Source organism: Lethenteron reissneri, chromosome 7 (genome assembly GCF_015708825.2).
Source record: "Lethenteron reissneri isolate LAM-NWPU_2019-01 chromosome 7, ASM1570882v1, whole genome shotgun sequence".
NCBI lineage: Eukaryota > Metazoa > Chordata > Hyperoartia > Petromyzontiformes > Petromyzontidae > Lethenteron > Lethenteron reissneri.
Window position 1 is genome coordinate 11,310,704 of NC_083785.1, and position 72,089 is coordinate 11,382,792.

The window sequence follows — 72,089 nt, forward strand, 5'->3', positions numbered from 1 at the left end:
TCGAATGTGAATCGCCGCCGATGTTATTCGTTTTTTTATGTACTGGGTGCAATTGTGAACAACAGCTAATACCAGACATGAGTGCATCGGCATCACCGCTGGTTCACCGCAGCTCAAAGCCTCAGTAGTTCCCTACAAGGCATGCGGTCAAGTTAGGAGATGCCCCGCGTGTGTGTGTATGCGTGTGTGTGTATGCGTGTGTGTGTATGCGTGTGTGTGTATGCGTGTGTGTGTATGCGTGTGTGTGTATGCGTGTGTGTGTATGCGTGTGTGTGCGTGTGCGTGTGTGCGAGCGCGTGTGTGCGAGCGCGTGTGTGTGTGTGTGCGAGCGCGTGTGTGTGTGTGTGTGCGAGCGCGTGTGTGTGTGTGTGCGAGCGCGTGTGTGTGTGCGTGTGTGCGAGCGCGTGTGTGTGTGTGTGCGAGCGTGTGTGTGTGTGCGAGCGCGTGTGTGTGTGTGCGAGCGCGTGTGTGTGTGCGTTCGAGCGCGTGTGTGTGTGTGCGTTCGAGCGCGTGTGTGTGTGTGTGCGCGAGCGCGTGTGTGTGTGTGTGCGAGCGTGTGTGTGTGTGCGAGCGCGTATGTGTGTGTGTATGTGTGTGTGAGCTCGCCATTTGATTGAAGGAACTGAAGACCAGAATCGGTGAATTCGCCGGCATTGGCACAGCAGAGTGGAGAAGGATGCGGGGAGCTTCTGTCCAAGGAGCGACGTTCTGGACACTGTTACTGCATCTGGCTGCTGTACCCTCTCTCTTACACTACTCTAGAAACAGCTCTCTCTCGATGTATTTGTATGTATATATTAATAACAACTTGTTTTTTTTTACATAGCATTCCCATCTCTCGCCTTGCGCGGAGGCGTACTGTACACACAACATGTGAACATTCCTAGGTGCGCAAGCCGCTAGACGTGTAAAGCCAGTTGCAAGGTGGTAGTGGTGGGTGGATGGGTGGGGGGGTAGGCTTGCCTGGTACCAGCGGTGTCAAGATCGGCCTCTGTGGAGGAGGCTCGTGAAGAACGCTGCTACTACTGGGCAGTTGGAGGCAGTCGCCCTCCAGCAACAACGGAGAGGGCAGAGGAGTGACGATCACAACAACGAGCGGAACGCCGGGTGGCTAAAAACACAGCGAGTTGGCAGAGGAGGGGGCACAGGTGGTGCATCGGCCACTCATCTCGGTCAGTCGACCCGTGGCACCTGCTGGGTCTGCCCCGTGACCTCCTGCCAGCGGGCGTTCGACACTTCACGTGCCCTCAACGTGCACATAGCCTGGCACAAGCGCCGTGGTGACGTCCCCGCCACTTAGTGGCGAATGGAGGTTGTTGTTGTTGTTGTTGGGGTAGGCTTGCCACCTGTCCGTATTTGACCGGGACAGTCGGGGCGGCAGGGGTGGTGGCGATTGGCATCTTGCGTGGCAGGAATTGATTTTGTACCGACGTCTGGAACAGTGCCGGATGATCCTCGTAGCAAAAGTAGCATCACATGGAGCTACGGGCCCCGCACTTTCAAGGGCCCCGCGCTGAATGCTTTCAAGCTATCAATTCCGGTTCAGTGAGTCTGCACTTTCTCTATTACTATAGTACTATACTGCCTTCAAACTTTATGAACGACTGGGTGTTTAAGGTTAGCGATTTGTCGTATTAGCTGGCTGTATAGCAAATAAAAAAATACAATTACTTTACTGTGCAAGTAAAAAAAATGTTTTAATATTTATGTTTTTTTAGGACCCCTTTATAACACATGCTACAGGCCCCGCACTAGCTTAATCCGGCACTGGTCTGGAACCGGTGTCGAACTTGATTCCACATGTTTAATGTCACGCGCTGTGTGAGTGCCTTCGTGTGTAATGGATCTGTGTTTTAATTCCCTAGGCGAACGGTCTGCAACCAAAAAGTAACAACAATGGGCACGTAGGGCTTTCGCGAAGACCACTAATTAACACTGACCCACGATAGAGGTGTTTGGGTCAGATCGGGGAAACTTCACGGCACTCGAATCGTAAATGTCGCCGGTTCACTCTCCAGACACACGCGGTGTTGATTTTGTTCACGTGACAGAACCATGCTGATGTAGCTGCGTCGGGGAGGTGGCGGGTTTAACGACGCATTTACGTTTCGATTTAAAGCTTTCGTGACTGCAGGGATTCATCTTCTTGTATATATACGCTCCAAGCGTGGTGGTGTTTCATTTAGACGAGACGCTGTCTCCCCGACAGACCTGGTCTTCACCTGAGGACGGCTGCTTGCGTTGTGGCCGAAACTTCGTGAGAATAATTTTATTATGTTTTATTTTTATTATTTTATTACTTCCCTTCTACGTGACTTTACCGAAAGAACCAAGAAGATCACGCATTTACGCTTACGTCATCTACCCCCCCCCCCCCCCCCCAAAAAAAAAGAAAAAAAAAAGAAAAAAAAAACTCTACAGTATTATGGAATATATAAAAAGTTTTAGTACTTTTCGAATTCGGAAACGAACAAACAAACGAAGACAAAAAACAACAACTCAATATCTCAAGAGCCGCGATGCACGCCGCGAATACGAAGACGGCGGCTCCTGAACAAATAACAAAGCCGGGTGCCCTTAAAGAGCATCGTGCCGCTCCGGGTTCCGCAGGTTGCCCTACCCCCTTGACCTCGGCTGACCGAGACACGTGACCGGGTTAGCGTCCGTGGAGAAGGGTGGCAACCCCCACCAGCCTTAACAGACTGTCGGAGCAAGGGCTGTTCGCGAGTAGCCAACCGCGCTCATCGGAGGAGAAGGGCAATAAACGTCGATGACTTTGATGACCCGAAGTCTCCCGATTACAAGACGCCCCCCCCTCCCCCACCAATGTCAGACGCAACTCGAAACTCGTGCCCGGTGTCAACGCAGTTGTACAAGGCCGGTCTCTCGCGCGAACAAAAGCGCAAAGATCACCCGTATAGCCTCAAGAGACCGTCGTGGCAAGTGCTGTTAGCGAGCATTTGTGATGGCCGGCAAGGCGCACGACGGGGTTGGGTGTTTACACACCGCACCAGGTACACATTTGAGGCTGAGTGGATCTAGGGGAGGCCCAGGACCCGTTCAGATAATCGTCACTGGCCGTGAGCGTGCATAAAACTCGGGTTGCCGGGTTCTTAGCGGAGCGGAGCGCTAACCACTGCCTTACCGCAATCCTACCATCCACTCACTCTCCAACTCACCCACTCGTTCATTCATTTGTTCACTCCTCGTTCATTGGCCAAGTCACTTCATTGTTAACTCGCTCACTAAGCCGCTCACCCACTCACTAACTCAACTCAGCCTCCTGAGAGCATCTCCCCGTGTCACGTCCACGCCGTCGTTCAACGCAACCGCAGCCGCGTGGAACAACAACAAGAACAACAACAACAACAACAGGCGCGTCACGGACGGGGGGGGGGGGTGCACACACACACGCACACACAAAAAAGGCAGCAATTTCCATTGAGCCGCGGCGTATTTAACCAGGTGACAGCGCGGCCAGACACGAGCCACTTGGCCTGAACAAAAGAGCGGGGCTCACACGGCCGGGCAAGCAGCGGACTGACGACCCCCCCCGACCCCCCCCGACCCCCCCCAACCACCCCCCCACAGCCCCCCCCAACTCCCCCCAACCCCCCCAACCCCCCCCAACCCCCCCCCCCCCCCAATCGCCCCACCACAAAATCCCGATACGGCTCTCTGGATTTTTTTTTGTTACTTGAATCGAAAAATCCCCAGACAGCGACCACGTCGAGATGCGAATAAAAAGGCAACACGACCGCCTTTGTCGGTGACATCTGTCCCACCTCGCCACCCTCCCCTCGCACCCCCCCCCCCCCCCCCCCCAGAAAATACACACGACAACTACGGACCTCGGTTCGATTCGCGACACGGGTGCCTGCCGTGTGTCTGTGTGGGGGTTTGTATGTTCTCTCTCTCGATCTCTCACGACCCATGTGCTCCATGCGTTTCCTCCGGTGGCGAGATGTTAACTAGCTCGCCTGGTATACAAGAGCGGTCGCGGGTTCGATCCCGACCCTGACGCCTGCTCTATATATGGAGTTTTCGTGTCTCTCTCCCCCGTGGTCGCGTAGATTTTTGTTCTCCGGGACCCCTGAGGTTTTTCCCTGCACAATTTAGTAGCGTGCGTTTTAGACTCTTTGGCTGCTATACATTTCCACATGTTGAGCTGTCATTAGTGGCCGGAACGCTTCTGAAAAAGAGCTACATGAAAATAAAACATAATGAAATAATATTTTCATTATTTTATTATTTCTCTTCTACGTGACTTTACCGAAAGAACCAAGAAGATGAATCCCTGCAGTCACGAAAGCTTTAAATCGAAATTTAAGAGCTACATAGCTCAGTGGGTAATATTAAACGTGAGTAAATCGTTTAATAAGTGTATATAAACATACGTTAACTGGGTATTGGTCAAAACATCCCAACACTGAAAAAATACAAAATTTGGATCTCACACCACGCCAGTGTGCTCACCATTACAAAGACAAAGATCCCCCATACAGCCTTAAGATACTGTGGGGTCAAGTGCTGCGAGCGAACACCAATGAAGGCCGCCACAGCACACGAGGGGGGTGTGGTGGCCTGCACCACGCCCGGCCGCCTTTGTATTCCCAGCGGCGATGTTGACACATCACGCCGGGTACACATTTGAGGCTGAGTCGACCTCGGGGTAGGCCCAGAGGGCCGGTTCAGAATATCGTCACTGGCGGTGGCCCTGAGCGGGAATCGAACTCGGGTTGCTGGCCATTACAAGCACAGCAGCAACTCACAATGCGAGAATCGGGCAAAACCATAACAAAAGCCAAGAAAATCTCTGACTACAGCTGAGGAGGGGGGGGACAAAACCTCACAAGCTGTCACGTATATCTCTAAACCATCACTTGCGGTCACTCGAAGGGCAATTATGGCAGCACTTCTCTGCACTGTAAAGTATAATACAGAGCAAAAAAATAAAAATATCCACACCGAAGCGATTTCTTGCTCAAAGCAGCGTCGACAGCCCTGAGCCATATTCTTGGTTCTTTCGGTAAAGTCAAGTAGATGGAAAATAAAAATAAAGTAAAAAAAAAACTATTTACAATTTAAAATAAAAGTAAACAAACCACGACGTTTCGATCGCAACACACGCGGTCTTCATTAGGCGCTTGATGAAGACTGCCTGATAATGACTGCTTGTGTTGCGATCGAAACGTCGTGGTTTTTTAAACTTTTATTTTTAATTATTATTTTCAAATTAAAATCATTTTTATTTTCTATCTACGTGACTTTACCGAAAGAACCAACAATATGAATCCCTGCAGTCACGAAAGTCAACATTTCACAGCCCTGAGCCAACGGTGAAAATGGGAAAGGTTGCCCACTCCCAATGTGGGTTGACAAGGGCACGGCTCTCCCACACGGCTCAACACACGTGTACGCTCGCCTTCCGGATGGGCGCGGTGGGCGAAGTACGGTGCGAAAGAAGTTCAACTCGGCGTACAAAAATCGCCGCGGTGTTCTCAGTGCACGCGTAGAATGAACGCAGCGGCGCGCAGTCTTTGGGGGGGACGACGACATTTATCCATCGACGATTCGCACTAACAGGGGAAACGCACCTCGACTCCCCGAAAGCTCTTAACACAGCTCTCGACTTATATTTTGGTGACACATGGGCGAACTTGACGGATGGACGGCCCCGGTAATGAATCCGGAGCGTGGCGGTTTAATAATGATAATATATATATACACACACAAATGTACTTTGTCGTATATCATCATTGCCCTTTAGTAACTATAGGGAGTGGTGGCGCAGTGGTTAGCACACTGCGTGGAGTTGGCTGGCCGGTCACGGCTAACGTCAGTGGCGGGTGGATTACCTGAACCGGCCCTGGCTTTCCTCCGTCACCACGACGATTTCGCCAAAACCCGAGCTGACCAGCGTGGTGAAGTATGGCCAAACGAACCTCTATGACCGGACACCAGTGCGTGGAAGGCATTCGTCTAGCAGTGGAGTAATAGGGTTGTAAATGATGAGCTGAACTCAACTATTATTTTTATTTTACCAGGTAAGGCCCACTGAGCTGTAGAGCTCTTTTGCAGAAGCGACCTGGCCACAGATCATAGCTCAACGAATTAGCAGTCGCCAAATACTCGAAACGCACGCCAATTATAAATGTGGAGGGAACAACCGGAGGACCCGGAGAAAAATCCACGCGAGCATGGGGAAAAAGGCATGAAAACTCCAAATATGCAGCAGGCATCAGGATTAGAATCGAACCCACGGCCTCCTGTATACCAGGCGAGGTAGTTAACATCTCATAGCCACCGCGGCGCCCTGGAGATGGGATTCTCTGCTGTGATATGGGTAAGCATCCTCTCCTTTGCAAACGCAACCCTTGCTGAAGTTATTTTCAGCCGACAAACTCTCACGGGATATGAGATGAGGCCTCGGCATTCGCTAGAGTTCGGTTCTTAACAATCAGCGCGAAAGTCGAGACTACGACGTTTATATTTGGACGTAAAACGGGGGGGGGGGGGGGGGGTTAGGTTCACCTGTCCGACTGAACGTAAGGCAGAAAACAATAAGTGTTTCATAATATTAATCCCTGCACTGTACCCATAAACAACATCCAATATGTCGCTAATTCAATTGTACAACACAGACAGATAATAACGCGACAAAATAAGTGAATCAAAAAAATACATCACAAAATTATAACACTGCACCGTACATTTGGGAAGCCGCATTTACCTCGGCACAAAAGAAGGTCATGGTCAAGGAGATGTCAATGATGCCACTTCCAAATGCGTCTGCCATGGCACGTGCTCGACTCGCGGACGCCGAGATGCGTGTGGCCGGGACTTGTTATTGAAAGGAGTCTTACGCTCGCAAAGGAACGCATCGAATTTGCACGCGCAAGGGCTCAATGCTTGTCCGAGTCGAAATCTCGTGAGAAATTGGTTCACGCGAATCCTTGGCAGCCTTCGCGTTTATTTTACTTTACCGGGCAAGGGCCCCGCTGAGCTGTATAGAGCGCTCGTTTTTCAGAAGCGACATGGCTCTTACAAATGATAGCTCAACGAAGTGGCTGATCATCACATGGAAATGCATCGCAGCCCAAACACTCTCTAAACCAGTGGTTCTTAACCTTTACTGCAGCCTGCACTCCCCCTTAGATCTCAATCGTTAAAACAATGTTCATAAACACATAGGGATCGATTAAACTCAGGAGTTACTTACGTGCCATTGCTTCATTTGTCTTTATAAATCCTTCATATTAAGTTCACTTACTTGCTTGCGCGCTTACGGCCGTGCAAATCTTTCGGTCGTTTTTTAACCCACTTCCCGTGATCCAATCGAGCTGACATTTTGCACACAGACTCGTTGTGCGTGACAATTTATTTTCGTGAAAAATTTTTTTTCCAAAATGTTACACTTTTTAGGAAAAAATAAATTATATTTAATTACCAATTGCTTAATGGTGGCAGGCAATCATCTGACCCATAGGTGGCAGCCATCTCAAGACAGAGGACGAGAGGACTCTAGCCGCCACGCATATAAAGGATTTATAGTGAAAAACTTTGTTTTTACGGGTTAATTTTTTCGATTATTTACCTTCGAAATAAATCTGGCATGTCTCGCACCCCCAGGAAGGGCATCTCGCACCGCTGGTTAAGAGCCACCGCTCTGAACGTACGTTTCTAAATGAATATCAAATTGTTGATGACACCAGCATAGCAACAATTCCTCACATCGCAGGCGAGACGGTCATTGGAATTCACCCAAGCAATACAAGAGACACAGTCGGGCTGAACTCCCACTCTGTACAAAACGGTCATATCGATTACGTTGGTTTACACATCTGTGCCTCGCAACGCTTCCATTTATCGCCAGCGTCCATCGTTCACGCAACATTTGCCTTCTCACGATTGCCGAGTAGCTGCAGACGATCTGGAAGGCAGCAACCAAGCTACCAACAATTGCCCAAAGCTCTGCAATCCCCTATTCACACAGATGCTTTCATACAATTCATTGTGTATTGGTCTTTGATGTGTGTGTTTTGTCGGGTTGCGGTGCGCGTGCCACCACCCTCGTTTGCACGGAGAGCCTCTCCTCTGCACCAGCGTGGACGGCACCCTCGTGTTCACCTTCTGAAGCGCTCGCTCGTCACCGCGGCGTGCGCGATGACCACCACCACCACCACGTGACTTTTCTTTCGTGTTGCGCGCGGTGCATTTATCGCCACAGCACGTGGATTTATAGCGTTTGATTTATGTGTTTGGTGGTGACTGTGTTTCGTATCGGAATCGCCTTCAGTACTGTTGCTGCTGGCGGCAATAAAAGTTGTTTAAAAGTCAAAGTCTCCGGGTGCCTCGCTTTCACCAGGCACGCACGGAGTGACGATCTCTCTCTCTCTCTCCTTGTCGTCTGGCCGATGTGAACATGGCAGAGCAACAACTGCATTTTCACATCCAGATGGTCAAGCCAGATAGCCGGGTCCGGAGCAGCGAGGGGAGTGCCATCGCGGACGTTTCATTCGTATATTTGCCGATGGGGGGGGGGGGGGGGGGGGGGTTGGGGCAATTGCGTCGTGATATTGCACGGCCTGCTCTGAATGACCACAATGACACACTTATTGGAGAGTTATACAGAGCCGTCTCCGGGAATTCTGGCTTCCATCCCGGAAGAAAATAAACAACACCGCTCGTCCCACATCCACACACGGCACAAGCAGCAGTAGCAGCACGTGGCGACTCCTTTAAAATCGCTCCACAAGCACGTGGAGCGAAACGTCGGACGTCGTGCCGGACACGAGGAGGTACAATCCGAGGTCGCATCGGGAGGGACGCGTCATCTCTTATCTTGGAGTTTTCCAGTCGGCGTTACCTTAAGCGATTTTTTTTCGCGGACAAAAAAAGCAATATCATCAAGATGAAAGGCGATCGCTTCTTCTATCGCGCTGTGTAATTATGGCTTAAACACTGTTGACGTCATTATAAATATATAAAAAATGACTTTTAATCTTCTCACGGGCGATGCGTCGCAATGACGGCGCTCACGACAAGAAGGACGCGCGCGGAGGGGAGGAGGGTATCGGCAGACTTTCCAAATTTATTACTTTTTGCCGATTTCCAGCACAGAGAGACCTTGTCACAACAGCAGGAGTAAAGAACAAAAAAAAACAACATCACACACCTGTACACAACCTCACCGCGGCGCGCGTGTTTACAGTAAAATAACAGCGGCGTACAGCGAAACGAACAAAGCAACGATCTTTTTTCTTGTTACGCACAAAAAAAACAATACATCACGTCAATTCCTTTGCGTGGGTGTTTGTGGTATGCGAAAGCAATTTCAGAGGTGCCCCGGGTTGATGCACACACAGTGACCAAGCAAAAAAAAAATTTCATTTCGTGGTGGTTGATACATCGCACAAAATGCATCCGCTCTATGCCGCCGGGACAAAAATAAAACTATACGGACGTACGCGTTAAATAAGTGACACCAAACTCCTCGAAAGAGAATCAGAAACAATGGGGGAAATTACCCGGCAATAGTTTCCCCAATGAAGTCAATAGACAGATGCGTTCATTAAGGACAAACGCGAGTTAGCGTTTTGCGAACAAATATACTTTGGACCAAAACAACCCACCTCCTGGAATCATTTGTTTAAATATGCTAACCCACACGCAAAATTGTATTTTGACGCAACGATGACGCGGGTTTTGTTTTCTCTCCCAACTTCCCTGTGGTTTCCCTGTGGCAGAACTTGACAACCATTCGAACAAAACGAGAGAGAAAGTACCCCCTGCTTTGGTAGGCAAATGCCCTGCAGTGTCGAAAAGACTTAATTCCTACAAAATCCACCGGCCCGCCTTTAAAATCTTTCACATCGAGTGCCGTCAGTCGACGGAGTGGAGCGGACGCAGCCGTGCCAAAAAAACACAAAAAACACCCATAATCTGTCTCATTTGCAGCGGTTGGCAACAAAAAAAAGAAGAAACCTTAGCAAAACCACAACTTGACAGCGTCGTTTTACACAGGCGGAGGAAGCGACGACACGATTACCGGCACAGCACAGGGGCACGTGTCGGCAGGACGACGCTTACGGCAAAAAGGTGTGCGCTGGCGTGAGAAACGACGCGTGTGGATTTTAGTCCGTGTTTAATTCATTTGCATATCACAAAAAAGTCCCCCCCCCCGCCAACCCGGCCTTGATGGAATTTATGAAGTGATTTTGGAATAAAACATTCACAGTCGCTTTGATTCTTTTTTGTTGCAAGTCCTCGGGGGGGGGGCTGTTGGTCGGAAGAAGACTGGTCCCGCTCAACGGTAAGATCACACGCCGAGGAGGAATGGACAAAAAGGGGGGGGGGGGGTGCGCGTGGAAGTGTGGGGGTGTGGGGGGCAACGCTGAAACGTTGACGGCGGAAAAGCTGGGGTAGAAAAATAGTTCCGAGTCCAGCGAGTAGTCATGAGATGGCGTGCGTGATCAGGAGAGGCCCCCCGCTTTGCAGCGACTACGCGACTCCTTCGCCGAAGGCCCAAACCTGCTCACAAGTCTCCAACCTTCTGCCGGCCTGTCGCGACTCCTTCCAGCAACCGTGGCGAGGGGCTGGCGGGCGGGCGATGTCGAAAAATAAAAATCGGCGGACCTGAAAAAGCCAAAACGCGACAAAACGCGCTGCGTGGCCGGGGAGATTTTTTTTTTTCCCCCCGACAGTCCAGCTGTGATCCAAGAGGAAGAAAATACATTCATTTTCATCGCTGCAACCACCCTAAACACACCCAACTCGACACACGAAATGTTGTTTGACTTTTCATCAAACCTTTTGTTCCCCCCCCCCCCCCAAAAAATATATGTATACGGTAAAAGAAATGTACACCTCGTCTAACCCCACCGCCCACGCGTAAAACTGTACATCTTTAAAGACCGCAAGGAGTTCGCGGATGGTTTGGAAAATAACGTGAGCCCCAACTGCTCCTTGCTTGTACCCACATTTTTAAACGCTGTTGACACGCAAACCTCCCGGAGGAGAATAACACGTTAATCACACCATTAGGTACGTTTTACATTAAGATTTTTTTTCGTAAATACTAAACGTGTCCCGTGTGAACTGTGTAACACCACTGACGCCTAATGGTGACACTGTCGAAATACTGACGTAGATGATCACCAAATTTAACGAATAGAAAATAAATTTCGACTTAAAGCTTTCGTGACTGCAGGGATTCATCTTCTTGGTTCTTTCGGTAAAGTCACGTAGAAGGGAAATTATTAAAAAATAAAACATAATAAAATAATTCTCATGACGTTTCGGCCACAACGCAAGCAGCCGTCCTCAGATGAAGAACAGGTCTGTCGGGAAGACAGCGTCTGAATGACAGACCTGTTCTTCACCTGAGGACGGCTGCTTGCGTTGTGGCCGAAACGGTGAGAATTATTTGATTATGTTTCATTTTTATTATTTTATTATTTCCCTTCTACGTGACTTTACCGAAAGAACCAAGGAGAAATATAAAATAGCTTAATTGTTTCGCCTGTAGGGAATTTGGCTGCCTCGGCTATCTTTGCGGGACGTCATTCCCTCAACAGCACCATCACCTGCGGACTCTGCGACCATCATAAGCAACAGGTGGTGGCCGAGCGCCGAACGGTATTAAACACAGTCCAAACAATTGCGGAAGTTCGCGTGTAAAAAAAAAAATGATCACGTGCAAAAACGTATGTGGAAATGAACATTCTTGATTTAGCAAGGCTGTATAACTCTGCAACTAAAACGCATCACGCCAAAAGGGGGGGGTTTGATGAAAATGACATGAATAAACCGTGTAGCGGGGCCACACACTGCTGATGAGACTCATTTAATCAATAAACCAGCACAAGGGTTTGCACGGCTAAATGCTGCCGGAATACACTGGGTCTGAAAAGTCCCAAGGGGGCATCGACTTGAGGGGTTTTACTATCATCACTCTAACTTCGTAGGAAATGGGAGTATTAAAATAGAATATATTTTTGTTAACATTGCAATGTGCTGCAAAAATATAAAGCTGTTGTGTATAACTGTTTGTCTGTCCAAGACGAGAACACGATGTGGAATGAAGTCTCGTCCTAGGATTTTGGCCACAGTTCACGTTGTAAAACGGCGCGTGGTGCAAACACCGACGCAGGGCGACACCGTGTGGCCACAGGCGGTGCCTACACCCACACGAACACGCGTTACGCAAAAAAAGACAATGATCCCCCGTATAGCCTGTCCACACTGTTGGGGCAAGTGTAGTTAGCGAGTAGCGCCTATTCAAGGCCGGCACGGCACACTTAGGGGGGTTGGGTGGCCAACACCACGGCCTGGGTCGCCTTTGTCTCCCAAGCGGTGACGTTTACACACCGCACCATTGTACTCATTTGAGGCCGAGTCGACCTCGGGGCGGCCCATGACCGGTTCAAATAATCGTTACCGGTGTTGGCCGTGAGCAGCAATGGAACTCGAGCGGCCGGGTTCGTAGCACAGCGCGCCGACAGCAACACTACCGCTTCCCACAACGCGCGTTACGCACACACACACACACCCCCTCCAACCAACGACTGGACAAGGTAGAAGTGCAGCCCCTGCAACTCCCTGTTCATGCCACCGCTGGCCGAAAGACCTCCAACTCACAGGTAGCTCTACAAACTCGAGAAGCACCGTTCTACCGGGAATTTTGGTCGACTATTCCACGCTGGCCAGACGAGAAGTGGTCGATTGAAATCAATGATGATAATAACAATAAGCGTAGCCGTCCGTCCCTTAAGGGGGGGGGGGCACGGCCCACAAAGTGCGATTTGCCCTGGGCCCTGCACCCCCTCCAACTATGGACGGCCCTACCCACATACCCACATTTTACCCCACCTACACGCAGAACTGTCGTGTCGATCCAGTGCGATGTGGACGCAAGTGGCGGGGTGGGATTTAAGAAGCTTGCCTCATCGTTTCACCTACACCCCCCCTCCCCCCCCCGCTCGAGGAGATCGTCGAATCGGCGACTTCTTGATCGCAAGTCCAGCCGCGTGCTAACCGCTACACACCGCCGTTGTCAAACCGCGAACTAGGTGGCGCGTGACTCGTGACCACAGTCGCAGCGAGAGGTGGACTGCGTGTTGCCGTGCCAGGTGCAGAACCGTTTCACACGCACCCCTGACATAGCACGGGCCAGATATATTCACAGAACGAGCAACGGTTGTTACGTCACGTCAATTCATCGTTCGGCTCTTTCGCACCGCCAGCAACTCCGTGGTCAGTCTAGGCCTCTCGATTGCTTCATTTCATCGAAGCTGCAGCCAAAGGTGGCGACCGAGGAGATTGAGCGATGGGATGGGCTCTTGTGCAGGAGCTAGACCTGATCCGTAACATCACGTGACCCTGTGGGCGGGGGGCAGGTGGCGACGGACTTGGGGAGGCATTCATTCAGCCGTGGATGGAACACGTCTGGTCATGACGATGATGATAAACCTCCCTCTCCGCCCCGCCAACTTCACCTCTAAAAAGCCATCCAGCAGTGGACACATCATGAATCAATTGTCACAAAAAAAATCAATGAGGAATGGCACTACCCACCAAAAAAGCGAAAAATGTGGATGATTGTTAAGCTCATGGTCTTATTCGGCTACAAATCAACGGGATAGCTGACACGGCTGATGGTGGAACGGCCAACGTGGGTTTTAAAGGTGGAACTTGCTGCGATAAAATTAAGTGACGGAACTGAATACACTGACAAAATTGGGCGTTCAACTCCGAAACAATTCTCAAGCATCACTGTTTTCTCTGTGAATCAAATGCAGATTTTCTTTCCATCGATTTGCCTATATCTGAGCGCAAAGGTTGGGGATGTGTGTGTGTGTGTGAGACCCGAGCTGCGGAACTTTATAGACATTTGACTTTGTGAGGAGCATCTTGTAATCCACAGAAAATGCTTCCCCATTCATCCTCAACAATTGTTTCCCCAACTACAAACACGTTTAATTTATAAAACAAGCAAAAATCGATCCTCACAATCACGATACGTGCATCACATTCTGCGCAAAAGAATTATTCACAATTCGCACAAGAATTATTCACAATTCGCACGCGTTCACAACTTTAAAACCTTTGGAGGTCGTCGCATCGATCCATGCCCGCTGCAGACTCGACACGTGCCGCGAGGCCTACAAATATACAGCACCAACGACGACGACGACGCGGATTTGCAATCGTCGCCACGAATATCGACAAAACCATCGAATTGTCGAGTGGCCCCCAAATGATTACGTCCACAGTACGTGCCCTTTTCCCCTCTTGCCTCTTTCACAAAAATCACTCCAAGTGGATTGGCGCCACCTCTCACAGTCTCTCTCCGCACCTCGACCAGAACCCAAACGAGGTTCGCACAAAGCTTAAATTACCGGCGACGCAACGAGCAAAGGGGTACAAAACACTGACCCTCTTTATGCGCGAATGCCAGAGCCCCTGAAAGGGCCCTCCCCAGCGGAGAGAGGAGAAGAGAGGGAAGTTACAGACTCGTCGCGCGCGCCACCCGTGCCGCCTATCCACACGGAGCACAGACACGTCCCCTTTCGCCCCCCCCCCCCGCCGTAACTACACGCGGGAGAGACGCACAGCGCTGTTTGTACATTTTAAAAAAATACAATCGACGGTGAGAGAAAAGAACTGAATAAAGACACCCATAAAAATAACTAATCGTGCAGCACATTTTTTTCGTAGCTTCCTGCGGTCGACCGGAGGAGTTTCCTGCATTGATGAAGGGCGCCAACCAACCGCCCCCCCCCACCGCCCCAAACCACCGTCCACGTGGCTTTGGACGGACAGGACCTGAGGATCACCGCAGCGGCGGGATGGGTGGGGGCGCCCCTCGCCGCGTCGGAATGGAATCATCTGCAACAAACAAGAGCAGCGGCGGCGTCGTTCAGTGTCAGTGGGGGGCACGCGGAGGCGGCATGGGGGGAGGGGGGCAAGGTAACCAAGCGGCAATGGACTGTGCGTTGGCGAAAGTGCGCGCACGTCCGATTGTGCGCGCATGTGTGCAGATAAACGCGCAAGTGCTTTTTTGCGATTGTGCAAACATGCTGGCGAGTGTGTTAGCGAGTGTGTTGGCGAGTGTGTTCTCTAGTGTGCGAGTGTTTGACGAGCGTGGCCTATCGTGTGCGAGCGTGTTGGCGAGTGTGTGGGTGTCTGGCGAGCATGTTGGCGAGTGTGTTCTCTAGTGTGCGAGTGTTTGACGAGCGTGGCCTATCGTGTGCGAGCGTGTTGGCGAGTGTGTGGGTGTCTGGCGAGCATGTTGGCGAGCGTGTTGGCGAGTGTGCGAGTGTTTGACGAACGTGGCCTATCGCGTGCGAGCGTGTTGGCGAGCGTGCGAGTGTCTGGAGGGCGCGTTGGCGAGCGTGTGCGTGCGAGCGAACACAACGAGCGTGATGTCGGTGTGCGAGCCGCACTTGGCCGGTTGCTGTGGCTGGGGTAGGTCTTGGGGAAGTTGTGGAACTGCTCCGGGGGTGGGAAGTGCTCCACCGGGTGGAAGGAGAAGCGAGACTCAAAGTCGTCTGCAGGGGGGGGGGGGAAGGGCAGAGAAAATTTCACAACACCACCGCAAACATTTCTCTACGGGTTACATATATAGCACGCGGGGTGGCGGCATTACTTCACACTCTCATGGAATTTCATCGTCATCAGCCACGATCGATCCATTGTTGGATGGTGGCCTCCCGACGATCCACGCAGAACCTGCACGCGAATCGACCCACTTCGCTGTCTCCTGGGTGGAGCGCAATCTCTCGAAAAGCTTTCAAAATCCTTTGGCTGCCTTTGAGGTCCATTATACTGGTAGGAACCTCCTGGTTACACCAGCCCAAGGGGATTATTGTGTCCGTCCGTCCGTCGTGCAGGGAGGGGCTGGGTGGAGAGGGGCTGGATGGAGAGGGAGGGGCTGGGTGGGGAGAGGATGGTGGGGAGGGGCTGGGTGGGGCTGGGTGGGGGGTGGGGAGGGGCTGGTCACCCAGTGGTGCCCTTATAAAACTCAACCTTTAACCTACTCACGCCGGCTTGTGCCCGCCCTCACAGTCGGCCATATTTGCGGAATACACCACGCCGCCGTTGACCCTGGCCATTGACCGAGCAACCCAACGTTCCCACCAGCTCCCTCCGCAGGAATGTGTTTCCTGACCGCCCTAAATCGTGACGTCTGGCCGTAACGTGTCCTGCCCCAATGCCCGCTTCACCGTCCCCCTACGTCGAGAATTTGTTCTAATTAACCCGGTTGTGTTCTCCCCAATCCGAGCGCTCCTTTTTTCCCTCTCGTAAAGCGAATTCCTGCAAACGTAAAAGGAAGTGCGACCGTGAGGCTGCGAGCCATGCAAGGTTGCGCAATGACTCACCTGCCCAGTCATTCGAGTCTTTGTGGAAGTTAGGGGGGGGGGGGGGGTCGTGATTTGATTCGAGAATGGGTTCTTAGTCTCGTTTTGTTTGCGGTTTTCCTCATTGTTATTTTTTTCCTGTTCCTCAGTTTGTACACTTTCTTTTGCCCCACCAACAGCCGCGCGTATATGATCGGCACAGACGCGTGTAACGTTTGTTCAACTAATTCCGAACCGCGCACAGCCAACCGCGCTCATGGGAGATCTCACGATCGATGCTCGCGCGTAATATTTGACGCACGCAACGCGAGCGTGTATACAAAACAATAAAAGTATGCAAATTGACGAATCTACGCATCGTTACACCCCCATCATCCTCGCACAAAACCCGTTTTATCAATACCGTGCAGTCAGGGGCGCCACAGTGGCAAGATGTTAGCTACCTCACTTGGTATACAGGAGGGTCATGGATTCGATCCAGACCCTGACGCCTGCTATATATTTCGAGTTTTCATATCCTTCCCGTAGCCGCGCGCATTTTTCTCCGGATCCTCCAGTTTTTCCCTCCGCATGTAGAATCAACATGTGTTCGAGTATTTTTCCGTGAAAATATTTCGCGATGATAAGCCACGGCGTAGAGCTATCATTTGGGGTCGCTTCTGAAAAAAAGCTATGGAAGTTCGGTGGGCCTTAAACTGCTAAAATAAAAAATAAACTCTTTAAGTTTGACAGTTTATTCTTAAGTTGAAAATCAGATTCAAGGTCAGAGGTCAGAGGATTCCCGAGTCTCACCTCCCATGGGCGACACGAGGCCGCCGGTGAACGGGTCCCTGGGGCCGTTCCTGACGTGCGGAGGGGGAGGAGGGGCGGCACCGAAACCGGTGGGGCGGCTGGATGGAGGGGGCGGCGGTGGGCCCCCGCGGCTCCTCCCGGGGGGAGCCTCGGAGGTGAAGGGGGAGCGGCCGGAAGTAGGCGGGGGCGGCGGCGGTGGCCCCCTCAACGTAACGCCGCCACCGCCACCGCCGTTCCTCGACGGCGGAAGTGGGGGCGGTGGGCCTACGGGACGATCATGAGAGGCGGGGGGGGGGGTCAGACTGCCGGACCGTCGATAACTTACAGGCTTCTTTTAGTCAATACCACCCAGCAACTGCCGACGCCGCGACGTTGAGGTGCAGGGGGTCGTTGGGTCAGCGCGGCTTGGAGAAGGGACGGGTTCCAAAACAGGAGCACCGGTTCAGATGTCACTCGATCGATGGGTAGCTCTGGCCGGGGTTTGAACTCATGTTGGCAGGTTTCGTAGCGTGGCGGCTGCGACACCATCGCTTCTCGCCATCCGGGACAAAGTGTTTAACTTATAGTTTACAATTAACAGGTGGGGGAGTGAGGGTGTGAGAATCGGCGCAGAGGAGCCAAACGGCGGGCAGAGGCCCGGACAGAAGCTACCGCAGCCCAGCAACAACGACAATAACGATGACAATGTCAACAACGTCAACAACGACAACAAGGACAACCATGACGACAACAACCACAATGACGACAATGACAACGATGACATGTATAACGACAACAACAACAGCATTGATAAAGACAATAATGATGACAACAATGACAACGACAGTGACAACAATGACGCAACGATAAAAAACGACCACAATGAAAACAACGACACCAATGACGACAACAACGATGACAACGACAACAGTGACAATGGCAACAACAATAACAGAGACAACAATGACGTCAACAACGATGACATCAACATCAACGACAACGAGCAACAACGAGCCAGGGGAGCAGCAGCTGCACCATCCCTCCGGGATTAATAAAACGACGACCGCGCGCCACGGACTCACCCGACCGGTGTGGCGGTTCCCGGCTGGGAGGGGGTGGCCGGCTGTTGCTGCTGCCCACGGGCGGAGGAGGGGGCGCCGCCGACCTCGGTGTGCCACCGCCGCCGCCGCCACCGCCGCCGCCCGAGGGGTGGTACAGCGAGTTCTGCCTCTGCGGCAGTGCCGGGCCGTCCGACACGGAGTGCCGGCTGGGCGGGGGCGGGGGCGCCATGCCGCGGCCGGACTCTCCCCGGTGAGCGGGCGGAGGCGGAGCGCCATTCCTACGCGCGGGGGGCGGTGGAGGGGAGGGGGCAGACGGCAACGCGCGGTCACCCGGATGTCATGCCAGCATCATGCCAGCGTCACGCCAGCGTCACATCGACGTGCGCGTGGTGGTGGGGGTGAAGCCGTGCCCGCCGCTGGGTATCGCTTCGTCCGTGCCAATTTGCCGGGTGCGGTCACAGGCAGCAAAGTGGCCTGGTCAACACACGAAGCGCAAAACACGCATATGCTACGAATCCGGCAAACACGAGTTCGATTCCCGCTCTCAAACAATAACGGTGGCCATTCATCTGCGCCGTTACTGGGCCTCGCCTAGGTAGACTCAGCCTCAAATGTGTACCTGGTGCAATGTGTAAACATCGCCTCTATGGGACTGGTGCTGGCCACCCACTGCCCTCTTGTGCCGTGCCGGCCTTCATAGCTTCTCACTCTGCCGCACTTGCTCCAAAAGTCTGCGAAGGCTATATGGGGGTATCTTTGTCTTTGTAGGATAACTCACAATGCATCCACCCAAACAAACCACAAAAATGCTCTCTTATCTTATGAGAAAAGCTCCTGCCAAGTGCAAAAAAATAGAGACAGAGCGAGCCTGCCCTGAATTGTTCTACCCCGTTCCAGTGGTGGAGTCTGGCACACTCGGTCAAGATGGACGAATTATTTATACATGAATCATAGTCCTAATTGGTGGACATACTATGTGCACGTTAAAACACCGCTTGATTATTACAGTCTACCACTACTACAACCACCACCACCATGTTCCCGTGAACTTGACTCATTGATTCCTCCACCCGTGTGGAGGACTGGATCTCTACCAGACGCTGACTATTTCGTCTCATCCACCGCACTTGTGTCCAACCACCACCACCACTACCACCATGCTCCAGGCCAACAAGAATGACTTGTACAAAAAAGCCATATGAAACGAGTAGGGGGGTTTCTCAGATATTTCACTCCCACTGACTGTGTCAAATACATCAGTGAGATTAAAGTTGAGCCACCCTATAAGGATCGACTTCAATGGACGAATCGGTGCGTCGTCAAACACGGCTGTCGTCCTGCACGTAAGCGTCTGTGGTGTCAGCGCCAGGGTGGCGAGATGTTATCTCCCTCGCCTGGTATGCAGGAGGTCGTGGATTCGATCCTCGACCCTGACGCCTGCTGTATATTTGAAGTGCGCATCTTCTCCCCGTGGATTCTTCACCTGGTCCTCCGGTTTTTCCCTCCAACATTTAGAATCAACGTGCGCGTATTTTGCTGCTAGAAATTCCCACACGATAATCACTATTTGTGATGCCCTAGATCGCTTCTGAAAAAGAGCTGTACAGCTCAGTGGTGCCTCACCTGGCAAAAACAAAATCGGTTGAGTTGCTTCGTTCACGCAAAGATAATTATCAAAGGGGCACGACGATCGAGAGGGCGCACGGAATGCGTGAGAAACGGGTGCCAAAAAAAGACACAGTGCGGCCACGTGGCATTTAAAAGTGGAGGTGCAAACCGGGGGGGGGAGGCCTCCATCCCAACCCCTTTGCCACCTGATGAAAAAAAAAACTCGCCAACGTTACGTAACAAAGCCACCGGGGAGCGGGGGGGGCGTTACTCTCACAAGCCGCTGCTGTGTCTTCGTTTCCTGCGGCTGGACAAGCGTGCGGATTTTGCGTACTGCGGGGTTCACAAAGGTTTTCACAATTCGTCACGCTCTGGGCAATGCGGAGAAGAATGCCAAAATTTCAGTTCTGCAAGCTAACAGTTTTGCAAAAAAAAACACACGACCGCGCCATGGCGTCGGGAGTGGGTTGGGGGGAGGGGGGGGTAGAATAACTAGCAACGAAAACACACACATTGTCACGACACCCTCGAAAAAAACCTTTACGTGCCAAGGGATAAAAAGGTGAACAATTAAAAAATATTTTAAATCCTGCGTTTGTTCGGCCGCATATAACAGACAAAGATTAAATCCCTCAGAGCCTGAACAGACTATTGGGGCAAGTGCTGTTAGCGAGCACCTATGAAGGACAAAAACAGCACACGATGGGGTGGGTGGCAAGCACCACGCCCGGCCGCCTTTGTCTCCCTAGTGGCGATGTTTACACACCGCATCATTTACTCATTTGAGGCCGAGTCCATCTAGGGGAGGCCCAGGACCGATTCAGATAATCGTCACTGGTGTTGGTGGCCGTGAGCAGGAATACAACTCGGGCCGCCAGGTTTGTAGCTCAGCACGTTAACCGCTACACCACCACTCCCCGGCGTGGCTCGGTTGCACAGCAGAAAAAAATATGAAAATTCTCCTTACACAGATACACAAATACACACACACACACACACACCGATCGCTCTGTAAATGAACAAACGGCCACGACGCTTGCAAACCCCCCTGGCCGGGCCCCCTCACCTGCTCGAGTAGTGGGGGGGTGGCGCGGGGGGGCCCCCCTTTCCGTACGAGTGGGCCGACGGCGTCAAAGGCTCCCGGTACGGTGGGGGAGCGTCCCTCCTCATCGATGTCCTGTGCGGGGGCGGCGGTCTGTCCCTGCCTTGCATGGGGGGCGGCTGGCTGCTCTGACGCAGCTGCTGCTGCTGGCTGTTGTTGTTGTTGCTGCTACCGCCGCTGCCGCTGCCGTACTGCCCTCCCGCGCCCGCGTACGACGAGTGGAGCGACGAGGCGGGCCTGGGCGTCGCCGGGGACGCCGGGTAGGAGGGACGACGGGCGCCGGGGGACGCGGCCTTGGTGCCGTGCGGCGGCGGCGGCGGTGGCGCCACGTGGTGCGGCTTGCTCTGGCCCGCGCCGCTACGGTAACCGGCGGGGTTGCCGGCGCCGTACGCCTGGTGGGCCGACGACAGCACCGACGGTTCGGGCGCAGGGCCGTTGAGGTTGGTGGCGACGCTGCTACTGTACAGCGAGGAGCGGGGGCGGCTAGGAGGGCTCGGCATTCGACTGCTGCTGGTGCCGCTGCTGCTGCTGCTGCCAGCGCTGGAGAACGGCCGTGGCGTCAGGGAGATGCCGGCGGGACGGCCGCCCGGCGGCGGGTGCATCGCTCCTCGGCTCCCACCGCTGCTGCTGATGCTGCCGGAATCTTTTGTAACGGACAAGGGCGGAGGCGAAAGTTCGTAATACAGTAGGAACCCCTCTTAACGACGGTAATTTGTGCCACGAAAACCGGTCGTTAAGTGATTTGGTCGTTAAGAGAGTACAGGAAAGACACGTTAAAGGATTCATTCGTTCTGAAAGTTACCATTTTTCATCCAAAAAACGTACTTTATAATATTTATACAATGGATATTAATACATAAATATAGCAACAACATTATAAACACACACTATTTTAAGAAACATGGTTAATCAATGGATAAATTAATATTTACAGGGGAATGGCCGATAAGCGAACACATTGGGCTCTATGAAGGCCCGTCGTTAAGCGATTAGTCATTAACAGGGGTGGGCGTTAACAGGAGTTCCACTGTAATATGAATACGATAAACTATCCCCATTTGCCATTCGCGCCGTTCTCATAGCACAAGGCTATCTGGCACGAAGGCACGGTGTTTCAAAGACGTTAGGCTTGCAGTAGTTTCGCAGTCGTGGGGGCGATGTTGCTACGCATAACCTCATTTGGAGAAAGATGCTGGCACACAATGGCCTACTCTTTTCAAGTGATGACCCCCCCAGCGACACGCGCAAACACGGACACACAAACACACTCGCAGCCCTCCGAGTGCCATAACCACGCTCCTGCTTACCTCCATTGTCCCGTGCCGTGGTAGGACGCAGTTGAGGGACGCCACCGGCAAATAGCCCGCCAACACCACCGCCGCCACCACCACCACCGCCACCGCCCCCTCCCTTGGGTTCTGCGATGTTGAAACCACCGTGTTTCAGGGACAAGTCAGCACAGACTGCCAGTGCAGCAGCGGAATTTCAACAGGATGCGAACAAGTCAAACTGGCTTCTCTGTGCCAACTGGAGATGCGTGTACGAGCGTGCAAGCGTGAAATTTATCGCCCTTTTTATTAATCCACTGGCGGACGAAGGCCTCCCCTCGCCCACCGGTCGTAATGGGGTTGTTTGCCCATCCTTCACCGCGCTGATTAGTGCGGCGTTGGTGAACTCGGGTGGGGGCGGTTGTGCACCCACGACCGGTTGAGATATCGCTCGCCACCGATGTTAGCCGTGGCTGCGAAAGAACCTCAAGGTTGATGATCGGCCAGTGTGCTAGAAAAACCCAGCATCCCGAGTTCGATTCCCAGCTGCTGCTAACATAGTATATCTAAAACCGGTGTTGGGCCTCCACTAGGTTGACTCATCCTTAAAATGAAAACCTCATGCTGCGTGTAAATATCAGCACTGGGGAGATAAAGGTTGTGGTGTTGGCCAACCTCTCGCTCGTGCTTGGATCCGGCCTTCATAGGTGCTCCCTCAAAGTAACTGTCTCTGCAGTCTGCTAAGGCTATACGGGGGATCTTTGTCTACGTACAGGCCTGTAAGCTCGTGTGTGTACGAGTACGCGTGCTTGTACAAGCATGCGTGTGCACGTGCGGTCGTGGCAAGTGAGGGTGTTTCGGCAAAATCACCGCGCCGCTCAAAAATCCTCGCCGCATGGTCTCAACATGTCGTGACACGGAGAAGAAACACACACCGCCCAGGAGGAGCACGCGTCCCTCCCTCAAGCCATTCCTATCCCTCCCCGCAATCCATCCCTCCCTCCCACACTCTCTCCCTGTTCCTGTCTCCATCCCCCCAAAGGCTCGCCTCATCTCTCCCTAGCTCCCTCTTCCTCCATCCCTCACTCCCTTCACCTCTTTCTCTCTTCCATTCCTCCGGCCATCTCTCCATCCCAGCCAGCCACCCACCTTCCCATCCCGCCCTGTCAACCCCCCCCGAGCGCTGACTCACTGTCTATGAGGGGTGCGCTGCGGTCGTTTGTCACGATCTTCTTCAGACGCGCCCCACTTTGAATGTCGGAGAGCAGCGCTCCCCTGCCCCTCTGCTCCGTGCGCGGTAGCCTGGGAGGCTCAGTGTTGGCCTGGAGACAGATGAGCAAGCAAGCATGCTGATTGCTGGGGCTGTGTTCTTTATATACATGGAAGACACAAACTGATATTTAGTAGATATATAATAAAAAACAAAAACCTCACCACATTCGTCAATAACTCTGTTACGACGTTAAAAAGCTAAAGTATATTACAGGTGATGTTTTTGTCAATGGCCTTTCCTCACAGCGCATATAGGCCATAGATGGAGTGTCTATCTTATGCTGTAGACAACACACCTAGGCTGCATCCGAATTAGTTTCGGATACAGAAGACTTTGTGAGATTCTAGTTGTTTTTTTACGGCAATTTCAGAAACCTTCGAGTTGGATTTTACGGTGTTAACGTCGCCGCGTGATATCCCCTCCTTCCACCCCACTCCCCCCACCATTAAAATGCCAATTCAGCCACTGCCCCACACTGCATGTAACCGAGCGCTATCCAGGCGCAAAAACCCTGCTGAGCTTCCGAGATCCGGTGCAATCAAGAAATCAGGTGCATTCTGGGTGGTTTGTGGTCATGCTTGTAACAAAAATTAACTTGATCACGCACCTTAGGACGGTCTGCATAATAAAAAAAACCTGGAGGCCCCCAGCTAAAGTACAACACGTACGAAGTGCTGGGAATTTTGAGTCAAATCAGCAATAGCCACACGAGATGACGTTGCACGGTGTTGCGACGATGGCTTCAGGAAGGGAGGGCGGAGGAGGAGCAAGCATGGAATGTAAGTAGAACGTTTTTATGCACCACACATAGCCCCACTGTACTAAATGTGACATCACGTTAGCCAAAAAGGCAAATAGCTCTGACTGCTGGTTTTTTACCGATGTTCTGGGAAAAAAAATTTGGTCAATTTTAGGCCAATTAGCGACGCAACTTTACGCAAAGAAACTGTATTCACAATGGATCACGTTCACCAGGATTATCGTGAGCCTCGCAAAGCAGACGAGACAGGCAGACGGGCACAAAGACAGAAGCACAGAGACAGGACAGACTGACAGACGGACAGACAGGGGACAGACGGACAGACAGAGATATGGACAGACGGATGCACAGACGAAGAAGAACGGGGAAGAGATGGAAACAGAGCGACAGACAGACAGCCAGACAGACAGAGCCAATGAATTCACGCCGTCAACACCTTTGCTAGAACGCTTTAAAACAAAGCACCCTGGTACGGTGAAAACAGTTGTTGTTGTTTTCCCGAGTCATAATCCTTGACGTTTTCATTATTTATTTCTGGCTGCAAACTTCCAGAGGCACGCGAAGACACCCGTTTGGCGGGCTTACCTGCGAGAAGGTGGGGGGCGGGGGAGCCGCGGGGGGTGGCGGGGGTGGGGGAGGGACTGGCATTGTCCGCTTACGACTTCTAAAACGCAAATCACCCAAGAGCCGTTGGGGGGGGGTGGTGGTATGTACGGATGCGTCTCTCTCGCCTGCCGATGCCGCTCGCGGATCGTCGGCCCCACACCTCCCCGCCCCAACCTGCGAATGGCAGCGAAAGCAGGGGGGGGGGCACCTCTGTTTAGCTGGGGGGTAGGGGGGCAGGTGAGTGCGACCAGCCGAAACATCGATAAGTGATCCGTCTGCGCATTCAAATCACGTGGAAAGAGAAAATAATTAATTAAATGATAGCATACGACTTTTCGATTGCAACACAAGCAATCATCATCAGGTACAAATGAAAGAGAAAACAAAACCTAGTTAACTTAGAAATGTAATGCAATACAACGCAGAGAGTCGATTAACATAACAGTCAACACCCCACCTGGTTGATTATCTCCGTGTCTGTGTTTTGTCTCGCTCTTAAATTTAGCAATCTTTGGAAGAACATAATCAACCAGGTAGGGTGTTGACTGTTATGTTAGCCGACTCTCTGCGACTCTCTCCGTATTACTTTATTTTTCTTCGTGACTTTACCGAAAGAACCAAAGAGTAATTCATGCAGTCACGAAAGCTCCAAATCAAGTGAGCATACATTGCTTTAGGAAAGCCGACGGATCTCTTCCCTTTCGAGGCTCGTCGCTGGACTGAACGAACAGAATCGACGAGAGACAGAGGGAAGAGATGAGACGGACAGAATGAATGAGACAACGAAGGAGATCGCAGGACAAACAAGACTACCAGTAGGAACAAAACAGAGGTAACACAAACAAGCCCGAATATAAAACAGACGGTATAAACGAGACAAGACAGACAGCACAGAAGAAACTGAACAGAGGAAACAAAACTAACGAGGCATACAGCACTAACGAGACGGACGGTAACTAAGGACGAGGCAGCACCGATGCTAATTCTAGTACGAACAGGAACACCGCGTACGGACGAGACGATGCATGCAACCCGGAGGGGACGTACAGCGCGGCGCAAACCAGACGCGAGGGAGCCCAGTCGATTGCACCAACCGAGCCACGAGCGTCGAAGTCGCGACGAGCAATCGGAGTCGCGAGGACGAGAGCGTGCACGGACACGCGCCCGGCGGCGCTTGGCTTTCACAGAAGTTTTGAGAGACCGCACGGGATGCGGCTTGGAAAACAGACGGACGCACGGCTGACGAGGGAGGAGGAGGAGAGCTCGGAGGCGCTGGAATTACACTCGACGGCACAGTAAATAATTTAAGCTGCGTGCGTGCAAACACCTCGCTGCCGCGGAGCACGCGGAAACCGTGCAACTGGGATGGCATGCTGCCGCACGACATTCTCATGGTAGACATTCGCAGCCAATTGATCTTTTCCCAACAATCCATATACGCTGCTGCCCTCTCCGTCACCTTGGGCTACATTTTGACAGTTTGTGTGTGTGTGTGTTGTTAGTGTGTGCGTGCGTAGGCGCGCATGTGTACGCTGGTCTATGGGGAGCGGTAGCGCAGCGTTACGAAGCTGGCCAAACGAGTTCGATTCCCGCTCACGGCCAACACCAGCGATGATTATTTGAACAGGTCCTGGGGCCTCTCCCCCTGGGTCAACTCTGACTCAAATGAGTTCCTGGTGCCATGCGTAAAAACATCGCCACTGCAGAGACAAAGGTGGTCGGGCGTGGTGCTGACCACCCACCCCCCTCGTGTGCCATGCCGGCCTTCATAGGTGCTCTAGAACAGCACCTTCCCCAAAAGTCTGTTCAGGCTATATGGGGGATCTTTGTCTTTGTTTGCATGTGTATGCTTGTCTGTCTGTGCGCTTTTGGGTGCATCTACGTGTGTGTCTGTGCATGTGAATTCGTATGCGGATGTGTAGTGCAGCGGTTAGCGCGGGTTCGCTTCCCGTCCACGGCCAACATCAGTGACAAAGCTGAGCCGGGTCAAGGCCTCCCCCTTTATCGACTCGGCATTAAATGAGCAAGTGGTGCGGTGTGTAAACAGCATCGATGGGGAGACCAAGCCAGCTGGCTGTGGTGCTAGTCACTCGCCCCCTCAGGTGCCGTGCCGGCCCTCACTGGTGCTCGCTAACAGCACTTGCCCAAATCGTTTGCGAAGGCTGTACGGGCCGTCCTTTGTATGTGTAGTGTAGTCCTTCGGCCTACTGGCACTACAACGTCCTTTGGCCTCTTGGCTCTACAGACCAATATCATCCAGCAGTAAACTATGGACCAGTTTATGTATGCAATGGATGTCACTGTACACGAGTTGCTTTGTGTGTTAGTCGATAATACACTGAAGTGTATAACGCAGATATTGGTTGTCTTGAAACACTTTTTTGAGATTCAAATGTTGATACCTAAGCACAGTAAAAACATTCCAGCAGAACTCCTTTGTGCCAATAAATTGTCCATCCAGATCAATTGCCTTTACAGACCAATGACATCTGACAGCATTTGTTTAAGCAAGTAAACTCCCGACCATTTTTCGACCTTGTGGGCATTGCAGGCGTGTTAAACAAATACTGCCTGCCGGGTCAGACATTATTGACAAGAGCACTCCATCTAAACAAGGGTGTTGAACTCGCTTCAACTGTTCTCGTTTAATCTTGATTTGAATGCTTCCGTGACCGCAGGAATCCATACTCTTTGGTTCTTTCGGAAAATTCACGTAGGTAGAAATAAAACAAAATGATTTCGATTTAAAGCTTTCGTGACTGCAGGGATTCATCTTCTTGGTTCTTTCGGGAAAAGTTTGACCCGTGTGATGTAAGATAAAAAAGTTTAGCTGGAGGCATATTATATTTTTTGCGACATTAAATTGTAATGTATGACTTACTGTTAGTAGCTCAGCCTTATTGCTGAGTATATTTAGTATACTGATGATACTGATGTAGTTACTATTTTAGTTTTTTACGTGGTGGTTTAGTTGCTGCAGCTCTATACTATTAACATTCCTTCCCTTTATTAATGCTAACCCTACTCCCTCGCTTTGATGCTGCTAATCCTGCATAATGCACGGGCATAACATGACTTTGAAACCCCCTGCCCACCTCCTACGCATTCCACAAGTAGTGACTAATCCCACATCTGCATTACCCATAAATATGCTAAATTCCTCTTGATATGCAAATTCCTTTGTCAAGGCGCTCTTCCCCCTCCAACCCAGCTTAAATATACGCTGCCAAGCCTGGTGGTGTTCATTCAGACGCTGTCTTTCCGACAGACCTGTTCTTCACTTGAGGACGGCTGCTTGCGTTGTGGCCGAAACGTCGTGAGCATTATTTTATTATGTTTTATTTTTATTATTTTATTATTTCCCTTCTACGTGACTTTACCGAAAGAACCAAGAAGATGAAAACAAAATAAATCACGACGTTTCGAACGTGCTGCTCGCTGCAGACATCGCGGCTATCGCGATTTTCACCCGAGGACAGGCGCTTGTGTTGCGTGCGAAACGTCGTGATTTATTTTGTTTTATTTCTACCTACGTGACTTTACCGAAAGAACCAAAGGGTATGTTCCAGTTTACTCCGTTGGCACCTCGCGACCTGTTTTATACTGGTTGCGAAAGCATACGTGTTAAACTGTTTTATACTTGTGTAAGATGTGATATCAATTCTTAACTAATAATGATCATAATGACGATGATAAAAAAGAGATGTTATTCAAAGGATCGCAGACCAAAATAACAGGCAAACACACAACCCTCGTGAACGTCGCTCGTTTCCCCATGCAAATTTAGACAACATTCTGTTTGACGTTCCACTCTTTCCGCGTGCGGTGTAATGGTTAGAACACTGGACTTGCAGTGCAGAGGTTGCCAGTCAAATTCGATCTGATGACACCACCACCGCAGTTGATACAACGTTAAAGTATTTATTTTTTTGCTATTCCCCCACTGCCTCTGCCCACCCCAGCGGTATAGATGGGTGCATCCCAGTTGGTCGATCGGCAGGTGGCGTGTGGTTGGTTAAAGTGTGGGGAAAACTCCCATCTCTTCCATGACGCCTGGCCGGCGCGAAAGAGTAGGCAAAAACACCGTACCCTCTAGGGTAGAAGCCCTTCCGTCAGCAGTGGTGTCGTGAGAAGGCAATTCTAAGCTGGCGCCTCTACACTGCTCTTGATCAGGAAGTGCGTGCGAGGTAGCGAACTCTCACAATAAATGCCAGGGTCATGCAACCTGAATGGTGGAGGCAAAGTGTTTATGTATGTTGAACTTCTTTCGCACCGTACATAACCAACCGTTACTAATCGGAGGTGCGGGGGAAGGTCAACAAACTAAACACAAAAAGCAGTTCTAAAGAAATTCGTTATCAATCTAGATGATTTAAAAGTGCATAACTCCAGTGGCTTCCTAATATCAGAAGGAAGAGCGTTCCAGATAGCCGCAGAAGCACATCTGAAAGCACGCGGTGCGGTGACCGTCTTTATTCAATGGCGAGCCAAAGGCCGTTACGAGGATGACCGAAATTCACGTGATGGTTTATGCTCCTTGACTAGATCAGCAAGGTATTGTGGTTCATTCTTGACAAGCACTTTATCTGTGACGAGGACGAAATTATAACGAATTCGCTCGGCAACCGGAAGCCAATGCAGCTTGGCGATCACGGGACGAACACGGTCGTATCTTGCGGTACCCGTCGCGACACGAGCCAACGAATTTTGTACACGCTGCAGCTTGGCGAGTTTGCGAGTGATGTTTACAACCGACGCGCAATGCGCCATTAAGAGGAACCAAACATCATGTTCCTTGTTTGTCTGATGGAGGCAAAAAAGATATCAACGCAGGAATATTACTCGATGCGTATCGAGTAAATGGCGGCAGACACAGCAGAGCGGTTGAGAGCCCATTTGACGGTTGTTTCGGAGGTTTGCTGGTTCGAGAAGAGCGGCAGCCCCGGTTAATACCGCGGGCGGAATGACACCAGAAACATACCCCCGCTGTCTGCACTGCAGCAGGCATCATTCAAGATCCCGTGGCATGACTCCAAAGAGAGCAAGGGCCATGTGTGCCAGCATCACGGGGCCAAAAATCATATAATTAACATAAACCAAAGAATGTCACTAGTTATTGGCCAAACACTATCCCCCGATTCTGAAACGTTGCCAGCAAATCACTTGATTGGTATTGCCCAGCAGCAGCAACATCATCGCTTACTGCGCAAACTTGGCAGGACCCTCCTGGAAAAGAGAGAGGGTCTTTGGACTCGGGGAGCCTTTCCTGAGAAATAAGTTAATACCTCAGTGGGCTTTGCCTCGTAGGATGAGGATGGTTTAGTTCTATTTTTCATGTTTTTGGGCCATTTTTTTTCCTTTCCTGCACTGCCGTCGAGTTTTTTGTATTGTTTATTGTTGAAACATTCTCACGTGCCCCAAATAAAAGAGCTTTATAGCTCATCGGATTCCTTCAGAATGAATAAATATTCGGATTCTGAAAACAAATGTAAATAACACGCTTAGCAAATTCTACAACTACCGGAAATAACTTATTTGCGTCGAGCCAAGGAGCAAATATCAACGCCCTGCGAACAAATGCCGACCGTAATCGTCCGTGGAAACGCAGCAGTGCCTTTGTTGACAGGCTTTGCGGCGCCGTTACGAATGGCGAGAATTCCAAAATGTACTCGGGAAAATAATTTGATGTCCCCTTGTTGAGGGGGCCCGTGCTTTGTGTTGCGCTCACAAACAGCATTCTGTTTTCTCTCCCCCACCAGCACCCCACCGCCATCCTCGGCCACGCTTCTAAAAAAAGCGAATCCACGCGGTCAAAAAATAAATAAAATGCACGCGGTAAAAAAAAAAGCAAACCCACACGGTCAAATAAAAAACGGGACTCACGCAATTTTGGTCAACAAAACAAGGCAACGTGTTCAAACGGTCGTCGATACAATTAGCATCGCGTTTCTCTGCGGCGGGGGGGGGGGGGGACACAAAACGCAGATGCGTTTCCAAAAATACATTTTGCCGTTCCTCAAGCGGGACGCATTTGCGCATGAAGGAAACAAACAGGTCGCACGCAACGATCATGGTGGCACGTGCGTTTCTCTCCGCGAGTATTTAATTCGCGGTGCACGGAAGCCGACGGGCGGGCGGGCGGACGTCAGAGAATCGTGCGTTTAAGAGTATTTGGCTGCCGCTATAAATGTCCACGCGATCAGCCACTTGTCATTGGGCTGCTATCATTTGTGGCGAGGTCGCTTCTGAAAAAGAGCTACACAGCTCAGGTTGGGGGGGGGGTCTTAGCTGGTAAAATACGAATAGTAAAATAGATTTTAAAATGAGTTTGCACGTTTGCAAATTGTCGGGGGGTTTTTTGCCCTGTTTTCGGGCCTCTCAAGCTTAGAGCAACCATCTTTGGAGCAAATATGGACAGTTTTCACTCGGGTAAGACCCTAATAGCAACAGGACTTTATACTAAAGCTTAATTCACTTTGGAGCGTGTCTATAAAAGTTATGGGTAACCCCGCCACCCCCCCCCTCCAAACAGTTACCGACGAACGGGCGGTGCTAACACATAAACGCTTCCATCCAGAGCTGTGGAAGGTTAAAACGGCAATTTGTTACTTCATTCAGAGAGGACAGCGGAGAAAACAAATATTTTTGCATTGTACTTTGCTGCAACGCTAACAGTCCCCCGGCTTCACCAACCCGCATTGTCCAGCATGGTATGGTCGAATGACCCTGCGTGAGACACACAGCATGAGACCCTCATTCAGCAGTGGATTGACATGTGCGTTACACGAAAGAAGACCAATCAAACATCTCACGATGTTGGCGTGATGTTAACTACCTCACTCCGTATACAGGAGGTCGTGGGTTCGATCCCGACCCTGACGCTTATATATTTGGAGTTTTCATGTTCTCCCCGTGGTCACGTGGATTTTTCTCCAGGTCCTCCGGTTTTTCCCTCCACATTTAGAAAAATTAGTTTGAGTATTTGGTTGCTATACATTTCCACAAACTGCTTCGCTGAGCTATCATTTGTGGCCAGGTCTTTTCTTTAAAAGAGCTGTATAGTTCAGTGGGCTTTACCTGGCAATACAAAATAGTTGAGCTTAATTCATAGTTTAGTTTACATTTTTTTAAATCTTTGGTACTGTCGGCGAAACTTTTCAAAGCAGACGGCGCACTCTCAGCGATTGTCACAAGGACAGCCTTTGGGCTCAAACGAGCTCAGCTGGATGTTTAGTTTATGCACGTTTAATTTCAAAGGGCCAAACAAACACGAGAGGAATTCAGTGTCGCTCCGTGCGGCGTTACGCAAGTAGAGCGCCTTCATTCTCACAATGCCGTGCCCGCGATGGTACAGTGTGGCCTGACTTTTGGAGCAAAAAATAACCGTCGTCATAAGCCACAATCTATCCACTGCTCAATTGAAGGCCTCCCCCCCCCCCCACCAAGTCATCGCCATCTCTCGCGGTCTTGTGATTAAGGACCGCCATCTCATATTCACGTGCATTGCGGGCTCTTGAAATATTGAGGGGTTTTTTTTCCCCAATTAGAAAAAAAATGGCTCTTCTTCTTATTTGGGTCGCCGACCCCTGACCTGCACACGAGCTGATTTTATCGCCCCGTCTCCGCGGTTGAAACATTCCGGCTGCATTTCCTCCTTTGGCTGCAACTCCGTCGTTAGTCTCGACCACTATACAGATGTTAGGAGTGATTATATTTTGCAAATCATGGCCACAGTTCCGGGTCCACAATCGATTCTCTCTTTAACGTGATGGTGAATGTATGTATGTTGAACTTATTTTGCACCGTACGTAGACAACCGTGCCACTTGGACATGCGGAATTAACGTAGTGGCCTCCAGTGGCTGCAGGAGCCATGTGAACCCATCACGCACCCATACAACATACACAAATTTAAAAAAACATAAAATGTCTTACACACGCGAGATTCAGTGCACATATCGTTATTAATCCACGCATCGGTGACCATTCCACCCCCAAAAGATTGAGAATCACTGTGATAAGAAGAAACCCGAAGCTAAACAGGCCTCCTGTCAATCAACTGCTGGATGAAGGCCTACCCTACCCTCACCAAGCAGGTCATGGGGGTTATTTGACCACACTTCATCGAGTGCGGGGGGCCTGGAGAAAGCGAACAGGAGCGTGAACGGGGCAGCGTAACACAGCGTAACAATAACTTTTGATCACATATAATGTAGCTCCCCCCACCCCGCCCCCCTCCCCCCCACCGTGCAAGGCCTGTTTAACACAGTGGTCGGCCCAATCTGGGAAATATCCAAGACTGAAGGAATTCAGGTGCTCTCCAGGTGATTTGGTCACAAGCCATGTAAAACTAGTCACAACTTAAGTCTCCGGATGAAACGACGTTTTTTTTATTTTGCCGTATCTTAAGGAAAGATTTGGGGAGGAGGGGATGAGTGTTATAATACAGTCGGTGTGTGTGTTGCGTGACCAGATTTGTCTAAATGTACCGACATCGGATACAAATAAGAAACAAGACTTACTTTCCGCATCGCACTTTGAAAGACTGCTGTCAAATACACTGCTGAGAGAAACGTGGGTCCAAGGTACACAGCGATCGTCACACGCACTCTCAGGTCACACTCAGGTCACACAAGCTCTTAATGCCATTACCCCATCACGAGTTTCATCATCATCATCATCAACATGCTCACCGCTCTGACTCATACTTGCCAAAGCGCAAAAACAATGAACAAGCTGGCAAACCCTTCACGCGCACAACGAACAACGGCCACACCACCTTCCAACGTTGTCACACGCAACCCCACACTCCGCACCATGTGCGTGGAATCCCATGGAGGTGTTTTTTTGGACTACGCTCAGGCAAAAAACAAAGTGCGCCCCCCCCCCCATATGCTACGCACGGCAACACAAGTCATTCGGGGAAGGTGACGTGGCCCCAGTGGTAAGCGCATTCGCTCGATTGTTGCAGAGGCTATAGGTTCGAATCCGGCAGCCCACCCTGGTTATTGCCGCCGGTGTATTAACCACAAAATACGTGGCCGTCCGTTTCACAATGGACGTGAAACATCAGCTGGTGGTCATTCAAAATGAGTAGGCCTTTCAATGCGTAACGGCTTTCATGGTCCAAATTTTAGAAATTTGACATTACAGCGAGCAACATCGCCCCCGACTGTGAAACTCCTGCAGGCTGTGTCCGTGAAACACAGCTTCTGCGTGATAGCCTTGCGCGATACGAATGGCGCAAACACCAACTGCACAAAATTATTGCCGTTCCGCATACTAACCGCAAGCCCTTTATAGTTTATTAAAATAATTATCTGCCAATCAGTATTGTATGAGCAACCATACTCGTTGCTTAAAACAAAACTTATATGAATGCGAGTGCTTATTGAACCATACTGACAGGGCTCAATTTCTCACTGTATCTTTTCCGCGGACGCAGCTAGACTCGAGTAGTCCACGTGATTTGTCGCCACAGCCATAAGAGAAAGGTACACTCGATGCAGAAATATTTCCAAGTTGCTGAACCGTACATCACGCAGTCCGTCCTCAAAGGGCGATGACCTCTCTTGCATCGGGAGTCGGTAATCCTTTGGCATATTAACACGGTTGGTACGATTGATCAGCGTCTGAACGACACGCACCCTTCCACTGAGATCACACCGCCCGCCACACACCGCTGAGATGCAGCTTCACCGGTCGACACAGTAACCACCTCGTCTCCTGGCTTGTTGTTCTTTTCTCCCTCTCTTCAAGACGCTGTCTCTCAAGCAACCGAGGGGCTTGAGCCAAGGCTGCGTGCAACTGTCCGTTTTTAGCGAACGGTAGATAATTGTATTGTTTTATATTTTATTTCGATTTAAAGCTTTCGTGACTGCAGGAATTCATCTTCTTGGTTCTTTCGGTAAAGTCACGTAGAAGGGAAGTAATAAAATAATACAAATAAAACATAATAAAATAAAATAATATAATAAAATAATATAATAATATAATATGTTTTATTTTTATTATTTTATTACTTCCCTTCTACGTGACTTTACCGAAAGAACCAAGAAGGTTATATTTTATTGTTTCCCTTCTACGTGACTTTACCGAAAGAACCAGGAATATGCAGACAACCCATTCATAATAAAGGTGTTTTGGGTTAGATCGCGTTATTTATAAATATGTCGCAACCCTCCACCACCCGACATGGCCAATCAGTAAGACATGTGTCACGTTGACAAAAGACAAATCGTTCACTAATTTAGCCCACTGCTGTGTTGAATAGTGGATCCACAACATTTACAATTTGAGTAGGACGACGTTTCGCTGTAAATTACATCCAGCATCTTCAGGGCGATTTGGCAGAATAGTGAAGCCCATCAGGATTCGAGATCCGAAGCTGTGGTGTCGGTGGGGTTGTTTGCAATTATGTAAAAGATCAGTAATCAGCCACTTAGCATGTGACTCACCTGTAAGGAATTGCAATGTGTGTTGTGTATTCCTTAATAATACGCTTCCAGGCTGCGCTGAGTCTACAGCTATCACAGCGATTTGAATTATTTGAATTCTTCTCAAATTCAATTGATTCTGTAACTAATCTTGGCCAATAATAATTAGTTTTGCATACCACTTCAACGTTATCAAGAGGAATTGAATGTCCTCGTTGGCAAGCATGCTCTGCCACTGCTGACAGCTGTGTTTTGGAGAATTTAATATTCCTGTGGTGTTTCTTTTCGTCTTACGCTAATGTTACGTCCCGTCTGTCCAAAAAACACTTAGCGCATAAGGAATTGATACGATCTGTTGATAACTTTGGTTGATAATACAGTGGTACCCCGGAGATTGAACTTATTTCGTTCAAGAAGGTCATTCGAACACCGATTTGTTCGAACACCGAATTAATTTTCCCCATAAGATTTAATGTAAATGACATTAATTGGTTCCAGACACAAGAAATCTCTCATTAAAGTATTTTTACACGAAGTTTACAGTAATTACATGCATAAAATGAAAAAAAAAAACAAGAAACACAATGAATAAATGGAATAAATGAATACATATATGGAATAAATTAAATAAATGAACATTGAACTTCACTTTACCTGTCGTAACGAGAGCTGTTGGCTTGAGTGGAAGGTGGTGAGGAGGAGGAGGTGGTAAAACCTTTGTCTGGGCAAGCGTCATGCACGCTGGGCCATACGCGTCTCTGCCGTACACGTTCTTTCAAGTCGCGATTGCCCCGTTCGACCTCCGAATTTCGTTTGGTTGCCAGGGCAATAAATGTTCGGAAATATCGTTCGAACACCGATTTGTTAGAGTCCTGGTGCGTTTGATCTCCGAGGCTCTACTGTATATTTAATCTAACTAAAACTAAGCAAATTGATTAATTCTCTAGATTCCACAGCAAACAAGTCCCACATAATAACGAACAATTGAAAAACAAAACTGTAATGAACTTAACTAACACTGATTTAACCAGTGACATGATTTCCATCCTATAGACTCAGCGCAGCCTGGAAGCGTATTACACTGGTCAATAAAAAAAAACTTTTTCTAGCCTGGACTTTTACAGCTGTTTTAGACTAATTTCAGGGTGCTGATTCCAAATCTGATCTCAGATTTGCTCTATCAGATCATTTTTATGCTTTCGGCATACCCCATTTTCATTGATTTTACCCGAAATTAACTCTGTCACTTATGATTGCAAGTTGTTGCGAGTCAGTGACTGCTTTAGAGTTACAATATGGTGCTGTATTTTTAGGATAGTGTGTTTATATCATTTTATGTAGATATCCTCATTTATTTAATATTTTTCTTCTGCAGTTTTTATTGAAAATGCAATATTTGATATCTCAAAAACCTGATGTGATAGACAAAAACTGATGCCAGATTTGGAATCAGCACCCAAAATTACATTAAAACCGTTGGAATACCTTATGCCAGAAAAAGTGTGTTGACCAGTGAATTATTAAGGAATACACAACACACATTGCAATTCATTACAGGTGAGTCACATGCTAAGTGGCTGATTACTGATCTATTACATAATTGCATACACCCCCACCGACACCACAGCTTCGGATCTCGTATCCTGATGGGTTTCAACAATGATCACGTCATCCTGCACAATCTAAGACCGGAAGCAGGTGGATGGTTTCACAAGTCTGGCAAATCACCCGAAGACGTTCCAGCGAAAAGTCGTCCTACTCAAATTGTAAATGTTGTGGATCCAGTATTCAACACGCCGGTGGGCTACATTAGTGAACTACAGTAATCCCTCACCACTTCGCGGTGCAAGTTTCGCGGCCTCAGTGCATCGCGGATTTTTCGAACTGATTCAAAGGCCTCATTATACCTGTGCAATAACACCATCATCATTCATCATCAAATTCCCCCCATTAATCGCGATAAACGAGGGATCACTGTATTTGTCTTTGGTCAACGTGACGCATTTTTTTACCGATTGGCCATGTCGGGTGGTGGAGGGTTGCGACACATTTATAAATAACGCGATCTAACCCAAAAACACCTTTATTATGAATAATATTGGTCGCGAAAGCCTACGTGTTAAACTGTAGACAACCTGGCTCAAATGAGAAACTAGAAACTTTTTTTTTATTTACCAAGTAAAGCCCACTGAGCTATGTAGCTCTTTTTCAGAAGCGACCTGGCCACAAATGATACCTCAACCAGGTTAATTATCACGTGGAATTGTATAGCAGCCAAAGACCCGCATGTTTATTCTAAATGTGGAAAAACCAGAGGACCTGGAGAGAAATCCACCTGACCACAGCAAGAGAGACGTGCAAACCCCAAATATACAGGCGTCAGGATCGAACCCATGCACTGTGATAATTTTACAAAAATAAATTCTAGTATTAAGAAAGAAGTAAGGCCATCGGGAAACTCCCATGCAGATATTGTGTGGCATGGACATGCAAAAGAGAACGGGGGGGGGGGCAAACTACTTACAACTAATTACAATCAATGGCCTTGAGAAGAGAAGAAGGCGGCTGACATTTGAATTGTGCGTGATAACACGTTTCTATTATTTTTCTCCGCTACCCCAGACGCAATTATGTGGCTCGAACACCGCAGCGTGAGGTTATAGTCGTTGTGCTACACCAACAACATAAGTACGAAGAGAGGGGAAAAAACACTTGTTTCTATCAAATATGTTCCGCATTGCTCGGTGTCAGATCTCCTTTGAAAAAGAAGACGTTTCATCTCAATGGACTCTTGCCTCGTGTTACATAAAGGCATTGATTGATCGGCAATGGTTTAATTAGCCAAGTTTAATTAACATGACTGAACATTTAATATACGGAAAGGGGAGAAGTCACATTGCCACGTTTTCATTAAATTACAATAACAATGGCATTTATTTGCTCAGCGAGTCAAATCTATTTTTAAGGCTGGTCCTGCCACATTGGAATGTTTGGTTAATTCTCTCAAATGGAGTTTGTTAAGTGGAGTGAAAACCTGGAGAAAACCTACGCGCATGAGGGAACACCACTTAAAGCTCCACATGGATAGATTCAGGAATCCATTGTCATGCTGCTGTCTGGTAATTATCGATGTAAACTCGTGGGCAGACGGTCCTACGGACGAGGGGTGCAACACTCAACTGACACTCACCACTTAATGAGTAAAAAAATAACCCGTAAAAACAAAGTTTTTCACTATAAATCCTTTATATGCGTGTTCAATGGGCCACAACCCAACCCACATTGGTCTTTGAAACGGGCGGCTAGAGTCCTCTCGTCCTCTGGCTTGAGATGGCTGCCACCTATGGGTCAGATGATTGCCTGCCACCATTAAGCAATTGGTAATTAAATATAATTAAAAAAAATCCTAAAAAGTGTAAAATTTTGGAATTTTTTTTTACGAAAATACATTGTCACGCACAACGAGTCTGTGTGCAAAATGTCAGCTCGATTGGATCACGGGAAGTGGGTTAAAAAACGACCGAAAGATTTGCACGGTCGTAAGCGCGCAAGCAAGCAAGCAAGTGAACTTAATATAAAGGATTAAAAAAAACTCACCACTCACTATTCACCTGTCATTCACCATGCACTCAATCGTAACACTCACTCATTTTTCTAACGCTCCACTGAAAATAACCACTTACTTGACATTCACCACTCTCTCCTCACTCACCAGACATTTACCAATCATTTGATACACTCACCAACACTCGCACATATTACCACTTAGCTAACAATCACCCTTTACTTAACAAAGACAAAGATCCCCCGTATAGCCAGTAGGACTCTTGGGGCAAGTGCTGTTATCGAGCACATATGAAGGCCGGAACGGTACACGAGGGGGTGGGTGGCCAGCACCACGCCCGACCGCCTTTGTCTCCCCAGTAGCGATGTTTACACACCGCACCAGGTACTCATTTGAGGCTGAGTCGACCGAGGGGAGGCCCAGGACCGGTTCAAATAATCGTCACTGGTGTTGGCCGTGAGCGGGAATCGAACCCGGGTCGCCGGGTTCATAGGGCAGCGCGCTAACCGCTACACTACCGCTCCCTACGACACACACACTCGACACTTAACTGAGACTATAGTTTTGCCACTTCACGTGGTACCAACAAACTAAAGCATCACGTCCGGGTCAATGAACAACATGTGACAAACATCTCCATATTAGCCAGCGCACGCCTACCCAGGGCAACGGGGGCATTCAGTACGTGGTAACCGCACACCTAACAGACGCGTCTGTGGTAACACCGGTACAACGATACAGCCCGTCAACCAGACTTTCAAAAGTGACCCTTCCTTAGCTTTGCTGTTTGCATTGACGTCACCAAACACAGGCAACGCCACTGTGACGCTCCCGGAAAGTTATTTCTCACCAGCCCAGCAAGCCCGCTGGCTCACATTACAATATTACAATAATTGTGATGCTTTACAACCCTTTGTCAATCAAGCGGACGGACAAAGGCCTCCCCACGCCTTGTCATCATGAGTCGTTTAACCATATTTCACCACGGTGAGTCAGTGTGATGGTTGGAAAAATACCAGCGGGGGGGGGGGGGGTGAGGACAGATTCAGATACGCCGTCACCACTGCCGTTAGCCATTGCAGAAGATTCAAACTCTGCGCGGTAACCGTTGCACCACCGCTTCCCCCTGCCATCGGCCCACTTTAGCACTCGGAAAATACCCAGGGGCTTACTGTTCCACAGGGGCGCACCGGGATTATCGTCTAATGCAGAAGTGGAAGCTGGCGATGGACGGCATCTGAAATATTTTACAACTCGGTTGTTTGGGGGCACCTGTAGCGCCCCTAAAAACCATTTCCGGCCTTCGGCCAGGAAAGTCACAAAATTTGCACACCAACGACGCATTCACGCACGCATCCGATGCTCCGTTTTGAAATGAAACATCTTTGAATTGTGTAATGTTTTGAATTAGAGAATTGTATTTCTTCATTAAAAGCTTATATAATTTGACATCTGGAAGACTTCATTGAAAACGACATTTCGTGTGAATTTTCTCTCGTCGTTAAGTAGATGGCCTTGCTGGGGGTTTCGGTTCGATGCGGACTTTCACCTGTTTGGGATTGCGGGATCGAGATAAGGCGACGCAGAGCTGTTGGCCGTGCGAGAAGACCGCCGTCTGCAGATCGATTCCAACGTAATCGAACGTCTGTCCCTGCGACTTGTTGATTGTGATAGCGTATGCGGGGAGAATGGGAAATTGTCGTCATCGCAAAACAAATGGTAAAGTCGTATCGGTGGGGGCCAAGTCGATTCTGGGAATCGATGTCGGGGAATCGATTCTGGGAATCAAGACCGAATCGCCTCGTTCTCCATCTCTCTCTCAAGCGTTCATAATGTTCAACACAGATAGATAAAGTTGGGCGTTTATATTACTAATTACAAATATTTTTATTCTTTGGGTCTATGTTTATTTTTATTAATTTCAGCCTATCTACGTGACTTTACCGAAAGACCCAAAGAAGATGAATTCCTGCAGTCACGAAAGCTTTAAGTCAAGATTTACAAATATTTTTTATTGTACCAGGTTAGGCGCCACTGAGCCTTTGTAGCTATTTTTCTTGAAGCCACCTGGCCATGACAAATGATAGCTCAACGGAAGTGGAAATATATAGCAGCCAAATACTCTGAGCACGTAACAATGATTCTAAATGTGGAGGGAAAAACCGGAGGACCCGGAGAAAAAATCCACGCGACCAAGGGCAGAACATGCAACCTCTAAATATACAGGCGCCAGGGTCGGGATCGAACCAACGACCTCCTATATGTCAGGTGAGGTAGTTATCATATCGCCAACATGACACAACACAAAGGCAATGCCACTCGATTGCAAAAACCGCTCGGCACAACGATGCCCGACCAATAGAAGAAAGCGCGCAAACACAGCCGTAAGATTTCGAGTTGAAAGCTTGCCAGCAAAGTCGCCATGAACGTGCTAGCAAGCTCGTCGAGTCTCGAAATCTCTCGTCAGGGTCGATGAGGACGATTTGTACCGAAAATCAGATGGAAGAAGACTGCACGCGACTTGCAGGCGTATGTAAGCCTCGGGGCGGCGAGGAGACCAGACGAAGAATGTGCGTGATGGATTTTTTTTATATTTCTGCTCATCTTCGCGCAGTGGTACTTTTTAAATCCTTTATATTAAGTTCACTTGCTTGCTTGCTTGCGCGCTTACGACCGTGCAAATCTTTCGGTCGTTTTTTAACCCACTTTCCCGTGATCCAATCGAGCTGACATTTTGCACACAGACTCGTTGTGCGTGACAATTTATTTTCGTGAAAATTTTTTTCCAAAATTTTACACTTTTTAGGAATTTATTTTTTTATATTTAATTACCAATTGCTTAATGGTGGCAGGCAATCATCTGACCCATAGGTGGCAGCCATCTCAAGCCAGAGGACGAGAGGACTCTAGCCACCCGTTTCAAAGACCAATGTGGGCTGGGTTGTGGCCCATTGAACACGCATATAAAGGATTTATAGTGAAAAACTTTGTTTTTACGGGTTAATTTTTTACAATCCATTCTTGCCAGGGATCCACTCGTAGTCTGCAGACACATAAGTGGTTGCTTCGCGTGCACTGGTTTGCTCCAACAAGCACAGCACTCGTTAAAAAAACGGGCTAAGCATTCCAACGCAGGACCCACCCTACCGCAACAGAATATTGAGACAGCGTGAAATATTTATAGGTAAATAAATAACCGCTTTATGGTTATTAGAAAGTAAGATCACTTGTGTGTCCCTGGCTGTCCTGACAAAAGCTTGCATCTTCATCAATGAAAAAAAAAATGTGTCATCTACGTCATGTCACGATACAAATTATTGAATGGGATCTCTCGCAGAACAGCAGAGTCCTTCGCTTTAGGGAAAGATCATCGCCTGGTATACAGGAGGTTGTGGGTTCGATCCCAACACCCGTATATTTGAAGTTTGCATGTTCTCCCCGTGGTCGCGTGGATTTTTCTCTGGGTCCTCCGGTTTTTCCCTCCACATTTAGAAACATGCGTTTAGAGTACAGTAAAACCTTCTATTGCGAGTAAACTTGGTCTGCGAGTGTTTTGCAAGACGAGCAAATTTTTAAATAAATATTAATTTGATAAACGAGCGAGGTCTGGTGAGTGTCAAGTGATCACAACTGATATACGAGTGCGTTGGACTACAAACACGTTTCCGGAACGAATCATGCTCGCAATCCAAGGTTTTACTGTATTTGGCTGCTATGAATTTCCATGTGATAAACCACTTAATTGGGCTATCACTTGTGGCCAGGTCGCTTCTGAAAAAGAGCTATATAGCTAAGTAAGCCTTACCTGGTAAAATAAAAAAAATTGTTTAGTTTGTGTGGCCACAATTGTGGCAGTCATTGGTAACAGATGGGAACACCAACTCACTTCACTTGAAAACCTGGTCTAACGACAGTTGCTCAACCCAAAATGTAAAGTTGTGCCAGCTCACTGCTCTGATCTCTTGAGCCACCCAGCCACCTCCTCCTGGCTGTGATTTTAGTGTCCTGTTTCCCATGATTCAGAGTTCCACAGGGCACACTGTCCGATTACATAACTACACGGGGCTACTTGTTTTTCAGTTGCCTGTTCCTTTCGCATATAACACACAACTGCCCCTGTAATAACTAGACATTACAATGGGCGTATTAACACCGTTCTCAATTAAATAAACCGATAAACTAGTCGAGGTATAAACAGTTCTCTTTAACGGGCCACGGCGCATTCAGATAGTACCCAAAATGGTTTTTAAATGGCCAGTCAGCAGAAAGTGCAGTCACAACCCACGTGTTTAAAAAAGCAATTACCCCTATTGTTGGACAAAATATCGCAAATTCCATCAAACTGTGGCATTCAAACAAAGAATTTGTTTTCTTTCACTGTCAACCCCAGATTCCACTCAACACTATAGCATTCCATAAAGCAAATATGCACGCATTCAGAAACACGACAGACTTGTGGACAGAAAGGGCAGTTAGCAAGCACCTATAAAGGTCAGCGCAGCACATGACCAACCGTGTATTTGCAATGGCTCACGTTCATACACTGCACCTGTGACCTTATTCAGGGCTGAGTCGACCTAAAGCAGGCTCAACGCTCAGTTTACATCCCACTTGCCACGGATAAAATGGCTTAATTTCCAAGTACATGTTTTTGATAATTCCGCATATAGTCTTGCCATTGATATATAAAAAGCATTGAATTGATCAACATTCTGACGTGTAAAAAAATGTTATCTGCAACAAATATAGTTTTGGTATTTGATATTGTGTTTAAAAATTCTTCCACCGTTGCTGATCCCACTTTGTACTTGGGAAAATCACAGAATGTGGTCAATCTCATCAGATTCTCAGAAGATAAGCTGAAGAGTCTGGAAAGCACTTGGACAATAGGTGGCCATCACACACAGCAGGTTGTGGGACGATGTGGTATGCAGCAAACCATACTGCAGCAATGTTAACTGTTGTACTGTACAGTGCTTCTATGTCTATGCTCCCCCCCCATCTTAGCCACCAACCTACAGTGACCAAGCATGAAGTATGGCCAAAGAGCATCCATAAGACCGGCACGGCTTGGGGAAGAAGTTCACCAAGCAGTGGATTTACAAAGGGGCTACCAATTCTCTTTGGTTTTTTTCGGTAATGTCACGTAGGTAAAAAATATAAAATGAATTAAAATGAAAAAAACACTGTCTCTTAATAATTCTCTTCATACGCCTAAGTAATTTTGCTGGAGCAGTCGACACCTGATGACGGTTAATTGTGTTGCTTACGAAACGTCGTGATTTAATTTATTTGTTTTTCGTTTTAATTGGTTTCATATTTTCTACCTACGTGACTTTACCGAAAAAACCAAAGAGTATGGATCTTTGCAGTCACGAAAACTTCAAATCTAGAATGGGCTACCAAATGATGTAATGTGCCGGTTTTCTTTCGTTATTCAGATCTCTCATGGGAAAGACACTTGAAGTTCTCAAATGAGGTGTCCCCTAGTATACAGAAAGTTTCTGTTCAGTTGTGCAAATGGCCAAAAAACCTACCGAGGTACCAGCTTTGACCACTACATACCACCGTTCCCAACACACATATCACACACTTACCCATGTACAAAGTTACATAACACAAACACTCTATCATGAACAACACACACGAAGTTTTTATGTGCTGAACATCAACATGCACGTGTGTAATTAAAAGATCGTGTACGCAACACAAACAGCAGCTGAGCCTGAATAGCAGTCTATTAGAGCAAGTGTTGTTAGTGAGCACCTATTGAGGGGTGGTGGTAAGCCACAGACTTAATGTGCAGGGGCTCGTGAGGCCATCACCACCTAAGCCTGACCCACTTTGTCTCCCTGGTGCTCATTTTAGGCCGAGTCGACCTAGAAGAGGACCCTCACGGGTTTGGAAAAACATCTACACTTTGAACGTGAATGATATTTCATGAACATCAACATAAATAAATAAACTTTTTGCATACGATGGTATGTATGTTGAGCTTCGTTTGCACCGTACGGGAAATGGTGGAGCCGAGGCAATGGGGTTGTGACTAACGCCAACGTGAGTTCAATTCCCAACCACGGCTCAACGTCAGTAGGGAGTGATAGATGAACCGGTCATGCATGGGACCAGCCTAGCGAAGTATGGTCAAACAATCTCCCACGAGCGGCATGGTATGGGGAAGTCGTTCTTTGACCAATGGTTTGACAAAGGATCTCTAAATCATTATCAACAGAATGCACGCACACGACACATATAGACACTAACATATCCGCACTCACATATTTCAATAAAGCAACGTATGCAAGTTTTAAAAAAACTGTAGCCGTGAATATAATACACGGTGCAAAGACTAGTAATATCTCCCGTTTGAAGCTTTGTAGGCCAAATCAAGTGTTGTTACCGACCTATTCACCGTTTATAGCCGTGAATGGCAGGACAAGTGCTGTTACGGAGTATTTATCCCACCGATTACAGCCTTTATGGCCATGGGAAGTTCTGTTACAGAGTATCTATCCCACGATTATAGCCTTGTAGGCCATGGGAAGTACTGTTACTGAATGCATTATGTAAAAACTCTTTTTGTTCCTGGGTAGTAAGTGCTATTTTCGAATCGCTTATGCCTCTAAAGAATATAAAATGGCTATTATTCCCCACAAACTTTGCTTTTGTGACTAGGACTTTACGTGAAGGAATGACACAAATGCACACCACGTTATCTCATTGAAAAATAGGTAAATTTCAAAATATCACTGTCCTGGTCACAAAAGCAAAGTTTGTGGGGAATAATAGCCACGTTCTGTACCTTTGAGGCATACGCAATAAGGAAATAACACTTGCTACACAGAAACAAAAAATACATTAATTTGTTACACAGCGTTATTAATGGAGTTAATTATTAACTTTGCTTTTGCGTCCTGCTCACAAAAGCAAAGTTTGTGGGGAACAATAGCCATGTTCTGTACTTTTGAGATATAAGCAATTAGTAAATAACACTTACAACCCAGGAACAAAAAAAATGTGGAACAGTGATATCTATCACCCGATTATAGCCTTGTCGGCCGGGGCAAGTGCTGTTACTGAATATATATAACCCGATTAGAGTCTCGTAGGCCATGGCAAGTGCTGTTAATGAATATCTATAACCCGATTAGAGTCTTGTAGGCCATGGCAAGTGCTGTTACTGAATATCTATAACCGATTAGAGTCTTGTAGGCCATGGCAAGTGCTGTTACTGAATATCTATAACCCGATTAGAGTCTCGTAGGCCATGGCAAGTGCTGTTACTGAATATCTATAACTCGATTAGAGTCTTGTAGGCCATGGCAAGTGCTGTTACTGAATATCTATCACCCGATTAGAGTCTTGTAGGCCGGGGCAAGTGCTGTTACTGAATATCTATAACCGATTAGAGGCTTGTAGGCCATGGAAAGTGCTGTTACTAAATATCTATCACCCGATTAGAGTCTTGTAGTCCATAGCAAGTGCTGTTACTGAATCTCTATCACCCGATTAGAGTCTTGTAGTCCATAGCAAGTGCTGTTACTGAATATCTATAACCCGATTAGAGTCTTGTAGGCCATGGCAAGTGCTGTTACTGAATATCTATAACCCGATTAGAGTATTGTAGGCTATGGCAAGTGCTGTTACTGAATATCTATACCCCGATTAGAGTCTTGTAGGCCATGGCAAGTGCTGTTACTGAATATCTATACCCCGATTAGAGTCTTGTAGGCCATAGCAAGTGATGTTACTGAATATCTATAACCCGATTAGAGTCCTGTAGGCCATGGCAAGTGCTGTTACTGAATATCTATAACTCGATTAGAGTCCTGTAGGCCATGGCAAGTGCTGTTACTGAATATCTATAACCCGATTAGAGTCCTGTAGGCCATGGCAAGTGCTGTTACTGAATATCTATACCCCGATTAGAATCTTGTAGGCCATGGCAAGTACTGTTACTGAATATCTATACCCCGAATAGAGTCTTGTAGGCCATGGCAAGTGCTGTTACTGAATATCTATACCCCGATTAGAGTCTTGTAGGCAATGGCAAGTGCTGTTACTGAATATCTATAAACCGATTAGAGTCTTGTAGGCTATAGCAAGTGCTGTTACTGAATATCTATAACCCGATTATAGCCTTGTAGGCCGAGGCAAGTGCTGTTACTGAATATCTATACCCCAATTAGAGTATTGCAGGCCATGGCAAGTGCTGTTACTGAATATCTATAACCCGATTAGAGTCTTGTAGGCCATGGCAAGTGCTGTTACTGAATATCTATACCCCGATTAGAGTCTTGTAGGCCGGGGCAAGTGCTGTTACTGAATATCTATACCCCGATTAGAGTCTTGTAGGCCGGGGCAAGTGTTGTTACTGAATATCTATACCCCGATTAGAGTCTTGTAGGCCGGGGCAAGTGCTGTTACTGAATATCTATAACCCGATTAAAGTCTTGTAGGCCATGGCAAGTGCTGTTACTGAATATCTATACCCCGATTAGAGTCTTGTAGGCCGGGGCAAGTGTTGTTACTGAATATCTATAACCCGATTCAAGTCCTGTAGGCCATGACAAGTGCTGTTACTGAATATCTATAACCCGAGTATAGTCTTGTAGGCTGGGGCAAGTGCTATTACTGAATATCTATACCCAGATTAGAGTCTTGTAGGCCATGGCAAGTGCTGTTACTGAATATCTATACCCCGATTAGAGTCTTGTAGGCCGGGGCAAGTGCTGTTACTGAATATCTATACTCCGATTAGAGTCTTGTAGGCCATGGCAAGTGCTGTTACTGAATATCTATACCCCGATTAGAGTCTTGTAGGCCATGGCAAATGCTGTTACCTAGTACATGTTAAGGTTAAGCAAATGTATACCCGCATACACACACATGCAAGATAAACACCCCTACACAGTACTAACAGACTCGGGGTAAGGCGTTGTTAGAGAGCTCCTATGCAGGCCACATATACACAAAGCTACAAATGTACGTGTGCGTTATATGCGTCGATTCATATATATATATATATAAAGACAAATAAACATTTATCTTGAACAGACTATTGGGGCAAGCGCTGTTAGCGAGAACCTAAGAAGGTCAACAACACGATGTGGTGGGTGGGTGGTCAGCATCGTCTCCCTAGTGCCGATGTTTACACACGAGATGATACGCACGCAACGTACGCAGCGTGCACGTAAACACTCTATACACATCGACAAACAACAGACAAGAAGTCCCCACGTGTAGCCTGTAACACACTGTATGGCCAAGTGTTGTTTATCATCATAAGTGCTGTTACTGAATATCTACGAAGCCCGGCACGGCACACGAGGGGGTGGTGGTGGGGTGGCCAGCACCACGCCCGGCCGCCTTTGTCTCCCCAGTGGCGATGTTTACACACCGAGGGGGTACTCATTAGAGGTCTAGGACCGGTTCAGATGATCGTGAGTGGGAATCGAACCACGGTTCGCCGGGTTCGTAGCGCGGCGCGCTAACCGCTGCACCACCGCTCCCCACACGGCACTGTACACATCAAACATTAGAGGGGCTAAGACCACATTCTATCACTTGCGTTTAACACAAGTACCGTCGCGAACTTAACGCGACTATTCGCACGCGGATAATAACAGCACTGCCATAGTTATAAGGCGAATACCGTAACGTGAAACAGCGCGCCGTGGGTTTCTCTCAAGGCGAACGCGCACACACATTGACCACATCGCAGCTCCTTAAAGACACGGCAAAGCGCTAACGGACGTCAATTGCTTATTAATCGTAGATTAATAGCGATAAAAAATATATAAAACATTGCATTGTTTGGAACGCTCGTGGTGGGTGAACTCACCTCAAGTCGGGCCTAGGCGGGAGGCGTCAACCATCAGCGCGGCCTCAGATACGCGCCTCAACAAACGAAAACAACTCCACCACCACCAACCCTTTTACGGATAAACAAACGCGCAAAAAAACCCTCCTAAACTAATTATTAAAGGCGGTGACGACGACGACGATTAATTGTAATGATTAATCGATTTCATTGTTGAAGAAAATAATAACGTTTAAGAATAAAATATAAACGCCGAGACTGGGACGCGAACCCGTGGACACGAAACCGCGGCCTCGTTCGGTTCGGTTCGCGCAAACCCGGAAGAGCTCCGGGGGCCGAGGACGCCCCCCACCCCTCCAACACCTCCCCCACTCCCCACTCCCCCGAAACCCCCTCCTCACCCCTCCCACTCCCCCAAACCCCCACCTCACTCCCCCATCCCCCTCCCACTTCCCCCCCAAACCCCAACCTTATCCCCCAAACCCCCACCTCACCCCCCCAAACCCCCACCCCCCCCACTCCCCCCCCCACCTCACCCCCCCACTCCCCCAAACCCCCACCTCACCCCCCCACTCCCCCAAACCCCCACCTCACCCCCCATCCCCCTCCCACTTCCCCCCCAAACCCCCACCTCACCCCCCATCCCCCTCCCACTTCCCCCCCAAACCACCACCTCACCCCCCCAAACCCCCACCTCACCCCCCCCACTCCCCCAAACCCCCACCTCACCTCCCCCAAACCTCCACCCCACCCCCCCAAACCCCCACCTCACCCCCCCAAACCCCCACCTCACTCCCCCAAACCCCAACCTCACCCCCCCAAACCCCCACCTCACCCCCCAAACCCCCACCCCACCAAACCCCCACCCCACCCTCTAACCATCCTCCAACCCGCCCAAAACCCTCACTCCACCCCCCCAAACCCCCCCACCCCACCCCCCCAAACCCCCACCTCACCCCCCAAACCCCTACCCCCTCAAACCCCCACCCCCCCATACCCCCCCCACCCCACCCCCCAAACCCCCACACCACCCCCCCCAAACCCCAACCACCCCACCCCCCCAAACCGCCACACCACCCCCCCAAACCCCAACCACCCCACCCCCCCAAACCCCCACCCCACCCCCACCACCCTCTAACCATCTTCCAACCCCCCCCCCAAAGCCCCCACCCCCCGCCCCCAGCACAGGGACGGCCATCTTGGTTAAGGTTACTTTTCATTCACCTGTTTATCACGTGCTAAGGTAGTGGTAGTAAGGCGTTCACGATCAATATTATCGATAAAAAAGGTTTTATTTCGGGGGGGGGGGGGTGTTTGCGTAAATAAAAATGTGTTGTTAAACCTGCCACCCACCCGGCACAGCCAACCAGTAAGGTTTGTCACAGAAACGAAACGTCCCAATGACTTGATGCAAAGACTCATCGACCTACGGACGAGTTAGGTTATTTTATTTCTAAAAAAAATATATATTATTTATTATTATAAATTTTTATTATTTATTTATTTTCTACGTGACTTTACCGAAAAAACCTAAGAGTAGGTTACAGAGGTCTGTTCGCAAGTCGATTTCTTCGTAAGTCCAACTTTGTCGATTCCAAACAGGTTGTACGGCATGTACACAAAACACGGGGAATGGCGTTTAAGGTTGTATAATATGTAGATGTTGATGCCACTGGTTTTTCGTGTCTTGCAGATATAGATGGCACTGGTCCTTTATGTTCTGCAGATGTAGATGCCACCACCGCCATCATCTATTACGCGGTGGTTAAACTTACACTGATGACATTACTTTTTAATTACACGCTTTTATTTAACTCATTCTGTCTGTTGTTGTCGTATCCTCAAATCTTGTAACTCAATTTTAACCCACTTCCCAATGTGGTATCGACTGAAAACTTGGTATACTTATGTCATACTGATGACAATACTATATTATATCATAAAAAATAAAAAAAAACATAAATATATATTTTAAACATTATTTTTTATATGTTATGTTTCGGCTTGGCTCTAATTGTCCACGGTAAACTGACGTTGGCTGTAATTGCCCACGGTCCCTTACGTTGTGGCAAGCTTCGGGGCCACTTCCTGGAGTCGTGGAGTTCTTCCATTACTAGTACGGTACATTTCATTAAAGAGTGTTTAAAAAAAGGTTTTTTTAATGTTACCTTTTTTGCTCTAATTTAAGATCGAAGCAGGAGGACTTCTTCACAATTCCGGCTCATCGCCTGATGAAGCTGGTTGTTGTAATCACCGCCGAAACGTCGAACTCGAATTGTAAACGTTCTGGGTTTACTCTCCAAACGCACCGGTGTGCTGAAGTAACGAATTGGCACGTTTAGTTCACGCGACAAACCTTACTCGTTGGCTGTGTCGGGTGGGAGGCGGGTTTAACGACACGTCAGCAGACACACTGCGTAACGCTACCGCGTGCGGTGACATCACAGATGTGACGTCACAGATGTGTGACGTCACCGCTCACTTGCCGTGCAATATATTATAACCATTATTTCGCCCCCCCCTTCCCCTAAATACAAAAGTCATTTTTTATACTTTTTGCATTGTGTAGAGTCTGGAAACTACCCACATGCCAAATCTCAAGTTGCTTGCATGTTAGGAAGTATGCTAAACATTTCAGACACACATATTCACAAATTTCCCTTTAATTATTCTGGATATTGAAGTTTACTTCAACAGCATGTCCGATGACACGTCCGTTGAGTCGGTTGGAAGGGGAGAGGAGTGATTTGGTGGGTTGGCCGTCGTCACGCAGTGATTATGTAGAGGGGAGTGTACTCTAGTTTTAATCTGATGTTTTTGAAGGAAGGAAACGCACCGTACTTATTGCAATTATGATAAACGCTCAAAAGTTTACAAGTTTGACAGTCGTAAAGAACAACTCGCATTAAACCTCTCTTGTGAAACGTGTGTGCGTGCGATCTTATTATTTGTCTGTCCAACATACACTTGCACTACGCACCTTCTCATAATCAGCCATGAATAATCCACTGCTGGATGAAGGCTTCCGCCCCCCCCCCCCCCCCCCATACTGGTACCCGTCATAGGAACGAGGAATTTCCACCACTGGGATGTAAATAGTTAAAATAAGCGAGAAAACATCTGTGAATTGTAATTTTTTGCACACACTCTACGTATCAAATGTATGCGTTTCTAGTGGTGTAATTTCTAGTGGAGGGCTGGGTAGGGAGGGTGGGCTGGGTGGGGGTGGGAGGGGTGGGGCTGGGTGGGGAGGGGAGGGTGGGGAGGGGCTGGGTGGGGAGGGGCTGAGTGGGGAGGGTGGGGAGGGGCTGGGTGGGAGGGGTGGGGCTGGGTGGGTGTGGGAGGGATGGGGCTGGGTGGGGAGGGGCTGGGTGGGGAGGGGCTGGTCACCCCGTGGTGCCCTTATAAAACTCAACGTTTAACCTACTCACGCCGGCTTGTGCCCGCCCTCACAGTCGGGCATATTTGCGGAATACACCACGCCGCCGTTGACCCTGCAGGCCATTGACCGAGCAATCCAACGTTCCTACCAGCTCCCTCCGCAGGAATGTGTTTATTGCACAAAAGCACAGAGAGAGAGAGAGATGCGTGCTTGACATTACACTGAGACAGAAAGAGAGTACACGTGGATTGGATCACATAAGACGGTTTGGGATTAAAGTCAACATATGTATACTGGAGAAATCCTATGAGCTATGAAGCTCTTTTTCACAGATGTCCAATGGAGGGGCGGGTCAGAACGTCGCAAGAATAAACAATGCAAAGACACGATAGGAGTGCAACGAATAGGAAGGATAAATAAATCACTTCCAATATACACACAAATAAAACTAAACTATATATTTTTTGTCTTGCCAGTAAAAGCCCATTGAGGCATTGCCTTGTTTTTCAAAAGCGACCTGGCCATGAAATGATCGAAAATTTATATTTGGCTTGGGCAGGGCAAAGCCATGGAAACTATATTGGGGGCCGTCCATAAATGACGTCACGCGATTTTAGACGATTTTTCACCCCCCCCCCCCCCTTGTCACGCGGCGTCACAAAAAGTCAGACCCCTCCTCAAATATGACATCACAAAGCTCTGCCCCCCCCCTCCCCCCAAATAAAACATGCTTCAAATCGCTTTAAACTATTGTCATTGTAGTGTGTATTTAATGTGCCGCTGCACTCTGATGTTGTAGGAGAAAACATCCAAAAGTCTATTTAATTAAGTAGAACGTGTTGTCTATATTTATTGCAAGTTGCGCATTTTGATGTGACGTCATCCTTTCTCACCCCCCCCCCCCCTCGTCACACATTGTCACAAATGTCTGACCCCCCCCCCCCCCAAGGTGCGTGACGTCATTTATGTACGGCCCCTAAGGACGGGCGTATATTGCAGTAAATCCGAAATATTCAAAAGAAAAATTGTTCAGCTCATGATTATTAATGAGGGGGGAGGGGGTTGCCCCATGTGGAATGACGTCACCCGCTAATGGTTATTGTGGAGGGGTGCGGCATGTGGAGTGACGTCACCCTCTCATGGTTCTTGTGGAGGGGTGCAGCATGTGGAGTGACGTCACCCGCTCATGATTATTAATGAGGGGAGGGGTGCGGCATGTGGAGTGCGCTACCTTCTTGTGCGTTAGTGGAAATTTCCACGCGGACATGAATATTAATGGAGGTGGGGAGGGTGGGCCTCATGTGGAGTGACGTCACGCGGGGGGTGAACCTCATGTGGAGTGACGTCACGCGCGGGACGGACAGACATTTCTGGGTGATTATAGGAGGTGATACACGTTAAAGGCTTAATTCGTTGCGATAGCATCGAAAATTACAACCCTTTTCACCCAAAACACGTACTTGATCATATTTAAACAATGGATATTAACACACAAAGATATTGACAATATTATAAACGTGATATTAAAATAAGCACGGTTATTCAATGCATTAATTAATATTTATTGTACCTACATACCGCCCGTCGTTAACAGGGAAATGGTCGGTAAGCGAACACATGGGGCTCTGTGGAGGCCCGTCGTTAAACGATTAATCATTAACAAGGTTGCTTGTTAAGAGGGGTTCTACTCTACACTATACACTACTATACACTATACACTACATTACTATACACTACACTACTATACACTACACTATACACTACACATTTGGGCGAAATGGAGGCCCGTCGTTAATCGATTAGTCGTTAACAGGGGTGGTCGTTAAGAGGGGCTCTTCTCTTCACTCAACACTACTATACACTACACTATATACTACACTACTATACACTACTATACACTACACTGCTATACACTATGCACTATACACTACACTACTATACACTACACTATACACTACACATTGGGCTTTATGGAGGCCCGTCGTTAATCGATTAGTCGTTAACAGGGGTGGTCGTTAAGAGGGCTTCTACTCTACACTAGACACTACACTATACACTACACTATACACTACTATACACTACACTATACACTACACGATACACTACACTATACACTACTCTACACTACACTATACACTACACTATACACTACTCTACACTACACTATACACTACACTATACACTACTCTACACTACACTATACACTACACTACACTATACACTACTCTACACTACACTATACACTACACTATACACTACACTACACTATACACTACTCTACACTACACTAGACACTACACTATACACTACTATACACTACACTATACACTACTCTACACTACACTATACACTACTCTACACTACACTATACACTACACTATACACTACTCTACACTACACTATACACTACACTATACACTACACTATACACTACTCTACACTACACTATACACTACACTATACACTACACGATACACTACACTATACACTACACTTTGGGCTCTATGGAGGCCCGTCGTTAATCGATTAGTCGTTAACAGAGGTGGTCGTGAAGAGGGGTTCAACTGTTCTGGCTCCCGTCATGGTCACGTGGAATTTGCACCAGCGGATCGCGAACCGCTGAATATCGATGTGCGTTACCCGTCCCTCGGTGACATGCTATCGATCGTACATTTTAACCTCCCTCTCTCTTGGCTTCTTTACGTGCGTGCTGTGACGAAGGGTCGTTGCCCGAAACGTCGCCTGTCATGTCATTTTGCTTTTAGGGCCACGCGCAGTGTTATTGACGAGTGCGTCGAGTGTAATCGCTGTTATCTGTGCTTGTGCACCACTGCTCAAGCAGCAATAGCAGCATCACCAAACAATTTGTTTAAATCGAATATAGTGTCAACAAAAACATTTTCCAATACGTAACGTTTTGTGCTGTCGCGTTTCGCCCCCATCCCCCCTCCCTCCCTCCACGCGCCGGGGAAACTTCATCAGCACGTGGACCTTAAACGTTGAATGTTGGACAGAACATCGCGGTGCCAACCCAAGCTGTCCCTTTGCGCCAGAGGTCGCAAACGGGTTTTGATTCCTTACCCGTACCCGGCCGCACCAGGGTCGCAAACGGGTACCCATACCCGGCCGGGTACGGGTACCCGTACGCTACCCGTACCCTACCCGAAATGAGTGACAAACGGTTACTCACCGGTGACTCACGGCCTACCCGTACCCGTATCTGGCCGCACCAGGGTCGCAAACGGGTACCCGTACCCATACCCGGCCGGGTACGGGTAGCCGGGTATCGGGTAGGGTACGGGTATCGGGTACCCGGTTGCGACCTCTGCTTTGCGCTCAGCCACCTTTGCAGTGTGGAGAAGTACACGCTAGATGGCAGTGCTGCTGCTGCCGTGTTGAAAGTGGTGCACGGTTATTACAACAATAAAATAAACTCAACACATGCGTAAATATCATTGTGGCCTTAAAATAAAAAAAACATTTATTTAATGGGCGACGTTTTAAGTCAACGCCCTTCTTCGGAGCACGTCAATAGAGATGACAGAAAGACAGAGTGGGTAATACGAGTTGGAGACGACACTTTGCACCAATGTGGCATGTTGAGAATTAACAATTTCTGATTCCCTGAAGACCAGCGGTCCGTTGAGAACTTGAGTGCAATAATCATCTGTCAAACTGTACACGGGTTGTTCTCGCGCTAAAGCTCAACATTCAGAATGAAACCCAATAACAGATGAGTCCAATTATTATTTTAAAGCGAGGCTAAAGCATCATGCACTTCATCCGAATCTAGAATTCAACATCATTATCCCAAACGTCACAACAGTTAAATGTTATAAGGAGGACGAATTAAAATGCGAACAGATGCCAATGCAACAGATTATAAAATAATAACAGTTACACAACTGAAATCATAATCAGGGCTCCCTCTAGCGGAGAGTCTGCTGGAAGCAGCGACGTGACAAACATTATCACGACAGAACTGCGTGTTTGAGAACAGCGTGCATCATCATCATGCACACAGTCAATAGACACGGTCAACATCAACAATTGCGAGTGTAAAATAAATATAAAAACACGATACATTCCTAGGGCTAAAACAAAATAGAGAGTCGTAAACGAAACGGAACATCGTACGTTCTATCTAACGGCGATAGAGCCGCGGTTGGAGTTTACGAGATCACTGTTGATCTGTTACACACGGATGATCCCCTTTAAGCCAGTCACGCGCTATTTTACGAGGGAGATCCGTGGCGCGTGAACGCAGCGGCAACACAAAGCAGGAGACAAAAGTTTCGATTTAAAGCTTTCGTGACTGCAGGGATTCATCTTCTTGGTTCTTTCGGTAAAGTCACGTAGAAGGGAAGTAATAAAATAATAAAAATAAAACATAATAAAATCAAATAATTCTCACGACGTTTCGGCTACAACGCAAGCAGCCGTCTTCAGGTGAAGAATGAGACACTGCCTATATAAGCTCCTAGCTTGGCAGTGTCTCATTCTTCACCTGAAGACGGCTGCTTGCGTTGTCGCCGAAACGTCGTGAGAATTATTTTATTTTATTATGTTTTATTTTTATTATTTTATTACTTCCCTTCTACGTGACTTTACCGAAAGAACCAAGAAGAGGAGACAAAAGCACAAACATTACAGAGAACCAACACAGGGTCCTTCAGGGACAATTTGTGGTGGTGCGGTTGGTTAGCGTAAACTTAGCGCGCTCCGTAACAAAACCGGGGAGGGAACCTGAGTTCCAACTATGACGTTTATCCCATTTGTTCGTCACCGACGCAAAAGTCCCCAAAACGCTAAGCAGCAAACAACTAAAAGCACGTGGACATCGGTTGCGAGTTAGATATATGACCCAGTCTTGGCCACCTCCTTTCACCAGTCCCACACTGAACAGTGGTTTCAACATCAACCCGTGACCAACGTGGCCTGGGGGAGGCTTTCATCCGCCAAATTAACCGACAGAGGTCTTTCGCATTACGCCTCGTATTAATTCTCCACCGCGGCGCACAATGGATGCATTTGACAAGACACGTTTGTTTTCCACGTTTGGAGCAGCGCACCGCAACCCCGCCAAAGGCGTTCGCTCAGACTGGGACATTTCATTTGGACCAAAATAAAAAAAAAAGAAAATCACCGGCACGGACATGGACACGAGAAAATTCAAGTGACAAGAAACATCTTTGACACGGGGAACACACTCGTGCCACACAGGCCCGTTCTTAGCAGCTCCCCATGTGCTCTGGAGCCAGCCAGGGGCCCCACAGCCTACTGACCTCTTGGCCTGTGGGGGTTGTGAGATGTCAAGAGGGCCCGGTGGGTAATTTTCAGGGATTAAGATGCCATCAAATTCCACCACGGACAGCGATGCCGTGGGGCAACTGAAACACAGGGCGCCTGCCAGCAGCGGTGGTGCAAACGAAACCCGACGGAGCTGCGAAAACCGACAAGTTCGTCGGCGCGTTGTGTGGGGCGACCCCGCGGGAGAATTCTTACGCTTTCTTGTATGTATGTGTATGTGTCTTCTTGGTTCTTTCAGTAAAGTCACGTAGAAGGGAAGTAAGACAGCGTCAGACGCTGTCTTCTCGACAGACATGTTTTCTTCACCTGAGGACGGCTGCTTGCGTTGTGGCCGAAACGTTGTGAGAATTATTTTATTATGTTTTATATTTATTATTTTATTACTTCCCTTCTACGTGACTTTACCGAAAGAACCAAGAAGATTCATTCCCATTGTACGTAGCAAATCGTGATAATTGAAGGTGCGGGGGAAAGGACAACGAACTAGACACAAAAATTTATTTTTAAGAAATTAGTTTTCGATCTAGTTTTCAAAGTGCATAGCTCCAGTGGCTTCCTAATATCAGAGGGGAGAGCATTCCAGACGGCCGCAGAAGCAAGTGACTGTGCTTGTTCGATGACGAGCCAAAAGCCGCCGCGAGGATGACCGGAGTTGGCGTGACGGATTGATGTTCCTCGACGAGATCAGAACGGTCACGTGGTTCAGAATAGCTGCCAGCACGTGCAGCGAAACGTCGGACATCGTGCTGACCAACCGCGCGGGTACAAACCGAAAACAACGTACAATCGGAAAACCGTGCAGCAGCACAACCGTGAAAAAAAACACTCGTGCAGTTGGAAAACTGACGTGAACGATATACTGTATTTAAAGGGAAACCACATAGCCACACATAACAATCGGTTTTTACTCTTTCTGGCAATAAAACAGCTGTATTATAATGTTTCAACACCTAAACTGAAACCTTTTTTCAAGGAATCATGTCTGCATTGACCACATTTACTCGTGGTGATCATGCAAACAAAAAAACCACATGCTCTGTAGTGTTTGATGCATTGTCGTTGAAACTGATTGATCCACACCAGACAGCTTTCTTCAGAGCCCAGTCTTCAAACAGCAACAGACGGAGGTGCTGAGGTTAGGGCTTGGGTTTGAAGTTAGGATGACTAGTTAGAAAACTGGCAGCTGGTTGGCTAGTTTTAGTGACAAATTAGCTGGTTGATTAGGGTTAGGGTCCGTATCGTGGCCAATAGTTGTATCTCGTTGTCCACGGAGTTAAGGTCAGTGGGAGGGGTACTTTTAGTGGCTGGTTGGCTCGTTCTAGCGGCTGATTGACTGGTTAACTAGGCTTAGCGTCAGTATTCGGGCTGTTAGTAGTGTCGGGTTGGTTACTTGGCTAGGTTTAGTGTCAGTATTAGGCCTGGAACTCGTGTCTGATTTGGACTAGTTGGTGCGGGTCAGCATTACGACCGGCGTTAGTGGCTGCTTGACTATGCACGAGTTGCTTAGGCTTCGCATTTGGGGACGAGTTTCTGATGGTTTGGTTGACGAGGCCACCAATACAAGGGGACCGCCCTGTTCAATAGAAGGTGCGTGACACAGCTGCGCACGGAGACGCGGCGGCTGTGGTGGGAGCGTCGTTAAAGGGCCCCTCCTGCTTCCAAAGGCAGCAGCAGCAGGGGCAGCAGCAGCAACAGCAGCAGGGACAGCAACAGCATCAGCAACAGCAACAAGGGCAGCAGCAGCAGCAGGAGCAGCAGCAACAGCAGCAACAACAGCGGCAGCAACAGCAGCAGGGGCAGCAACAGCAGCAGCAGGGGCAGCAGCAACAGCAGCAGCAATGACACTCGTATCATCGTCATCATCATCATCCACTGGAGCATCTGCATCGACTTAACAAGTACGGATCTAGACAATCATTAGCACGTGCAGCAGCAGCAGCGGCAGCCACGTGCAAGAAGGACACGTGGGTCGGCCTGCCAACCGCAGTGGGCGGCTACGGTGAAATGTGCCATGAAGGTTATTGACCTATCCGTGCGGTTGTTGTTTTTTTTGAGTGTCCGGAGAATAAATAAAGTTTCGTATTTTTTGTTTTAATCGATCGGTGAAAAGTGGCGCGGATCACGAAGCCACCGAACCCCGATAAAGAACTTGGATCAGATTTATCGCGGTTGGGCTACGTACGGCGCGAAAGAAGTTCGACGCGCGTGCACGCAAAAGTGTGCAGCGAACGCGTGGACGGGGTTTCAGAATTAGAACGTTTTTAAAAATATATATACTGGAGAAAGTCCGATGAGTTATAAAGCTTTTTTGCACAGATGTCCAGTAGGCGCGGGAGACAGGATAACGCGTCCAGCGAATTTTTTTAATAGTAATATTACAAATATTACATAGAAAACATAGGGGGGACATAGACATGGAGTAGGGAGAGAGGGGGTAGAGAGAGAGAGGGGGTAGAGAGAAAGGGGGTAGAGAGAGAGAGGGGGTAGAGAGAGGGGGTAGAGAGAGGGGGTAGAGAGAGGGGGTAGAGAGAGGGGGTAGAGAGAGGGGGTAGAGAGAGGGGGTAGAGAGTGAGGGGGGGGGTAGAGAGAGGGAAGGGGTAAGGAGAGCAGAGCGTGAAATCTTTTGTGAAATCTTTCATTTAAAAAGGGGGGGTTACATAAAGCAAAGCATTGAAAAAAAAACGAAAAATAACTAAATGATGAACGAAGCAATGTGCCGACTACACCGAGCATCTTCTTGTTTCCTCTGATCGTAAAAAAAAGAGATGGAGCGATGGAATCAGCTCGCGTGCAGGTGCTGGACGGATCGTTACGTCGCTGGCTCGCAGGAGATCAAAATCAGAATCTCTATTTATCCCGGAGAAATCCGATAAGCTGTGAAGCTCTTTTTCACAGATGTCCAGGCGGGACACGGGGTCTGAACGTTAGAGGGACAAACAGTACAAAGACACGATAGCAAGTGCAAAGAACTGTGTCGGAAAGTGTTGGATAGAGGGGATGGAGGGGATGGATGGGAGGGATGTAGCGGTGGATGGAAGGCGGGATTATGGGATGAGTGGCTTAAAGGAGGGGGGCTGGGGCGAAGGGAGAGACGGGTGGCTGTAGGGATGGGATCAGTATCGTAACTAGCGTGGGGACGTACGGGGTGCCTTGCCCCCCACCCTCACCTTGGTGGCCAAAGCTACGAGTTGGGACCCCCCTGCGCCCTGACAACCACATTGAGAGATGTTTTCAACAACAGTTTAAAAGAACAAAACCAACGTGTGCAAATGATGTGATTAGGCAAGCGGAGTCCGCGATACACACACACACATGTATAACAACAGCCTCGGTGCGACCGCGCGAGACAAAATTAAACATTAAGGGCCCCCACCTCACCGATTACACCACCCCCCGAGCTTGTAATGCCGTTACTACGCAAACCGGTTGGGATGGATGGATGAGAGGAGCGATTGAGGGGTGTGGGGGGTCGCGCAATGCACAGGGAGCACAGATCTCCGTGCAGGTGAAACTCCTCCTTCTGCTCCCTCCCGCGAGCGGCTCCCCCCCCCCCCCCCCATATTGATCTCGGGCTGATCGTCGATCCCTTTCCAAACCGACAAGGAAGAGCGCGCTTGGAAGTCCCCACTGCTGCCAAATCCCATCGCCGATCCGCGTTGGCGACGGACGGCACGGCACGTGCCCCCGCGACATGTGACGAGGCGGAGGGAGGGAGGGGGAGGGGAGGAGAGGGAGGGGTGGGGAGGGGAGGGAGGGAGGGGAGATGAGGGAGGGGAGGGAGGGAGGGGAGATGAGGGAGGGGAGGGAGGGAGGGGAGGGTGGAGAGGGAGGGAGGGGAGGGGAGTGAAGGGAGGGAGGAGAGGGAGGGGAAGGGAGGGAGGTCCGCGGGTATTGGACTGCTGCGCGTGTGCGTCTCAAATTCAGAATGCTTTTTTTACTGGAGAAATCTGATGAGCTATAAAGCTTTTGTTTGTGTTAAACGAGAGATGTCCACCAGTTTCACAGATGTCCAGAGAGGCTGGCGGTGTAGATTCCCGCCCACGGCCACCAACGTCAATGAGCCGATACATATCTGAACCGGGCCTGGGCCCCCCCTCCTAGATCGACTCAGCCTTAAATGAGCACCGAGTGTGCTGCGTAAACATCGCCACTGGAGAGACAAAGGCGGCCGGGCGTGATTGTTGACCCCCCCACTTGTGCCGTGCCGGCCTTCATAGGTGCTTCTCGCTAACAGCACTTGCCCCTAACAGTCTTCTTGAGGCTACACGGGGGACCTTTGTCTTTGTAGAGGGAGGGGGGGTGTAATGTGGGGAGTGGTGGCGCAGTAGTTAGCGCACTGCGGCTCCGAACTGGGTGACCCCGACTTCGACTCCCGCTCACGGCCAATATCGGTGATGAATATCTGAACCGATTCTGGTGCTCCCCTAGGTCGACTCAGCCTCAAATGAGTACCGGTTCCCGGTGCGTAAACGTCGCCATTGAAGAGACAAAGGCGGCCGGGCGTCGTGTCGACAACACAGCAACCTCGTGTGTCAAGCTGAACGATTTTGGGGAAAATATCAAATTTAGATTTTTTTTTTTTACAGATATTGCGATTGCGATTTGATTTGCGATTTAAAAAATTAAGTCAAGCTTCAGTTCAATATTCACTGTGTAATCGATTTAAAACACGTGATGGAGCATTACCACATGATACCATCAACATATGAACTGCTCTATATATTCTAATGCAAGGATGAGAATTTACGAGATATTAATTGCTTCCAACATGTATTTATTTTTAAAAAAAATGTTAATTGAAATAGAACAATCAACATAGAACAATTGTTAAGTTAAATAAATAAAGTTATAATGATACAAATAAAACAATTCCAATAAGAAAGTACGAGGACTTTTCAAATCGCAGCTTTCGCGATTTGCTAATCGAATTATTTCAAATTTCGATTTCCATTTGAAATCGATTAATCGTTCAGCCCTCCTCGTGCGCCGTGTCGGTGCCACTCGCGAACAGCGCTTGCCCCAAGTCTGTCAAGGCTGCACGGGAGAAATCTTCGTCTTTGCTGGCGGTCGAAGTGCATGCGTCTGTGTACAGTATCGACACGTGTCTTTGTCTTTGCGGGAGGTGGTGGAGTAGTCGTGTGGCCAGCGCACTGCGCTATCGGTCCGATGACGTCGGCCTGTCAACCTGGCCCCAAATGTCTCGAGGCCAGAGCGCGGTGTGCGCTTACCGCTGCGCCACCGCTCCGCCGACGTTTAAACGTGCCTATCTATTGAAGTTATAACAGCAGCAGAAAGTACACGGCATGAACGGTGAAGTCTCCTCAACGTGTTCCTCCTCTACCCGTGGCCAAGATTCACGCGGAATTCAAACCAGACCCCACGAGCGGGCGGCGATCATAAAATATTTAACATCAGAACGAATAAATAATGAAATAAAATAACGAAAAAAAATCTGGAGTTAAGAGCCGGAGTTGAAAGGAGCCAAGAGGAGGAGGGGAGGGGGGCAGTCATAATTTTTCCCAGAAGGCTCTTCCTTCCGTTCTGTAGATCTGTAGACACCCCCCGCCTGCCCCCCACACCTGACAAAGATAAAGCTCCCACGGGTAGCTTACATAGACTCTTGGGGCAAGTGCTGTTGTTGTCAACCTATAGCTTTCCAATGCTGGGCAAATGCCTCCCCCCCCCACCGTCGTCTTCCATGCATTCCATTGCTAAGACTCACAGAAACCCACAGAGACCCATCGTCTCCCACAGGGCCCTATAGGCTCCCACGGAAGCCCATAGACCCACACAGAGACTCATAGATTGAGAAAAAACCCATCGACTCACACAGACACACATAGACTCACAGAGAAACCCACCTACTCCCACAGAGAGACCCACAGACTCACATGGATAACCACAGACTCGCACGGAGACCCACAGGCTACCACAGAGACGCACAGACTTCCACAGAGACCCATATATTCACACAGATCCACAAACTCTCACAGAGACAGACATACTCCCACAGAGAAACCCATAGACTCGCGCAGAGACTCACAGACCCCCACATAGACCCACAGACTGGCACGTAGGCCATAGACTCACACAGAGGCCCACATACTCCCACAGAGATCTTCATACTCACATAGAGACCCATAGACTCCGGCTGATGTAGACGGCCAATAACTTCCCAGTGCTGTCTTCTTGGTTCTTTCGGTAAAGTCACGTAGAAGGGAAATAATAAAAGAATAAAAATAAAAACATAATAAAATACAATTCTCACAATAATAAAATACAATTCTCTTGTGAGAAATGCAATTCTCTTGTGAGAATTGTATTTTATTATGTTTTATTTTATTATTTTTCGGTAAAGTAACGTAGATAGAAAATAAAAATAAATAAAAAATACGTTAAAAGTTAAAACAAAAAAACACGACATTTCGATCGCAACACAAGCGGTCTTTATCAGGCGGAGATAACTGCTATATAACTCTTTTCAGAGGCAACTTTGCTACAAATGATAGCTCAACGAAGTAGCTGATCACGTGGAAATACATAGCAGCCAAATACTCTAAAAGCGTGATGTTCATTCTAAATGTGGAGGGAAAACCCGGAGGACCCGGAGAAAAATCCACACGACCACTGGGAGAAAGAGACACGCAAACTCCAAATATGCAGCAGGCGTCAGGGTGGAGATCGTACCCACGATCTCCTGTAGACCAGGCGAGGTCGTTAACATCTCCCCACCGCGGCGAGATGGAATGTGATGCTTACATATTGCACACCGGGTACTTATTTAAGACAGAGTTGACCTAGGAGACGCCCACAGATGTCGTGATATTGAGTCGCGAGCGGGATTCAAACTCAGACCCGCAGGGGCTCGGTCGTGCAGTGCGCTAACCGCAGCGCCACCGCTCTCCATTCACATGCACACAGGCCTATCAATTGCATCATCCCTCCTTACCCACCTCGCTCGCCCCCACGCCACCCCACCCCGAGTGGAGGAGGATAAATCCCGAAGCCCAGACATCTGAGAGCAATTGAGATCCTTGCTGCCATCACTGACACCCCCAACAGCAGGGGTCTTATTCTGATCATGATGATGATGATGACTAACAGCAGTTCGCCTTGTCACTAGCAGCAGCAGCAGCTATAGGTGTCATCAACGCCAGCATCAGACTTGTCAGCGGCGTCAGCTTCATCGGCATCAGCAGCGGTAGGAGTTGATGCTTCGTAATGCCATCATCAATAGCAGCGGTAGCAGCTGTAGATTCATCAACAGCGGCTTTAGAATCATCATCAGTTAGCCAAGCAAAAGATCAGTACCATTGAAACTTGCCCAGTTTTCAAACGTGTTATTACAACTACAACTATTTAGATTAAAACTATTAACTATTTGTATTTTACCAGGTAAATCCCACTGAGCTTCACGGCTATTTTTAAATCCTTTATATCAAGTTCGCTTGCTTGCTTGCGCGCTTACGACCGTGCAAATCTTTCAGTCGTTTTTTAACCCACTTCCCGTGATCCAATCGAGCTGACATTTTGCACACAGGCTCGTTGTGCGTGACAATTTACTTTTTAGGAATTTTTTTTTTATATTTAATTACCAATTGCTTAATGGTGGCAGGCAATCATCTGACCCATAGGTGGCAGCCATCTCAAGCCAGAGGACGAGAGGACTCTAGCCGCCACGCATATAAAGGATTTATAGTGAAAAACTTTGTTTTTACGGGTTAATTTTTTCAGAAGCGACCTGGCCACAAGTGGATTGTCGCGTGAAATTTTATCGCGGCAGCCAAACACTCTAAACACGTGGTGATGTCGATTCTAAGTGCGGAAGGAAAAAAAACCGGAGGACCCGGAAAAAAATCCACGCAACCACGGGGAGAGAGAGAGAGAGAGTGACACGCAAACTCCACATATGCAGCAGCAGGCGTCAGGGTCAGGATCGAACCCACGACCTCCTGCAGACCAGGCGAGGTAGTTAACATCTCGCCACTCGTGCGAGGAGGAAACATCATTACGAGCAACTCTTTAAGATTACACCCCCCCCCCCCCCCCCCCCCACCAGCCGTTGATGATCTATTACGACGACACATCGTGCTCCTTGTTGCTGGCCGTCTGGCGCTGTTGGCACGTGGGTCCCTTTTCTCAGCAGCGGTGATTTCAACAAAGATTACGGCAATTAAAAAAAACACATCTCAGCCCTGCCCCCTTGTCCGCCCCACCTGCCCCCCACCCCCAATTTCCATCGTCCCAAGCACGTGGCAAAGGTCACCACGCGGTCTACCCGCCCCCCCCCCCCACACGCCACTGCAGGGTTGGATCAAGATGATTGTGATTAATGTTGAGCAGGGATTTCTCCGGGGGTATCACCAACTCTGGCCACCGTTCGGCGGACGATGATGACGATGGCATCATCATAACAACAACAAAGACACGCAGGAACAAACCAGCAGGCCAGTCCAACAAGGGAGCCTCGGTGGTGCTTTCTGTCAAGTGGCCGTGTGGGTTTGTCTTGTCTCCCTCCCCCGCCACCCTCCTACCAATATTCTATTCCGCTTGCATAAACTTAAATGTTTTTATTTGACCAGGTAAGGCCCACTGGGCTGTATAGGTCTTTTTCAGAAGCGATTTGTTTACAAATGATAGCTAGACGAAGTGGCTTATCACGTGCAAATTTAGAGAAGGGATGCGTGTAGATGCAGCACTTGTCGTAGTAAAAAAAAAAGAGCGAGAGCGAGAGAGCGACATGGAGTAGGAAGAGAGGGGGTAGAAAGAGAGGGGGGGGCAGAGAGGGGGTAGAGAGAGAGAGACGGGTTAAGGAGAGCAGAGCGATAAATATTTTGTGAAATCTTTCATTTAAAAAGGGAGGGGGGGGGGGGGTTACATAAAGCAAAGCATTTAAAAAAAACCGAAATGATGAACGAAGCAAACTGCCGACTACACCGAGCATCTTCTTGTTTCCTCTGATCGTAAAAAAAGAGCAGCAGCAGCCACCAAATACTCGAAACGCATTGTTCTATTTTGTTATTTTTATTTGACCAGGTAAGGCCCACTGAGCTATGTTACTGTAGCTCTTTAACAGAAGTGACCTCGCCACAAATGATAGCCCAATAAAGAAGCGATTAATCAAGTGGACATGTATAGCAGCAGCCAAATACACTCTTAAAGGCATGATTCTAAATGTGAAGGGAAAAACCGGAGGAACTGGAGAAAAATCGACGCAACCACGTGGAGAAAGACATGCAAATGTACAGGCGTCAGGGTCAGAATCGAACCCACGACCTTCTGCATACTAGGCGAGAGAGTTAACATCTCACCACCGCGGCACCCCGGTGTGTATGTTTACATTTTTTTTGCACCGTACGTAGCCAACCGTGCTTATCGGAGGTGCGGGGGTAGAACAACAAACTAAAACACAAAAGGCGGTTCTCACGAGATGAAGTTTTCATTCGGAAGTGTCGCAGGGAAGTGCCACCCTCTACGTGTTCGAGAACGGCCCGCTGAAGGAGATGTCACAAAACTACATCTGAAAATCCCTTTTTAAATTGACCTCTGGTTCATACCGCAAGAGGCCAAAGTTTCCCACCTGCCCTTCCACCAAGAGTAACATTTGTGGCCTGTCGGTCCAGTCCAATATTTGTACGATTCTCATATGTTTAGGCAAATTAAGCGCAGAACAAATGTGATAGGGGTTATTTTTTTACGTAATTAATGACCGAGATGAGACACCTAAAAAATTAACCCGTAAAAACAAAGTTTTTCACTATAAATCCTTTATATGCGTGGGCATCGGTTTTATTTTATTATTCATTTCTGTCTTTCTTGAGTAAGAGTTAAATTTTTATCACATTGGTATTTTAAATTAAATATTAAAAAATTTTTCCTAAAAAGTGGAAAATTTTGGAAATTTTTTTTCACGAAAATAAATTGTCACGCACAACGAATCTGTGTGCAAAATGTCAGCTCGATTGGATCACGGGAAGTGGGTTAAAAAACGACCGAAAGATTTGCACGGTCGTAAGCGCGCAAGCAAGCAAGCAAGTGAACTTAATATAAAGGATTTAAAAACACTCGCTCTACTTAACAACAATTGAGACCAGGATTCCAAATCCAGGTGTCAGCGGTGCCAATACCACGAGACATGTTCTGTTTGCAAGCTCCTATTAATGCTGATAACCAAACACACGAGCGAGCGGGTTTAGTGTTGGGGAAAACTTGGATGACTGCGTGAATTTCCACTCAGGTCGAAATGTGTGTTCTTCTTAGTCTACAAAGGCTAGAGGCGTGGTGGTCTGTGATATTCCTTCAATTGTTGGATGTCCCGACTGGCAAGGATGGACACGGCTTGGGAAGGCCCTTACATGACGTTGCATGACGATGATACATTCGAGGTATGACCGCAAAGTAGTTTATTGTCGGGGATTTGTTTTTCGCTGAATATTTTATGCCTCCCCGAAACCCCCAACAAGTATCGGATAGGATGCGGGGTAGGAGCGGGGTTGTCGAGGGGGGGCGAGGAGAGAAATTAATCAATACTTTCCGGAGCTCCGCCCCGGACAGCTCGTATGTATGTTTGCGTACGTATGCACTGTCGTCTCAGGCAGTCGACCTGTGGCACCTGGGTCTGCCCCGTGAGCTCCTGCCAGCGGGCGTTCGACACTTCACGTGGCCTCAAGGTGCACATAGCCTGGCACAAGCGTCGTGGTGGCGTCACCGCCACTTGGTGGCGAATAGCGGTTGTTGTTGTTGTACTGTGTGCGTATGTGTGTACTGTGGGGGAGCGGTGGTGTAGTGGGTAACACGCTGCACAATGAATCCGGTGACGATTGTCTGAACCGGCCCTGGGCCTCCCCTAGGTCCACTCATCTTAAAATGAGTATCGGTTACGGTGTGTAAACATCGCCACTAGGGGGACAAAGGCGGCCGGGCCTGGTGCTGGCCACCTACCCACCCCCTCATAGGTGCTCGCTAACAGCACTTGCCCCAACAGTCCGTGCAGGCTATACGGGGGGGGTTTGTTTATGTTTGTTTTTGTACGTACTGCATGTTGAATTTCTTTCGCAACGTACGTAGCCAACCGTGCTAATCATGGATCTGGTTGTTTATTACAATTATCAACAACAACAGCATTATCATCATCATCATCACGATGAGCTGCGAACGATAAGGCTTGCCGAGTGAACTCCTACTTCGAGGCGCACCCATGAGCGTCTTCTTTCTTTAAAACATTTTTTTTTATTCTAATATACTTTTGAAAACTTGACGGATGTCTTATAAAGTCCCCTTTATGAGCTTCCTGCGCACATGACTTTGAGAACCACAAAGGACATCCAGATGTTGCAGAGCCTGCCCCCATCTGATGCCGATTACTGCCCTGAATCACACACACAAAAACGCCAGCCGTTGCTGCCGCCGCTGCCGCTATAGAATTTTTTTTTAATTTTCTTTCACAATCATCATCATCACGGACCATGAGCTACGATTAATTACATTATTATTGGTATATGTACGGGCGCCACGGTGGTGAGATGTTAACTCCCTCGCCTGGTATACAGGAGGCGTGTGGGTTCGAACCCGACCCTAACGCCTGCTGCTGTATATTTGGAGTTTTCGTCTTTCTCTCTCCCCGTGGTCGCGTGGATTTTCTCTCCGCGTCCTCCGGTTTCTTCCCTGCACATTTCGAATCAACACGCGTTTAGAGTATTTGGCTGCTATACATTTCCACATGATAAGCCACTTTGTTTGAAGCGAATCATTTTGTGACCGGGTCGCTTCTGAAAAAGAGCTTTTTAGCTCAGCGGGACTTTATGACTGCACGTTTTATTTATATTGTATTGAACTCGAAAACATTCGTAACGTGATTCGTGCAATCGGAAATTACGGGTGTAAATCGGGACGGGTAACTTGGAAGGTGCATAGTGGCCATGCAGGATGATACCGTAAAGATATCCTGGGTTTCGAAATTTCTACTCGGTAAAGTCACGCAGGTAAAAATTTAAAATAAATTAAATCACGACGTTTCGGGCGCAACACAAGTGTCCTTCTTCAGGTGGGGACAACTGATGATGCTTAAGACTTTACCGAAAAAAACAAAGAGTATGAATCCTTGCAGTCACGAAAACTTCAAATCTAGTTCGAAATCTGGCATCCAAATGTGCCGCGAGTTTACTGTATCATTGCGGTACCCGTCCAGTCACGAGTGACTTGCATAATAGAAAGACTCAACTTGATATGTCGTCGTGTATTCATTCGTTTGTTTTTCGAAAGGGACCGAACATATCGGCCGCGAGCGATTAAAACCGAGTGAGTCGATGGTCCCAGGACAGTCACGATTTCAAAAAAGAAGAAAAGCGTTTCACGGAGCAGATGTGTCCTGCTTTTTGCAGAGGGGCGCTTTTGAAAATTCGCACGCGTTTCATCAAACCAGACACGCGCGCTCATACTTCTTCAACATCTTTCAACTACAAAGACTCATGGGCAGTTGAAAAATATCCACGTATAGCTTTCAAATTTTATATATATATGCTACAATTTCGCCAGCCTGCTGCCGCCTTAATCTAACTTCTGCCTGCAAAGAAATCTGGACTCTATTGTATGTAGGGTGTGTTGGTATATATGCCTAGAAAATACATTTATTTTATTTATTGGGGGGGGGGGGGGGGGGGCGTCGACAATTTTTGGAACCCTGTCGGATCAACTTTTTATCCCCACATCTGGAGGGAGGGAGGGTGGGTCCACTTTCGATAACTTTTTGATTCAGGCCTGCCTGAAAGTCCCTTATCATTTAGTTGACGAACAAACGGACGGACCAACGGAACCCTGTAGGACTTGTGTAATCGATATCTACCGTACAGACAGGCTGTACTGCACTGGTGGCGATTGGCACCAATGAAGGCCAGCACGACACGTGGGAGGGTTTGGTGGCCAACATCACGCCCGCTCGCCTTTGTCTCCCCAGTGCTGACGTTTACACACTGCACCAGATACTAATTTAAGGCGGAGACGACCTAGGGGAGGCCCAGGTCCGTTTCAGATATTCGCCGCTGTTATTGGTCTTGTGCCGCGGGGCACGGTGCGCTAACCACTGCGCCACCACTCCCCACCCTACATATATGTAAGACAAAATGTGCATAAACTGCGTTCATAAAGGGTGTGGAGCGGTGGCGCAGTGGTTAGCGCAGAGCGTAAAAACCGTTAACTTAATTCCATTTCTGACCCAGGATGCCTTCATCCAGCAGTGGATTGGCATAGGAGCTGTACATCTCAACTGTATAATTAAATACGTCTACAAATTAACGGAACAACGTCATAGAAGGTATAGTCCGCATTCATTTAACACGCGTTAATATACGGGCGTTGGTATGCATGTATGTTGAACTTCCTTTGCGCCGTACGTAGCCAACCGTGCCAATCGGAGGTGCGGAGTGGGGGTGGGGTGTGTTACATGGCTATGAATCAGCCACAGTGAGAGACAAAAATAGGAGCACGTGCATCAGAGAAGAACCACTGCAGGTCAAAGGCATCATCACAGCCAGGGGTCGGCAACCAGCTGCTCCAGAGCCGCATGCGGCTCTTTAACGACGAGTGCAGTGCGCGGCTCTTGAAATTCGAATTTTTTTTTTTACACTTCCTGTTCTTTTGGTTGCCGACCCCTGACCGTGGAAGTCCAATTCACCGTGGAAGCCCAGTTTACCGTGGAAGTCCACTTCACCATGGAAGTCCACTTCACCGTGGAAATCCAATTCACCATGGAAGTCCAGTTCACCGTGGAAGTCCAGTTTACTGTGGAAGTCCAGTTTACCGTGGAAGTCCAATTCACCATGGAAGTCCAGTTCACCATGGAAGTCCAGTTTACCGTGGAAGTCCAGTTCACCATGGAAGTCCAGTTTACCGTGGAAGTCCAGTTCACCATGGAAGTCCAGTTCACCGTGGAAGTCCAATTCACCATGGAAGTCCATGTCACCATGGAAGTCCAGTTTACCGTGGAAGTCCAGTTCACCATGGAAGTCCAGTTTACAGTGGAAGTCCAGTTCACCATGGAAGTCCAGTTCACCGTAGAAGTCCAATTCACCGTGGAAGTTCAGTTCACCGTGGAAGTTCAATTCACCATGGAAGTCCAGTTCATCATGGAAGTTCAGTTCACCGTGGAAGTCCAGTTCACCATGGAAGTCCAGTTCACCATGGAAGTCCAGTTCATCATGGAAGTCCAGTTCACCGTGGAAGTCCATTCACCATGGAAGTCCAGTTCACCATGGAAGTCCAGTTCACCGTGGAAGTCCAGTTCACCATGGAAGTCCAGTTCACCGTGGAAGTCCACTTCACCATGGAAGTCCAGTTCACCATGGAAGTCCAGTTCACCATGGAAGTCCAGTTCACCATGGAAGTCCAGTTCACCGTGGAAGTCCACTTCACCATGGAAGTCCAGTTCACCATGGAAGTCCAGTTCACCATGGAAGTCCATTCACCATGGAAGTCCAGTTCACCGTGGAAGTCCATTCACCATGGAAGTCCAGTTCACCATGGAAGTCCAGTTCACCGTGGAAGTCCAGTTCACCATGGAAGTCCAGTTCACCGTGGAAGTCCACTTCACCATGGAAGTCCAGTTCACCATGGAAGTCCAGTTCACCATGGAAGTCCAGTTCACCATGGAAGTCCAGTTCACCGTGGAAGTCCACTTCACCATGGAAGTCCAGTTCACCATGGAAGTCCAGTTCACCATGGAAGTCCAGTTCACCATGGAAGTCCATTCACCATGGAAGTCCATTCA

The 72,089-nt window shown here is 48.5% G+C and overlaps 1 protein-coding gene across 3 annotated transcripts; it reads right to left on the reverse strand.

Annotated features, from left to right (window-relative positions):
- Window positions 1-11,470: 11,470 nt before the first annotated feature.
- Window positions 11,471-48,941, reverse strand: LOC133357622 (WAS/WASL-interacting protein family member 2-like). 3 transcript variants are annotated; one of them, XM_061575670.1, is made up of 9 exons: window positions 48,658-48,941; window positions 24,793-24,987; window positions 23,367-23,496; window positions 22,214-22,324; window positions 20,871-21,549; window positions 18,218-18,474; window positions 17,157-17,420; window positions 15,450-15,554; window positions 11,471-14,892 (listed from the first exon to the last, which is right to left on the reverse strand). In XM_061575670.1, exons 2-9 carry the CDS (start codon window positions 24,853-24,855, stop codon window positions 14,837-14,839), a joined length of 1,665 nt encoding a protein of 554 aa, XP_061431654.1. In that variant the 5' UTR covers window positions 24,856-24,987; window positions 48,658-48,941; the 3' UTR covers window positions 11,471-14,836. The 3 variants fall into 3 exon arrangements, with proteins under 3 accessions (XP_061431654.1, XP_061431662.1, XP_061431672.1); XM_061575678.1 differs by lacking the exon at window positions 48,658-48,941 and adding an exon at window positions 25,908-26,124; XM_061575688.1 differs by lacking the exon at window positions 48,658-48,941 and adding an exon at window positions 25,861-25,879.
- Between the last annotated feature and the right edge of the window lie 23,148 nt (window positions 48,942-72,089).

Coding starts and splice junctions, on each gene's coding strand:
- LOC133357622 (XM_061575670.1), bottom strand. CDS start 24,855: ATGCCAGTCCCTCCCCCACCCCCGCCACCCCCCGCGGCTCCCCCGCCC. Junction 23,497..24,792: donor CGCCCCCCACCTTCTCGCAG/GTAAGCCCGCCA, acceptor ATCTGTCTCCAG/GCCAACACTGAGCCTCCCAG. Junction 15,555..17,156: donor CCTCGTGTCGCCCATGGGAG/GTGAGACTCGGG, acceptor CCCCCCCTGCAG/ACGACTTTGAGTCTCGCTTC.